Source organism: Myotis myotis, unplaced genomic scaffold (assembly GCF_014108235.1).
Source record: "Myotis myotis isolate mMyoMyo1 unplaced genomic scaffold, mMyoMyo1.p scaffold_m19_p_4, whole genome shotgun sequence".
NCBI lineage: Eukaryota > Metazoa > Chordata > Mammalia > Chiroptera > Vespertilionidae > Myotis > Myotis myotis.
The window spans coordinates 114,799,020-114,871,108 of NW_023416346.1; the positions used below are offsets into that span (position 1 = coordinate 114,799,020).

Sequence of the window (72,089 nt, forward strand, 5' to 3'; positions counted from 1 at the left end):
AGCTGAAGGGAAGAGAATAAGCAGAAAGAGTGTAAAAAAATTTGTTCTTCTCTGTCTACATGTAAATAGATGCTCTGTTAAGGAAGTGGGGCTATTCCCACCAAAACAAAGAGTGAAGTCTATTTTCTTCAAAACAAAACTCTGTGTATACATGTAAATGTTTGTGCTATGGATAACATTCCCCATGACAATCTAGCCAGAAGGAAAATATGAAATGCTTTTTAAACAAACTGCCTTTTTTTGACAGACACTTACAAAGTCACTTGACTTCAAATAATCCCATTACATTTAATTTCACATGATTTGAGAGATGTGAAAATGCAGTTCCCCTGCTGTGTCATGTCCTTAGTAATGTCTGATGACATCTCCTGAGGTCACATCCACACTTTAGCAGACTCTGTATCTGGTGAAATGATTGTTTGATGTTTTAGGAATGCACTCTTTTTGTAGCTCTTAAATAACAGTCTCTTAGTTTTGCATGAGATGTGTCGCCTATTGGCATAATAATACATTTGAAATGGTCTTATTTTTGGAATTATAGAGTCACTTTTTAATTCTTGAATTTTATAGTTCAGTATGAATATCATCACTAAATAATTTTAATGGTACTTTTAATACAAAATAAATATCTGTGTTCTGGAAAACGATACTTTATATATACCCAGACAGCCCATCTCGTTCAATGAATAAAATTGAAATTAACCCTAAAATCTTCAAAACAGAAGAAACTGTTTCAATTTAAGCTAATCTGGGGTAAGTAGACCCAGTTAACTTACTCCTGTAAAAAATAAAACCTCAACTCTTTGCCACAATTTATTTTTAGAAATTCATTTGCATTAACTCTTTAAGAAAGCACCTTTCATATTACATGTTGCTTGTTTATAGAAAAACAAACTTCATAGACTGTATGTGGAATTTAACATCTAAGTAACCTTTTCTTGGCCCAAAATGGTTTCTAGATATTAAGTGCCACTTCATTCAGCACTATCCTATATAATAAAAGAGAAACATGGTAATTGGTGTACAAACGCTACCCTTCCCATTGGCTAATCAGCAAGATATGCAAATTAACTGTCAGCCAAGATGGCGGCTGGCAGCCAGGCAGCTTGAAACTAACATGAGGCTTGCTTGCTTCAGTGACGGAGGACTCCAACGTTCCCCGCCTGCAGCTGCAGACCTCTGAGCCTGCAGTTTCAAACATTGTAACAAATATAGACACTAAATAAAACCCCAGAAACCAGCTTTCAGCCGGCTGGGATCTCAGAGCTGGAGTTGATACAGAGTTTCGATTGTAGAACCCAAACAAACCAGATACCTGCTTTCAGGAGCGGAGGCCTAAGAGCTGGGGCCTCAGAGCTAAAGCTGGCCCAGAATTAAAAAAAAAAAAAAGAAAAAAAGGAGCAGTTGGGAGCTTCAGTCCCAGCCTGAAAACAGCCCTCAGCCGCTCACCCAGACTGGGCAGGCACCCCAGTGGGGACCCCCACCCTGAGGGGTGTGTGTCCAGCTGCAAACAGCCATCATCCCCTCATCCAGGTTGGCCAGGCACCCCAGTGGGGACCCCCACCCTGATCCAGGACACCCTTCAGGGCAAACCAGCCAGCCCCCACCCATGCACCAGGCCTCTATTCTATATAGTAAAAGGGTAATATGCCTCCCAGCACCGGGATCAGCATGACAGGGGGCAGCGCCCAAACCCCCTGATCGCCCTGCGGCTCTGTGTGTGACAGAGTGCGGGGCCACAACCTCCCTATCCACCCTGCTCTGTTTGTGACAGGGAAAGGTGCCCCAACCCCCTGATCGGCCCTGCTCTGCGCCTGATAGGGGGGAGCTCCCCAACCCCCTGATCGCCCTGTGGCTGTGTGTGCGACAGCGTGCGGCGCCCCAACCCCCCCACCCCACGGGCCCTGGTCTGTGTGTGACGGGGTAGAGCCATAACCTCCCCATCGGCCCTGCCCTGAGTGTGAGAGTGGCAGCGCCCCAACCCCCTGATTGGCCCTGCTCTGTGGGTGATAGAGGGCGGCGCCCCAACCCCCTGATCCACCCTGCTCTGTGTGTGACAGGGGGCGATGCCTCAACTCCCCTATCGGCCCTACTCTGTGCGTGACGGGGGGAGCTCCCCAACCCCGATTGGTCCTGCTCTGTGCATGATAGGGGGCAGAGCCCCAAACCCCAGGTGGCCCTGCTCTGTGCGTGACAGGGGATGGCGCTGCAACCTCCCCATCGACCCTGCCTTGAGTGTGACAGGGGGCGGTGCCCCAACCCCCCAATCAGCCCTACCCTGAGCGTGACTGAGGGTGGCATCGCAACCTCCCAATCCGCCCTGCTCTGTGCATGACAGAGGGCAGCGCCCCAACTCCCCAATCGGCCCTGCTCTGAGCCCAACCAGGAGCTGCACCTAGGGATTGGGCCTGCCCTCTGCCACCCGAGAGCAGGCCTAAGCCAGCAGGGTGTTATCTCCCGAGGGGTCCCAGACTGCGAGAGGGCACAGGCCAGGCTGACGGACCCCCCCATTCCCCCCCGAGTGCACAAATTTTTGTGCACCGGGCCTCTATCGTATATAATAACAGGGTAATATGCAAATTGACCCTAACAGCAGAATGACCAGAATGACAGCTCGACCAGTCACTATGAGGCGCACTGACTACCTTTTGGTTCCTTTCCCCGGCCAGCAGGCTACGATCAGCTGATGACGAACAGCAAATGGGGAACTGGGGGTGGGAGGCAGGGGATATGGATGGCGCCAGGCCAAGGCCCCTACCCCACCAGTCGCCACACAGAGGGCAACCTGAGACAGGGTTGGGGCCTGAGAGCGGGCAGGAACGGCCCACCTCTTGGTCCCCTACCCTGGCCATCAGGCTTTGATCACCTGATGGCTAATGGGGAATTAGGGATGGGTGGTGGTGGGGGGTGGGGCCAACTGCAGGCAGCCAGGGAAAATGGCCCTGATTGCAGGCCAGGCCTAGGGACCATACCCGTGCACAAATTTTGTGCCCCAGCCCTCTGGTTTTTTGTATATTAGCCTTTGTAAATTACACTTTAAAACTTACTTGCTGCTTTGGTCACACACAGCTTTATTAAGGAATCAGGAAATGACTTCAAAGTTTAAAGCATTCTGTTCTACTACTCCCAAGGTCCTAAAGAACACCATTTTAGAATATTATGGGACTGACTTTTGATACCTCTTATCAATATAAACAAAGACACATTAACAACTGAATTTTTTCAAACCAGCTTCCTTTTTTATTATGAAAATGCACACTGAAAGTTACTTCCCTTCAATAACCCATAAGGCTGACTTTCTGTTAAATCTTCACAGAAATGTAAATAGCTTAACTTTTTTTTTTATTGCAGTTGACTTTGTTTCCATGAAAACATACACATAAATTTTTGTTTCAAAGAAGGCAATAAAATAAAATAAAAGCATAGTCAATGGTTTTGGGCAAGTAACATTACAGGTTGTGCAACTGTACTGCTAACAGTTGTTTCTAATATATACTGGTGGAACAAAACTACGTTGATATTATATTATCAACCTGTTCTTCCATCTGCTTCAAACAAAGACTTTTCTTGCTAAGAAATTATTCATGTTCTGGTTAGTTCTTTTTTAAAATTATGGAAGCTTGGTTTATACAGAACTAAACCTTTCTAGATGATAATACTAAGCATCTTTGTTACAAATTGCATACTTGTAAAGTTCACATGAGAAAGTTTTAGATTCAGAATTTTTAGCTAATTGATGTTTACAGAATTTTAGTAACATAGACTTTGATGTTGAGAGTCTCTCATAAAGATTTTACTGATTAAGATGTGGTCTTTTCCTGAATGCCTTTTCATCTTCCTTATCTTCTTCTTCTTCATCATCCGAATAATCCACTAATCTCATTGGGCTATCTGTTCCATTGGTATCACCAGTAGAATGGGTATGAGTAAATTTGAGGTCACCAGAAGATGTTCTTTTAGGAAGATTCACCTTGTCTTCATTTTCTGTTGTTTTTTCAGTCTCCATAAATGTATTACAAACATCTTGACAATCACTTTCCAGTGGTTGCATACTTGTTTCTCCTTCCTCTATATGTTCTATATCTCTGTTCCAAGAAACTTCATTTTTCTCCAAGTCTCTGGCTCTACACAAAAATATTTTACTACTCTGCATAGAATTCAAACTCTTTTGACTCTTTCGGTCTTTCTCTTGTTCATATTTAAACTTCAAACTTTTGAATGTCTGAACATATTCAATCCATTCAAGTCTTTCGTAAAACTTTTCAACTACATGTGAAAGCAGAGATTTGATATTTTCCACTTTTATACATTCAAACAGTTCAATAACAGCTGAATTCAACATATTGTATCGAGTTCCATTATCCAGAAAGGCATTTACAACTGGCTCAAATAAATTTCCCTTGATGATGTAACGATTATAAACTTCATCTTTAAGGCCAATTATCTTTCTCATAAGGCGAAGAGCACATAATACCAAGAAAGTGTGTTTCGACTTCAGCAAGATCAAGACATTTCTCAGCAAGTCTTTTCGCAAAATATAGTATTTTATGTAATATGTGTGATGTTGCACACAAAAAGTTAGCAGCTCTAAAATAATGCCAAGCAGTTGTGCTGTTTGATAATCATGGAGGCAATATTTGTTGTTTATATCACCTGTAAGTACATGATCCTCTTCAAATGTATCTTCTGATGTAGTAGCCCAAAGTGGTAGTATTATGTTATGCATACATTGTTTATAAAAGAAATTTAGAAATATACTTCTTTCACATTTATGTGGCATCGCTATCATGTTGTCTGGATCAAGTATTAAACGAAGAAGTCTCATTATATGTAAAGCACCTGCTTGCTCAGGATCAGTATCACAGATCATTTGTTTAATGACTAAATTAATGAAAAGGCTACCATTTTCATTCTGCTGGTCTTCTATTATGAATTCTCGGATCATGGATGGACTATGGTCTAATATATAAGTAAATATGTCAATAGCAGATGACTTTATTTGAAAATTATCCAGGCTCATTATAACTTTAATAGCGGGAAGAATTCCCATTTGTGTCAATGTTTTGAATAGTGCATCCTTGCTTCGAGGCTTTAATATCTGAGCAAATGCAACGAATTCTTTGAGGAAAAATAACAATTCTCGCCGTTTATCATTATCAATAGTCTTATCCTTTAACTGTTCAAATATTTGAGGCAAAAACTCGTCATCTCCCTGCAGCATGTGGATTATCTCCATTTTGTTGAGGAAAATAAAAGTTTTAAGAGCAGAAAGACAATTCTCTTCCAATACCGATTGTGTAGGAAAAAGAATGTCTTGAATATACTGTACCCTGTATGTCTGATGTATTCTTTGTCTAAGTTTACAGGTTGTTATCGGTATAACTTCCTTGAAATTTGCATTTTGGGTCAAGAATTCCCTATGCTTTTTTGGCTGATCCAAAGCAGGATCATATTCAAGGCATCCTATCACATCCATGATGCACTCATCAGAAAACAAGATCTCAAGCAGAGCTGTCTTGTCGAGGAAAAACATTCCTTTAATAATTGTATTTAAATGGTATAAGCCTTCAGTGTAGCCCACGTTCTCACAGGTGTGTAACAGCTGCAGTAGTTTTTTAATATAGCTCTCATTTTCTAAGACCAGGGCCAGCCTTCTCCTGAGGAGAGGTGAACTGAAAGCTGTGGTGACTAAGTTAGCGATCTGTTTAAGTTTACTGAGTTCACAGTTAGGCAGTTCATCCAAATCATCGGTTTCTAGCGTTTCATTAATGTCTTCCTCTAAATCATCTAAGAGGTCCTGTGTGACGTTGACAGTGGGGTCTTTACCTTGAACCCGGCAAATGGCTTCCCAGGTCTCCTGACAACTCTCCGAGTCTGGGAAGCTCAACGCCATTCCGTGGTTCTCATTTTCGGACCAAACAATTAATGTATCTTTTTGTTTCTGATAGGGCGTGTCTGGGAGTACCTCGGTCTCTAGGACCAGCGAGCCGCTGGATTCCGACCTAAATACCAGAAACATGCCCTGGGATTCTGAGGGCACTGAGGTGACGTTCCCTGAGCCCAGATAGTCCCATTGGTTGTTCTCATTGAAGGCATAAAGCTTTGCCGGGCGACAGGGCTTGTCCGCCATGGCAAACTTGGGGGTCTTTACCTTAGCCCTGTTCTCGGAGGTGAAGTTTTCTGAGGTACGTACCTCCGCAATCTACCGGAAGTGTAGCTGCTATGGCTGCTACGGTGGCCCAGAGAGCTCCTTGCGCTAATCGCAGCAGAAAAGATGGCGGCCGGCGGCGAGTCGGGGTCACGGTGGCCAGGCCTTAGTGTGCGTCACAGCGGCGCGGGCAGCTCCTGAGGTCAGTAGGGTTCCCCGGAGCCCCACTACATCTCACGGCCTTCTCACTACCCCCTACCTCCATTTTGCTCCCCCATACTCTTTCTTAATATGGGCTTCAAAAGGGAGGCTCTCTCAGCCCTCTCACGGCTGTCTGAAAAAGCCTCGGTTTGGGCAGGATTCTAATGATTCTCCCAGGATTCCGCTCAAAAGAACGTTGTATACGTATCAATGCACAATGCCACCCGGCTTAAAATGGAGGCTTAAGGATTGGAGCCAAGCACACTGCTCTTCCCTTGATAGGTTTTTCACGCCCTCCCCCCCCCCCCCCAGCATCCCCAAGAGCCATTTTCATTCATCAGGTGTCTGTGGGCGGAGCCTTGGGACCTTAGTTAGACAAAAGAAAGCTTAATCATTCAAGTCCTTGCCAAGTCCACTCCTGACATTTTATGTCAAGAAAACGCTCCCCTCCCCTACCCCAGAAGAAGCAGGAGCAAGCGAGCTATGAGCATTAGCAATAGCTACAGACGTGCAGTTGAGTCTTATTTATGAGGCTTGGCTTAAACCTATATCACTCACTTATCTATTCTCCAGGAGGCTATTCCAAGAGGGACTTGGCAACTCTTTCAGAGCTTACTCTGAAGGTCTCTCTTTTGGTGCAGTGGGAACATATTTTTCTCAATTTTCTGTAATCTCTAACCATATTCCTCATTCCTAGGAAAGAAATGGGCCAGAGGGAAACAGTCAAAAAAAGCCAAGAGTGAATATTGAATATCACAGAGAAATTGTTTATTTTTTTAAAGGTTTTTAAGAGAAAGGAAGAGAGAGGAACATTAATCAGTTGCCTCCTGTATGTACCGAAACCTGGGATCAAACCTGCAACCTGCATATGTGCCCTGACCAGAAATTGAACTGGTGATCTTTCGGTGCATGGTAGGATGCTCAACCAACTTAGCCATACCAGTTAAGGCCAATTTTTCGATTTCTTACTAAATATAGTAATAACCATCACAAACAAGCAATAATACTTGAGCATTTATTATTATTATAAAAAAAGTAATAATATAATTGAGCAAATACTTGAATGCTTATATGTTCAAGACACTGTGACAAGGACTTATATATATTCTTATTTAATTTTTGTAATAACCCTAATATAGGGATATTAAGCACCCTTTTAATATCAGGAAACACATTTAGAGAAGTTAAAGTAAGTAGCCAAAGGTCACACTGCTAATGAGTTGAAAAACACTGATTTGAACATATCTTTCTGATTCCAAAATTGTTTTTCTCAGCCACTGAACTATGCTATCTCCTTCTTTTCTTGGCCTTCATTACACTTTATTTCACATTCCTTCTATCTATATAATTTGTAATCAACAAAATTATCAAGAGAAGATGAAAGTCACGCACTTCCTCCTTTAGATTCACATCTGTGTGTAGCCAACTGAAAAATAGAAACTTGTCGATGGCAACTCTGTTAAATATAATTTTAATAGTAACCAAGTTGATTTTTGATGTAGCAGCAACTTCTGCAGTTTTCATTAAAAACAAAAATCCCCCCCAAAATACATTAACCCTGTTATTGCAAGGGAAAAACTGAGAATTGGGCCACATCAAGTGCATTTGGACTTAAAGAGTCCTGTTTGTAACAATAACTTCATTTTACATAGCATTGAAGGTGTGTGACAATTCTTACCTAGACACAGAAAAACTCTTTCACACACCTCTCTTGCAATGTCACCTCCAGGAGTTTATAGTACAGGAATATTTCCTGGACAGGACAGCTGGGACACTTGGGAATTGAATGCAAATGCCATCATTTCATGAGGAAATTCAAATCAATGCCAGGAGTTTCTGAATTAGAAACATTTACAAATTCTAAATAATACTTAGACATAAAGATTAATAAATGACTAATACAAAAATTGATATATGTGCTAGTTTGAATCTCTTGTCTTATTTCAGCAAGAGAAAATATGCAAATATAACAATAATGACATGCATATTCATGTCCAGTTTTTTTCTCTGCTGTAGTTATATTAAAGTTTCTATCAGAATCAATTATAATGCTTGTCAGTTGTCTGAATCTGCTCTCAGGTTTTATTCTCTGAGAGGTAGTCAGCACAAATCTATGTGTTGTCACAGTTTTATCACAGGGAGTCTCCCTTAGGCCAGTGAAGGTCCCATTATCTTAACTAGGTTAACTGGAATCTCTTTACAGTCTCAAAGAGCCTCAAGTTCGAATTTCTTATTGCTATTTCTGCAGTAGATTCTTTCAGTTTCTGTCTTACTTGGTTTGGGAATTAGAACAATGCCCCTTTTGCTTCAGTAGTTCTACCTACCTAAGGTTATCATTTTGTTTTGTTTTGCAGAGAGCAAGGCAATAGGAATTTTAAAATGTCACATTCCTGGAGCTGTGTAAGTCCTTTCTGTAGGCATTATTTCTTTTTTATTTAATCCTCATATAATAGTGGCTTGAGGAAGATATTATTACTGCCATATCAGAGAGGAAAAACTTGAAACTCCAAAACAGAATTGAGCATTTGGTTCAAACCTCTGCAGAAAGTGATGATGCTAGGATTTCAAAGTAGGCCTGTAGCATTCCAACTTGCTGCTCCCAGTGTGCCATGCTTTTTCATAGACTACACATAGATTGTTATAGCAGGTGTTTAAAACAATATGATCTTTATCCCAACTATCATGGCTATTTGAAGGAAAATCTTTGAGGCTAGTTCAAAATCAAAATGGCTAGATTTACTCTTTTTTTGGATAATATATTTTTTATTGATTCCAGAAAGGAAGGCAGAGGGAGAGAGAGAAAGAAACATCAATGATGAGAGAGAATCATTGATTGGCTGCCTCCTGCATGCCCCACACTGTGGATTGAGCCCACAACCAGTGCATGTGCCTTTCCGGAAATTGAACCCTGACCTCCTGGTTCATAGGTCGACACTGAGCCATACAGGCCAGGCTCTAAATGTCTTTTAAAAAAATAATAATAAAGATGTTTTTATTGATTTCAGAGAGAGGAAAGGAGAGGGAGAAAGAGATAGAAACATCAATGAGAGAGAAACATTAATCCACTGCCTCCTGCACACACCCTACCGGGGATTGGGCCTGTAACCTGGGCATGTGCTCTGACAGGGAATTGAATCAGTGATTTCCTGGTGCTGGGACAATGCCCAACCAACTGAGCCACACCAGCCAAGCTAAATGTCTTTTCAAAAAATTTTCTGTATTTTTTTCCCACTCTGAACTCATAAAATATCTTTGTAAATATAGGTTTTATAGCCCTTTGTCTTTTACATTATTCAATGGGATGATTCTTTATAATAATTACATTAGGGAGCTTGCCATTAATTTCTCAAGTTATAGCTCTTTTAATGCAGTTGTATATGAAAAAGGCCTTTTTAAATTTTCCATTTGAGATTATCTAATTGATACCTTTCTTCTCTCTCCTACACATACAAGCACATGGCATCCACAGCTAGAATTGGATTCCTTAAACTGACTTTATTATCTTGAGTAGCTATTCTTTTTACTTGAAAGATCTCCAGGTAAAGAGATATAACAACTTGCATGGATAGTATTTTCTAATATCATTCTCTTAGTACCAATAGGACACATTTTTTGCCTTTCTCTAAAATAAAGCTTCCAGTTTTAATTTCTTCCTATTCTCTGTTCAATGACAGGCAGAGAATGAAGGCTCATATAAGCTGCATTATTTTCTTTCATCTGCAGGTAAGTGCTACTCTTCTCCAGACCAAACACTCCTGACCTTACCATTGCACTTTTATAATTTCATTTGTACTAGTAACTGACTGTTAATCTGACTTCTTTTTGTTGCATTTTCTCTCTTCACAACAAACTCTAGTTGCATATCTCAAAGAGAAATATCATTCCAACATTTAGCAATTCTAAATATCTTTAAAGAAATCCTTCATTATTCTAAAATTAAACATTCTTAATTATCCAATCTCCATGTCAAGTGTACTTATGTTGCCTGTGGCAATATAAGTCTGTGTTTCACTTTAATTCAACAGTGGAAACGAGAGGAAAAATATGCCTGTTTTGCAGTATTCTTGAAGTCACTCTGAGCACATACTTACAGGCGTCTTTGCCATTTATTAAGAATAATCAGTAAAGGAAAGCAAAGAAAAATCATATGGCATATCCATTCCCTAGGGCTCAAATGTTCAGGCTCAATGGGAGTCCCCAGGGTATTTTAGCACCTAAGGCCTCTGACAATAAATCTGTCCCTTAGGTCTTTTCAGTTATTTCAGGGAAGTGTCAGTAGCTCAGGGTAGAAGAAGCAATTATCCCTACACAGAATACAGTTCAAGGAAAGAAAGGAAGAAACCTAGTTAGTGATATAAGGTACTGAAAGAAAACTTATAAAGAAAATAAAGCAGCGCATTGAAAAAAGTATAGTGATATATATTTATTACATGTTTTATATTCAAAAGATAAGTGTAGATAAAGTAACATATAGCTATATTCATCTCTATCTACATTTGCATCCATATTCATATCTCACTCTCATATGCACACATATGGAAACAGACCTGGTGATTAAGAGCTCAGACACAAAAATGCATACCTCAACTTGAAGCCATGGCTCTGCCAGGCATTAGTCATGTGATAAGTCATGTTACATGGACTGAAAGGAATTTTAGAGACAGGAAAGGCAGTTTTAGGGAAAGGAGGTCCATGGGAAAGGAATGCATATGTGATGGGTAGAGACAGCTCCAAGCCAGATTGCTTATTTTACATTCACAGAGGATGGAGGAATGTTACAAGATAAGGGGAAGAAGAAGAGGAGGGCACAGGGTGGGCTTTGAAACTTTGAAACTGATACCATGCAGGAGAGTGACCAATTAGGAAAGCATGGGGGACATAAATTAAGGAAGGCTCCAATTAGAAAGGGTCATGAAGGGACAAAGAGTTGCTGGAGACAAAGAAACTCAGAGGACTGATTTTTTTTTTCCATTAGAGAGAGCAGGTTTTCTCCATTTGGGGACCCTTCCCCAGGGAGTTCCCCTGTGGGGACCCCCACCCCAGGAGGAGTTTGTGTCTGCTTACAATAAATTTCTACACTTTTGTCTAAAAATCTTTTAGTCTGCGAATTTTATTCTTCAAACTTTGTAGGACAAGAACCTACAAGGAGAGTCCACTCACCAAACTCTGTGTGTCACTACTATGTCTGGACTTCAATTTCTCTATCTCTAAAGTGGAACCATTTTACCTGCCTCATCTGGTTGTTACAGGATTAAAAAAGGTAACAGGCATAAAACATCTAGACTGGTGCCCAGTGAAGTTATTATTTAAACATGTTGGTTCATTTAAAAATCATATACCTGGGGAGGGGGCAGAAGTGGAGAGGAGGGGGACAATGAGGGGAAAAAAGGGGACATCTCTAATAGTTATAACAACAAAGATAAATTTAAAAATAAAATATTAAAAAAATCATATACCTGAATAATAAAAATGTGTTCTTTAACACATTTCATTCCTTTTTAAGGGGAATGTGTCCAAGAAATGGAAAGCTTCCTGTTGTTGGGTGAGTGGTTAGGTGTTAAATGCTGATTTATCAAGACTTGGATATGCTTACCATAAGAAAGGAGTGAATATTCGAAGACCTGAGGGGGTTGCATAAGAGATATGAAATCCCTCTCCCAACTTCCCTGGCCTGGGCACTATCTCAGGTGAAATCAGCAAAGGAGTACCTCTTAAAAAGAAATTTTAGGATTGACTTTCTGCCTGGGAGGCTTTGGAGGAGGGGCTGGTCTAAGGGGGATTTTGGAGTGAGATGGTGAGTGCTGTGTAATAAGAGTCCTCCCCAGGAGCCCATGGTGCTCCAGGTAATCTTACCCATTCTAAATGCCTTTGCTTTTAATTGGTTTTCTTGTGAAAATAGGTCAAGTTGCCCAGTTTCACTTACAGCTTGAGTCCAAAGCAGAGTCAATCTGTGCAGTCTCAACCTTTCCGTGGGTTACTACTTAAACAAAAGGATCTCAAGTTGCTGAGAACTTCCCTTAGGGATACGTATTCTACCTTGAGTAGTGAACTTTCCTACAATGGCATTTTGATCATCAAAGTCAAATTTCCCAAATCATGTATAGTTTCTTCAGTTAACAATTTACTTTTCAAATTTTCTAAATGTTGCGAGATTTTTCCAGTCAATTTATATTTATACTTGAAGATATTTATACATCTGTTATAAAGAAAAATAACATTCTTCTTCAAGAGGCTAACAGTTTTGCAAAATACATTTTCCCCTCATGAATGTTAAAGAGCACAGTTCAGGAGCTAAGCAGTCATATTAGATTCAGAATATTCAGAGGATTAATTCTGGATTTATTTTAGATTGTCAGTCTGTCACTTGGTTAAGTCACCTAACTCCACTTTTTGCCTCAGTTTCCTTTATGATGCGATTGGAATAATAATAAGACTTCTGTTCTGAGACTGGATGGGGGAAATGAAGTTTAAAATATTTTTGCACCAAAATTTTGCTATAGAAGTGCTGAAAATATCAGAGAACTGATTTCATGCTCAACTAACAAAATGAATTGCAGTAATGTTTAAATGCAAACCAACATGCTGTCAATGATTAGACATTTAAAACTGGAATTGATATGTATGAAAGTTAAATGAAGTTATTTCAAGTATCCAATGAGTATTGTGTGCTTCCTATGAGCCAGAGAATTTGCTGATGACTCAAAGATGAATGCTAAGATGGATGCTCACCCTTAGTTTTAATTTTCAGTCTTGAAAGGGAGACAATTAAACACCTGTAATATAAGCCATTATAGGGGCACACAAAGCAACCTAGACATATCAGGGAAGTCTTCCAAGAGAAAATAACAGTTAAGCTGTATCTTGAAATACAATCAGGATTACGTGTGTGTGTGTGTGTGTGTGTGTGTGCAAGAGAAGGAACCACAAATAAAAAGAAAAGAAAAGCAGGTACTAGGTTTTGACAGTCATGTAAACTAATTCAACTTGAAAGGTTGAGCCTGGCCATTCCTATCTGTATTACAATGTGTGGAGATGGACAAGGAAAGCAAGCCAGGAATATTAATAAGGAATGTTGCAGAAATCTTAGTGAGAAATGGTTTTGATTGGGACTACAATTTTAGCAAAGGGTAAGGAGAAGTTATTCAAGAGACATTTAAGGTTTTAATTAACAGAACTTCCTGATTGATTAGAATATGGGAGATCAGGGCAAGTGAAGACACAATCCTATATAATAAAAGCCTAATATGCTAAGTGTCTAGTCATCTGGTCGTTCATTCAACCAATCAAAGCATAATATAAGCCCTGACTGGTTTGGCTCAGTGGATAGAGTGTTGGCCTACAGACTCAAAGCATAATATGCTAATGATATGCTAAGACTGCTCAACTGCTCACTATGATATGCACTGACCACCAGGGGGCATATGCTCTGACTGGTAGGTTAGCTTGCTGCTGAGGTCCGGCCAATAGGGACTGAGACGGGCTGGACATGGTCTGGAGCCCTCCCCCCCCCCCCCCGCTCTCCCGGCTGGCGAACCTCCTGTGTCCCTCCCCGGCCCCGATCATGCACCAGTGGGCTCCCTTGGCCTGGCCTGCACCCTCTCGCAATCCAGGACCCCTCAGGGGATGTTGGAGAGCCGATTTCGGCCAATGCTACAGGCCAGGCTGAGGGACCCCACTGGTGCACGAATTCATGCACTGGGCATCTAGTAAAAAAATAATTACCAACTTGGTAGATGGTGATGTATCTCAATTAGAAAGATTAGTGGGTTTAGGGGGAAAGATTAGCTTAGTTTGGACCAACTGAGGTTGAGGTACTTATAAGACAGAATATTACAGTAATAACGCTGTGATATGATATAATACTATTTAATCTTTTCATTCCATTTATATGGAAGTGACACAGTGATATTCTGCAGAGAGCCTTTGGAGGGACTTTAGAAATGATGAACTGAACTAAATGTTTGCAGGCCAGAGAGCTGTTCTATCAGAAAAGTTCAAGGTAACTCTCAAGGCTAAAGAGAGAAGTGTCTGCATATTCATAAAGAATCACTGCAAAATTGGCAAGTGAGATTATATTTACATCTTGGCCTCTCTTTTCTCTTACTTAAAACATTGCTTTTCTTTCTTTCTTTTTTTTAGATTTGCCTTTGTTTAATTCCTGCCAAATGCTATCAGTATATCAAGAGGTAAAACTGTGATTCATAAGTTGTGAATGGCCAAGTTGAGAATTGCTGCCCTCCACTCTCTTCTACTGGTAAACCCTAGGACAAGGTGAAAGTAGGCAACTCATTGAAAGACTGATGATACATTCTGTGCTTTTTCCTCACCCTTAAATTCCTGGAAGTAATGGTGAACAAGAGCTATAATTATTTTCCCAGCTCTTACACCTTTTCTTTCCTGAAAAGTTGTAAGAGCACAATATATAGGACATAAGCCGCTTTCCTTAAGTAGATTTAAAATAGCATTTCTATTGGTCTGGAGTTGTCTGGAATTTGTACTTTCTTGTTCTGACAAGGAGTGTTGAACAGAAATGATTCTAAGCAAAATGGTGAAAGAATAAGCTTCAGTTTTTATATTTTAGCTGCCTCACTGGATTTTATTTTGACCTTTTTCTGTGCAGGTGTTTGCCCAGTACACTATTGCTGACCCAATGCTCTCTTTGAACCATTATTTTGCCATTTAAACCTCAAGATACTATATTTTAGGCCATAGAAGGGAGGGTGTCAATGGGCTTTTGGTAATTAGCAAAATTAAATGAGCCCATGTACAGTTATTCAAAGCAACTAACAAGCCTAAAAACGTTCCACATTTTTAACTTAGTAAGCCTTCTGCAATAAATCTGTCCATTCTTTTTAGAATGGACATGCCTAAAATGTGGAATATTATTAGCTCACCACATAAGTGGCCTGGTTGCAATGACCCCATTGATTTGAGTTCACTCTCAACTATGATTTTCGACAAATCTTTAGTCTCCTGTGTCTAGTTCTGCTTTGTCATTATTTTATTTAGGGATAGATATTTTTAGACTTGATATTCTGGAAGGCAGTGCCTTTCTCAGTCATACAGAGGTTTAAATATTGTTAACACTGTGCCTCCAGGTAAGGCAAAAGTTTCGAATTAAAAATACTAGTAAGCCCCCCCCCCCTTTCTTTGAATAGTAACAGTTGTAATTATAGGGGAGGTACAAAATTAAAGATCATTTTGAAAATGTAAATTTCCTCTGCTTGTTATTAAATTATATACAAGCTGGAGAGTGGATTCATGCGTTAGTAAGTCCTTTTTATTTGCCTGCTGAGAAGAGAAAGTTGACTTTTGCTAGAGTCATTTAATTCTTTAAAAGTAATGAAATGTCTGAAGACATCTCTACTTAGTTTTAAGAGAAATAAATATAGGGTGTCTCACCCATAAAGAGTTAGGATTACATTTGTTTCCTTTGTGTGAAAGATACGTAATTTATAAGCTAATGAGTTGTAAAAGTTCTTCTCATAAGTAGAATCATATTATCACTCCCAGGAGTAAGATAGTCAAACTGTTCTGTAATAACTCATTCAAGTTTATTTTACCTTAACTTATAAAACAAAATGCCTTCTTTTTAAATGTGCCATGAAAAGAATGCCCAGATACAGAGAAGGTAGGAGTTAGTAGAGTGAAAATGGAGAGAACTCATAGATGGTATTCATGTAATTATCTTTCGATGAAGAGAAAATTCAATTGTTAAAAAATTAGGAATAAAGTATTGACTGTTTAACAGCTAAAATACCTGTATAACTACCATTGAATAATTTAATTTTTTTCAAGAAGCTTATTTTCTTTTGCTTTTATAGCTTCATCCTTATGGTACAGAACCTTCTGTAATGACTCGCAATGATCCTGCCTCCAGGTATTTACACTTTTGTGTAAACCCTTCATTTGTGTACAGCAAGCATGTCAAACTCGTGGCCCATGGGCTCCATGTGGCCCACAATGAATATTTTTCTGGCCCAGCCAATATAACGGTATGTAAGAAACATTGTACTAAAAATTTCATAACTTAATTTTTACAAAATTCTGTTATACATAATTATTATTTTTTTAAAAAATATATATATATTTTTTATTGGTTTTTTTACAGAGAGGAAGGTAGAGAGATAGAGAGTTAGAAACATCGATGAGAGAGAAACATCGATCAGCTGCCTCCTGCACATCTCCTACTGGGGATATGCCCGCAACCCAGGTACATGCCCTTGACCGGAATCGAACCTGGGACCTCTCAGTCCGCAGGCCGACGCTCTATCCACTGAGCCAAACCGGTTTCGGCTACATAATTATTAATAACGAACTACAACGTTCTCTAATGACTGATTACTAGAATCGTATTGCATTCATTTCCCTTATGCGCAGGCACCTTACACACAGGCACACCATTTCTCTCACTAATACCAGCAGTGAATATTTTAGCAGCTGATTGCCATGTCATTACTCTTGGACTGACTTGTTTGGTGTGCGCAACAGGAAATATTTTGCTTTTGGAGAACAAGAAAAATAGTTTTATTTGCGTTACACTTATTAATTTGTGTAGTTATTCAGTGTCTGGTAAGTTAATGTTCAAGAAAAAATATTAATTTTTATTAAAATGCTCTATTATTTTATGTTAACAATTACTCATTTATTTCAGCCCTTTGTTTTCAGAATGTCTCTATCAAAATAAACCTACGTTTCTATAAAAATTGAGCTTTTGTTTTTTTTTGCGGCCCACATAAGCTTAAACCTGTTTATTTGGCCCGTGTTAGCCTTTGAGTTTGACATGCTTGGTATACAGGCTTAACTTAGTGACTTACTTCTAAAGAACAGAATATGGGAAAAGTGAGGTAACTTCACTTCCAAGATGAAGCTATAAAAGACTGTGATTTCTGTCTTGCTTTCTCTCTCTCATTCTGGTCCTCTGTCTTTTCTTTCTTGCTTGTTCTGATGAAATAAGATGTTATCTGAACAGGCCTTTGTGGCAAGAAACTAAAGGTAACTTCTCACCAGCAGCCAGCAAGAAATTGAAACCCGCTGGCCAACAGCCCTCAAGGAACTGCATTCGGATACAGCCATGTAAGTAAACTTGAAAGCAGATCCTTCCCCAATATAGCGTTCACATGACATCAAAACACTGTCCAGCACCTTCCTGAACATAGTGGTCCCTGAGCCAGAGGACACATGTAAACTGCACCTGGATTCTTGGCCCCAACGGCCCGTGAACTAAAAAATGTGTGTTGTTTTAAGGCAGTAATTTTTGGACTAATTTGCTATGGAGAAATAGGTAACTAATAAAATTCCAAATAAATATTCACTTCTATATGCATTTTATGTATTTAGATTCCTATTGTGTGTAAATGTATCAAAGCTCAGTGACATCTGTTATATAAATTAAGTCTTTATAAATATGGACCATGTATATAATCCCAGAAGCCATTTTAAAATTGGGCTGTTTTCATGCTGAACTTCTTTGTAAGAAAGAAACTTACAAAGTTTCTTTGTAACTTCTTTCCAAAGAGAGAGAAAACATTATTTTGAATTTGATGGACAAGTAATTTTTATAACCGGTATAATTTTAATCTGTGGTCCTGAAAATCATGATAGATCATTATTAGCATTTTGAGTGGGAAAATTTTTCTATGCAAGAACTTTAGCCTGGCTAGTGTGGCTGAGTGGTTGACCATCGACCATGAATCAGGAAATCATGGTTCGATTCCCAGTCAGGGCACATGCCCAGTTGTGGGCTCAATCCCCAGTAGGGGGCATGCAAGAGTTAGCCAATTGATGATTCTCATCATTGATGTTTCTATCTCGTTTTCCCTCTCCCTTCCTTTGTCTGAAATCAATAAAAAATATTTTTAAAAAGAAGCTTATATTACCTGATATTGGGAAAACAGAAATATACCCAAACATTTCCACATCCACCTGGAGAGGGTCTGTCATATTGTTTCTGGATTAGAAGTACAAGAAATTCCTGGATGAGTTTCAGTTTGTCTATGAGCCCCCTCCCCCCAAATCAGTGTCAAATACTGTGTGCTTGTGTGCATTTTTTCCGGTGAAAGGGTTCATGACTTTCTTAAGATACTACAAAAGGCCCATGATCTTCAAATACGTTTAGAGCGATTGTAAGACACCACAGATTAATTTTGTTATAGTGGTTGAAAGATTGTTTTAAATACCACAAGAGTTAGTTGATTAATTAAATCATTTTTATATTTATTCAACCCCTTTACCGAGGAGGACTGTGCTAGGCATTAGAATTACATCACTAAAAAGACATGAGTGATTCCTCTTCTAAGGAGCTTACATTTTAATGGGAAAGCAGACATTAATCATGAAGAGTTCTGGGAAGACAAATTAGAAAATGTTTGGAAGCATATAACTAGGTGTGCCAGTTATTTGCCTGTTTGCACTCAGATCCACTCTCTTCCCTTCCTTGTTCTGTTTTATATAACAAGGGCTAATCCTGCAAACATTGTGCAGGCTCCTCTACCATCTGGTGTCTTTATGGGTTTGACTAGGCAGAAGTTTGGAGGGTCCAAAGCAGAAAGAGACCAGGATACTTCTCTCTCTTTTCTCAAGGAGGATCTCTCTGCAGTGGCTCTGTTTCCTCCTTGGGTGTAGCTCCAACTGGGCAGCTTCTACCTCTGTGCTTCAAGTATCCATTTGGTGGCTCCAACTCATGATACCTGTTAACTATTTCTTCCCTAGACACCAGCTCTAGTCATGTTGGCAGCTTCCTACAGCTGCGAATCCATAGGCACCTCATCTTTTGTTCTGTCAATTAATCTAAATAACACTTTTATAATTTGTATCTTATATAAAATTCCATCCGTTGACCTACTCGGTATGGGTTCTATGTTTTAGCTGGTCCCTGATTGCTATACTAGGGCACTGAATCTGGTTAGGGAAGAAATGTGTCAGGAGTCTTTCCTTGAAGATGTTAGATTTGAGCGGAAGTATGAAATGTGAGTATGTATTCACTAAGTCAAAATGGGGAAAGACAGACAGGAGAACATTCCAGGAAGAGTATGTGTTTCTAATTTTCCAAAACTTGAAGGTCTGTGTTGTTGATGTTTGGAGAGCAATGTGGAAGCATGTTATGAAATAAAAGATCTAAAATACTAAATTTTGCGAGGCTTTAGTCAATTTTAAGTATTTTGGTCTTTATCACAACAGTGATAGGAAGCCTTTCATGGGTTTTTGATCAAGTGGCTTTGAGCAGTGAGGTGACACATGTGCAAATGTGTATTTTTAAATTTGTGTTTTTTATAAATGTGTGTTTAAAGGTTTAATAGGTTGATTAAATTAGGAAGGAGTATAGGGAGATGCTAGGACAAAAGGTGAAATATTATTATAATAAAGAGGTGATGTTAGTTTGGGCAATGTTGGATAAAATCCTAAAGCTATTCAGAGTACTTAGTGATGCTTTGGATAAGGGGGTGAGTCATATGAACTAATTGAGGTGGCATAATTGATTCTCCTTGGCAAAATGTGAATGATGATACCATTGACTGGGTTAGACAAACTAGAGAAAGAATTTGGGAAGAAAAGTTTATTTTGGATATGTTGACTTTGAATGTCTTTGGAAAAATAATAGAAACATTTATTTGTTAGGTTGGCAGTATTGGATTTATCATTAATAATCCCATTAATTGGATTTATTTACTTTCTTTTGCTCTGTTGGGTGGGAAACTAGCAAAGAGTTGATCTGGACATATAGATACGTCATCTGTGATTGTTATTAGATGACTTTGTTAATTGTGATCTTGGTAAGTTAAGCATTTCTATTCTAAAATATTTTAAACAACTTAGCTTGGAAAGTTTAGTTTTCTATAAGCATATATTATTAATTTTAGTGTTTCTATTTCCCATATCCCTTTACATATACTAGATGCTTAATAAAGTTTTAGAAATTTGAATCTAATGATGTTTTTCTAAATGACACCTACTTTTGTCCTTTTCCTGACTACCATTGTTAATTTTATGAATTTTAGAAAGTAGCGACTCTTTTAGTTTGTTGTGATAAACATGGACCGATCTGAAAATTTGGGTGTGAGGAAAAATCAGAATGCCACATATTTTCTACATTTCAGAGGTAAGTCACTGTAAATAATCCTAATACCAAACTTCAGTGCTCAGAACATATAAAATCCTTTAGATTCCATGAAAAAGAGCTAATTACCTCTACTTGGATAAATTTCTTGGCATAGTTTTCTCTTATCTGTATTCTTTCTTCAAAACTCATCCTTAGACATGATATTTCAATATTTTTCCAAGTATGTGGAATGAAAATGTGTATATCTATTTGAGTCAAGTCACTAGAGACATTCAACAACTCCAACAATACCAGGAGAAAAAATCTGATTTTTCAACCTGGCAATACATGGTACTTTGAGAATGCTCCTTTAAAAAAAAATCTGTAAATATTTTAAGTGAACTATCTTATTTTAGACTTTTGTAGAATTTAAGTAGAAAGAACCTGTGGAGAAAATGTGAAGGGCACCTTCCCTTGACTGCAGGCTATTAGATTAATTCACATGTCAGTTTCATTTCATTAACATTTTAAACTCTTTTTTTATGTCAGGAAAAACATCAATCAAAATCACATACATAATCTGCTATTTTGAGATTACCACTCTATCTTTACAATCGCATCTCATTTATGTTTTAAGTATGCCCCCTGCACCTGAAAGGGTAATTCTAAATTGTTTTGTTTTTAATTTGTTTGTCTGAGTGTATTTTTGTTGTCTTCATTCTGTGTATTATGGTTTTATTAATTCAGTGATAACATAGCATTCCGAGTAGCTATGATCTCATATCTGGGAGCTATTTTTCCTTTTTTTTGAAACTGCTCTTTCAAAGATACACACACAGACACACACACATATATTATATCAGAGAGAAAGGGAGAAGAAGAAAATGATAGAAATATCAATGATGAAAAATACAAAAGAAAAGAAACATCAATAATGAGAGAAAATCATTGTTTGATTGCCTCCTGCATGCCCCACACTCAGAATTTAGCCTGCAACCTGGGCATGTGCCCTGACTAGGAATCAAACTGTAACCATCTGGTTCATAGGTCAACACACAACCACTGAGCAACACTGGCTGGGCTCAAAGATAATTTAAAACAACACTGCATTGAACCAGACCTCTTCACTTAAATGTTTACATTAAACATTTTATATATGTTTAACTTATCCATTTTGGTAAAAATTTACGTGAGTAATGCAAAGTTATTTCAATAAGAGATAGTGTTCTACCTCAAACAAAAGAGAATAAACTGGCCGAGACTGGTTTGGCTCAGTGGATAGAGCGTCGGCCTGCGGACTGAAAGGCCCCAGGTTGGATTCCGGTCAAGGGCATGTACCTGGGTTGCGCGCACATCCCCAGTAGGAGATGTGCAGGAGGCAGCTGATCGATGTTTCTCTCTCATCAATGTTTCTAACTCTCTATCTCTCTCCCTTCCTCTCTGTAAAAAATCAATAAAATATTTTTTTTTTAAAAAAAAGAGAATAAACTCTTTGTTCAAACATCTGTGCATAGGATAAGACAATATGCCCTTTTTCACAATCCAAAATATGGGACATGGACTTGGAATGTTAACCATTTATTAATACACTAGGGGCCCGGTACACGAAATTCGTGCACTGGGGGGGGGGGAGTGTCCCTCAGCCCAGCCTGCCCCCTCTCACATACTGGGAGTCCTCAGGGGATGTCCTATTGATGGCTTAGGCCCGCTCCCTGCTCCCCTTGGGGAGCGGGCCTAAGCCGCAGTCTGGCCTCCCTTTGTGGGAGGTGACTGGGCTGATCAGGGGAAGGCACCAGCCCCATCACCCCGCTGCTGCAGCCACTGCCAGTCACCGCAGCCAGCAAGGTTTTTTCATCAACACGGACTCCAGTCCCGTCACCATGAAATAATGACAACTTTCTTTAGGCATTTTCAAGATGTGTCTTTCATATAATATTAATTTCTTTATTATTTTTTTATCCTCACCTGAGGATATGTTTCCATTGATTTTTAGAGAATGTGAAGGGAAAGACAGAGAGAAACATCAAAATGAGAGGAACACTTTGATTGGTTGCCGCCTGCATGAGCCCTGACCTGGGCCCCGGCCAGGGAGGAGCCTGCAACCTAGGTACATGCCCTTGGTCAGAATTGAACCCAGACCCTGCCATTGGCAGGCCACGGCATTATCCACTGAGCCAAGGTGGCTAGGGCAGGATAAGACATTTCTTAGACCTCCAGCAGCGGACCTTCGATTTTTTCACCAGGAGTGTGGTGAAGAACCCTAGGTCACCGTTTTGGATTCTTATTACCCAAGTTACTAAGAATATTATCAGTGGCATACAGGGAGCTTAACCAATGAGCGGTCAGAAAAGGTGTTTCCTCTGTAGTTACACCAATCGGCGGCTTGGCACCCCACCCACCCCCGCCCCAGGCTTGGCGCCTCTGGCCCAGGCTTCAGGCCTGGGCAGGGGAACCCCATCTCCCCAGATCACGGGCTCCACCCTTGCCCAGGCCTGACACCTTGGCCAGAGGTGTTGACCCCCATCACCCTCCGATCGCCAGATGGGCCCCTTGCACAGGCCTGAGGCCTCCGGCAGAGGTGTCAGGCCTGGGCAGGGGACCCCCAGCTCCCACCATCCCCAGCTCTGCCCCTGCTACCCATGATCTCTGGCACCGCCCCTGCCCAGACCTAAGGCCTCTGGTGGAGGCATTAGTCCTGGGCAGGAGACCCCCAGCTCCCCGCGATCTCCCCCTCCGCCTCTGCCTAGACCTAATGCCTCTGACCGAGTCGTTAGGCCTGGGAAGGGGACACCCAGCTCCCTGAGATTGCAGGCTCTGCCCCTGCCCAGGCCTAATGCCTCTTGGCCAAGCTAGGCCGGGCAGGGCCCAAGTCCACCATCGCGACTCTGCCCCCCGCTACCTGTGATCGCTGCACCGCCCCTGCCAGCATGCTGCCACCGTAGCCTGGATCGCTCCCTGGACTGCCCCTAGCCCTGCCCAGCTCCCATTTCCGGCTCCACCCCTGCTTCCCACTATCACTGGCCGGGGCGGCAATGGCACCCAGTTCTCTGATCATGGCTAAGACCCTGCCCCCCGGGTCTTAGCTCCCCCCTGGGTTTCCGATCACCATCAGTGGCAGGGGGCTTCTTCTTTCCTTTCCCTTTCGCCTCCCAGCAGTGTGCCTACATATGCAAATTAACTGCCATCTTTGTTGGCCGTTAACCTCTATCTTAGTTGGCAGTTAATTTGCATATCACCCTGATTAGCCAATGGGAAGGGTAGCAAAGTTACGGTTAATTACCATGTTTCTCTATTATTAGATAGGATGATGAAAAGGTGATTTTTCAAGTAGTAAATGCATAAAGGTTATTTAACTTTTTGTTAAATACTGTGTAACTGGCGTTGGGAAAGAAAACCAGATTAATTGAATGGCTTAATTTGCAAGATTATAATAAAACCATTTAAGAAATACTTTGGTCCTGGTCAGTGTGGCTCAGTAGTTGAGCATTGAACTATGAACCAGGAGGTCATGGTTTGATTCCCAATCAGTATACATGCCTGGGTTCTGGGCTTGATCTCACACATCCCCAGCTGCAGGAGGCACCTGTTCAATGATTCTCTATCATTGATGTTTCTGTCTCTCTCCCTCTTTCTTTCTCCTTGAAATAAATAAAAACATATTTTTTAAAGAAGAAATATTTTGGTATTAAATTACACTACATCAAATTACATCACTTCATACAAAAATCAGGTCCTTTATCCAGATTTGAATATATTTATTTCCACTTTACTCTTATCTACTTGGCTTTACTAGGTTTAAAGTATGAGAGAGTGTTATTGTACACAGTCATGGTTTGAGTGTTGAAATGGAACGAAGAGCTAGTTGTAAGCAATATCAGTCTACTTCCTTCCCCCTGAGCTTCCCACTCCTATTCGTACACTATTTTTCTTTTTCATTTTCTGATTGAGTGATTTTTCTTCCTGTCTTCTAATTTACTGATCCATGCCTCGGCTTCCCCTAATCTGCTGTGTATTCCTTCCCATGCATTTTTTATTACTGCTATATCAATCTTCATTTTCAACTGGTCATTTTTCATAGTTCTTATATCTTTTCTCATACTGTTGAGAATCCTTATAATCATTATCTTGAACTTTATATTTGATAAATTTCTTATCTCCATTTCATTTAGCTCTTCTGAAGAATTCTTTTGTTCTTTCACTTGGAGCTTGTATTTGTTGTCTCCCCATTTCTGCTGCCTGTATGGATTTGTTGCTATGTGTTAGGTGGATCTGCTGTGACTCACAGTCTTTTTGAAGTGTCTCTGGTGGTCACATGCTGTTTGTACTGGCCCTGAATACCGTGTTTGGAGTTGTCAGCAATCTACAGGCTGTGGTGGGGCTTGGTGCCTTTAGAAAGGACCAAGATGTGCACCAAGGTATGCTTTTCCTAGCCCTGGGTCCAGAAGAAGATCTGGCAAAGACTCTAAGCATCCCGAGGTCTGCCTCTGCCTTCAGGCTGACTGTTATTCCCTGTCTCTTAATGAGCCTCTGGCTATAGACCTCAGCAAGGGGTAAACTCCACAGGGTGGGTCAAGAGCTTTTCCAACAGGATTGGTCAATTGCTGCTCCTTCCCCCCTCACCCACAGGCAACAGCTGCTTCAGTCTTAAAGGTCCGTTTGAGAAATATGTCCTGTGCAGTATGTGGGAAAGACTTAGCACAAGAAACTGGGCAGCTGCCTTCTGAACTCTAACCACAGAGTCCCCAACCCTGGATTCTCCTCACACAGCTCTAGTCCACTCTGCCTTCCCTCTGGTGGAGCCCACAAAATTTTTTGCATTGGCCCTTTAAGAGGGTGCCTGCATCTCCAGCCATCTTTCCTTTGCAGACAGCAACCCTGCTGCTTTTCACAGCCAGGTATTATTTGGGCATATTTCTCAGTTGTGGTGCTCTCTGCAGGGGATCCCAGTTTGGGGATTAGACCCCAGAGATCTTTATGAGAAGCCCTCACAGTTGAGATATCCCTCCAGAACTTCAGCTGCTGTCCATGGGAGCCCAGACAGCCCTCTTGCACTTCAACATTTCCTACCAGTCTCTATATGGTCTTCACTTAACATCCTTGGTTATAAGAGTTCTCTTCAGCCAGTCTTCAGTTCATTTTTCAGGATAGTTTTCTATATTTTAGTTGTTATTCTTGTCTGGTCCTGGGAGAGTGTCAGTGTAGCTTCCACTTAATCTGCCACCATTTTGAAAAGTATTTTTATATTTTAAACAAGTCCCTTTTATGTTGTGGGAAAAGTCGTGTTATATTAGACACACAGGCTACTGAGTGTGCATTATATATAAAAGCACTTCTAAAAAATCTTAACCTGTTCTGAACTCTGTATTGAAAGGAGAAAAATAACAGCAGATACTCAAACAAGACACCAAGTATGAACCAAAGCATAATGATCACAAAGTTATGAATGCAAAAACAGTGAAAAAAATAATCCACTATAAAAGGAAATCAGAAGGAATTTGAATCATCTCTTTATAAAGAGAACTGAAATGCAGATATAACATGATTTTGAGTAGAGTTAGTTTACTTCAAGTGTTTTAAGTTATGAACACTAAGGATTTTCATGATTTGAGAAAAGAATTGAAATGTTTATGCAGAACCTACAATGGAAATGATTAGACAGTACGTAATTTCCTTAAGAACCAAGTCTGTTAATGATACAGTATATAGTTTGTGTGTGTGTGTGTGTGTGTGTGTGTGTATTTTCATGAGATTATGCAGACATAAGATAGTCTCAATCTTGAGGTTAGAACTGGAAAGATAAAGTTGTCAAGAGCTTTACTAAATAAAACTGTATAATATCTGAATGTATTAAAATGTTTGCATGCATATTGCTATTATTAAAAGTTCCACATCCTATCTAATAAAAGGGTAATATGCAAATTAACCATCTCTCTGTCACAAATATGGTGGTGCCCAGTTCTCTCAGCCCCGCTGGAGTCCTCCAGTCCTGGGGGGCGGGGTGGTGGTGGCTGCTGAGAGCAGGCAGTGTGAGCAGCCTGGTGGAATGCTTGCTTCGTCCCTGCACCAGAGCAGACATGGACAGGGAGAAGGGGGCCGGCCCACAGCCTCCACGGCTGAGCGCAGGCCTGGAGAGGAGACGGCAGGCCCGCCTCCCATGGAAGCAGCATGGGTCCCTCCCGCCTCCTGCAGAATTGGTGCAGGTCCCTCCCACCTCCCGCAGAAGTGGTGCGGCTCCCTCCTGGCTCCTGTGGGTGCCGGCAGCTCTCTTCTGCCTCCCACAGAAGCCACACGGCTTCCATGGAAGCAGCACGGCTCCTGGCAGCACATTGCAGTTCCCACCAGCTCCCGCAGAAGTGGCAGGCGGCCTACTGGACACGATATTGCACGATGGGCTACTAGTATTCTAATAAAATTGATTTTATGGCTTTTGGGTATGGGTGAACTACAGTGAAGGGTGGCTGATATAGAAAACACAATCACAGTAAGGGTATGCCATTGGCCTCTGCTCAAAATCAAGTTATAGCTGCATTTCAGTTCTCTTTATAAAGAGCTGACTCAAACTCTCACTGGTTTCCTTTTTACAGTGGATTTTTTCACTGTTTTTGCATTCATACCTGTCTGATCACTTTGCCTTTGTTCATACTTGGTGCCTTGCTTGAGTTTCTGCTACTCTTTTCTTTAGCTAAGTTCTTTAATTCATGGGTAGTTGATATAAAAGATGATTAGGGTTGAAGTTCAGTATCTTTTTGTATTAAAGCCATTTGTTGTGGTTTTATCATCTGGGATCTGAAGAATAAAGTAAAAATAATAAAAAAAATATTTATTATTCTAAGTATGATTATGAATACCAAGGAGTAAGTTTATAAAACAGTTTAAATCAACAAAGCATTTTATGTGATAATCTTTGAATTATACTAATTTTAGCCTAACATGTACCATCCGTGCAATGTTAAATGATAATTGTGACAAAAAATCCTTAATCAAATTTTAGTGCTAATCAGGAATACATGTATTAAGCTTTATCTCATATTCTAATATTTGATTTTAGTATAGGATATGTGCCCAATTATTTTTAAAAAATAATATATTCTATTAAGATGCATGTGTGGACACTGATATAAAACCTCCATTATCTTCATTAAATCTAGTAGAAAGTTTTCATCAGTAATAATCTAGGCTATTATAATAACACTAGAGGCCTGGTGCATGAAATTTGTGCGGGGCGGGGGGAGGATGTCCCTCAGCCGGGCTTGCACCCTCTCCAATCCTGGACCCCTCAGGGGATGTCAGACTGCTGGTTTAGGCCTGATCCCACACCAGCAGTCAGACATCCCTTTCGCAATTTGGGACTACTGGTTCCTAACCGCTCACCTGCCTGCCTGCCTTATTGCCCCTAACCACTCTGCCTTCCAGCCTGATTGCCCCCAACTGCCCCCCCTGCCGGCCTGATTGAGGTTGGGGGACTGACTGTGGGCGGGGCCGGCCATAGGGAGGGGCTGTGGTTGGTGGGCCAGCTGGCCATGCCCTCAAATAGGGTGGGGGCTGCCAATCGGGGGCCAGTGGCCTAAGGGAGGAGCCATGGGTGGTTGGCCGGACAGTCCTGCTCGTGATCAGGGTGGGGGGGGCCCATCTGAGGTAGGGCTGGGCAGGGGGAGGGGCTGCAGGAGATTGGCTGGCCAGCCCTGCCCCCTATTGGGGTGGGGGTGTATGATCAGAGGCGGGCAGCTGCAGGGAGGGGCTGCGGGCCTATTGTGTTGGGGCAGGCTGATTGAGGATGAGGCTGGCAGGGGTGGGGGGAAGGGAGGGGGTGTTGGCTGGCCGACCAGCTCTTTTTTTTTTTTTTTGGCAACTTCACAACTTTTATCTGTGGTGCCTGTGCTATGTCTCAAAAATACCTTCTCCTCCTGCCCAGAACAGCGTTGGGGAGGGGCCAGCAAAAAATAGAGGACGTCCCTCCCTATTACACACAGACCCTATATACAGGCCCACCTGGCCCAGGCCGGCGGGATGCTTGGCACATTCTCGGATCCCTGCTCAGGGGCTGGAGGGGTGACTGGTGGCAGCACACGTGAAAGGGGACTTCTGGGTGCCCACTCTGGTCCTGGCTACTGATCTTCAGTTCCTTTTTATAAGGAACTGCTTGCAGCCCTGGTCCCCCTACCTGGCTCAGCCTCCTGTCTCCATCCTGGTCTCAGATGGCCCCCTTGGCTCCTGGTGGCTCTGTCCTCCCCTCCCAGCCTGGAGGTCCCAAGGGGAGGCTATGGCTTCCCAGAGACTCCCCGGCAGCCCTGTCACTCGTGTTCACACAGGGGAAGGGGTGCGTGTGGCAGAAGCAGCTGTATAAATGCGGGTGCAGGGGCAAATCCTCCGGGGTCGCTTGGACAGTTTGCTGATGATGTGGATCAGGGCCGTGTTCTCCTCCTTGAGGCGCTGGTTGTCAGCCCGGAGGTTGGACAGGCCCTTCAGCTCCTCTTCCAGCTCAGCGGCCTTGCGCTCCAGGGCCCTGCGCTCAAATCTCTCCAGGTCCAGGAGGGCTGGCCTCTCTGCAAAGCGCTCCTGCCTCTGCGTGGTGGGCTCCAGCTCCACCTTGAGCTGCGCCAGCCGCAGCGTGGTCTGGGTCAGGGCCTCACGAAGTCTCTAGTTCTCAATGTGCAGCTTTGCATAGAGCTTCCTGAAGCCTCCCTAGGGCTCTTCTGATTCCGGCTGGGGTTCTGGGTTTAGGTCTTGCTGCCTCCGGAGGGGAAGGGCTGAATTCTGAGCTGATGTCAGCTGGCTTCGCCTCCTCCCCCTTCGCAGGCCCTCTCCTCTCCTTGCCAACTCTGCGGTGCTCCCTGGAGGCCTGTGGTCCCTGTCCCTGCCTGTCAGCCACCTCTACTCTCTGGGCAGGGCCATCAGAATTCTCAACCCACGGACTCAGGGCTGGCAGGAAGGGTCCGGACTTTGTGCGCCCTGCTCTTGATGTGGATGGGAGAGCCTGATCAGGGGCAGGCCAGCAGGGGGAAGGGGCCTCCAGGTTGACCGCAGGCACCACCCCCTGATCGGGTGGTGTGCTGGCTACAGTGGGCATTATAGTGACTGGCCCAATCAGGGCCATCTTCTGCCCTTCGCCAGTCTCCAGGCCCAATGCAGCCTCCACTGCTGGGCTGTCAGGCTGTTGGGATCACCAGCTCATCCCAGGCTGCTCGGGGGCTCAGGCCTGAGGGAAAGCAGGCTCCAGTGACTTCACCTGCACGGGCGTGCACCAGGCCAGCCATGGATGGAATGCGCTGCCCGTTCTGGGCTGCTCACGCCTGGGCAGGTAGGTCGCGAGCGCTGTCTCCATCACTATTGCTGCTGCCACTGCTGCTGGGGCTTGAGACACTGATGGATGCTGCCGGGTACACCCATGGCCTATCCACCCCGGTGTAAGTGGCTGAGCGGGCAGCACATTCCACCAGCAGCTGGCCCAGTTCTGCAGGCCTGAGCCCCCAAGCAGCCAGGGATGAGCTGGTGATCGCAACAGCCTGACAGCCAGCCTGGTCCTCCCACCACCCACCCTGATTCCCTGTTCACCATCACTGATCCATCGGAGCCCTGCGGAGGCCTCCACCCAGCCCCAGACCTCCTGGTGATGGATTGTGATGGTGACACAAGTCCTCAACGCTGCAAGTCTTCGCCCACCAATCCTGCTGCACTCGCTTTCTCTTCCTGTCTGGTCGTGACTGTTATGGCATCCTGGCTTAATTTGCATATTACCTATTTTTGTGTATATATAGATAGATATAGGTATATATATTATACTATGTTCACTATAGTTTTCTTCTTAATAATAAATGGAGACACAAAGTAAAAAATATTATTCCAATATTGGAAATAAAAGTAGCAAATATCAATGAGTTTCATAACAAAGTAATTTCTATCTCTAAATTTCAGTGTTTTCTCAATTTCATTTTCAGGTTCTTCATTAGTAGTATACATAAATGCAATTATTTTATAACTTTATTGAGGTATAATTTGTATAACATAAATTCTCCAATTTTAAGTGTGTAGTTCAATGACTTTTCATAAATAAACTAAGTTGTGAAGCCTTCACTAAAATCTAACTTTTTAATATAGTCATCATTACTTTTTTTCATGTGCCTTTTGTTTATTTGTATATCTTCTTGGATGAAATTTCTATGGGATCTTTTGCCCACATTTAATCAAGTTGTGTTCTAGAGTTGAAAGGGTAATTTATGTATTCTGAATACAATTCCCTTATCTGATGTAAGATTAGCAAGTATTTTCCCCAGGCTGTGACTTATATGTGTTTCTCAATTCTGTTCCATTAATCTATATGTCTATACTGTGGTCAGTACTACACTATCTAGATAAGTGCAGATTTCTGATAAGTTTTATAGTCAGAATAAATTCTCTAAATTCCTTCTAATTTTCAAGATTAGTTTGGTTGTGCTGGGTCCGTTAGCTTGCCATACGAAATTTATTTGCCAATTTCTGCAAAACAGGAAAGTGATATTTTGGTAACAGTGTGGTTGAATCTTTACATCTGTTAAGATTATTGACATCTAATCAATAATGAATCTTTGAATCTATTTACATGGAATGTCTCTCTATTTAGGTGATCTTTAGTTTATTTCAATAATGTTTTGTAGTTTTCAGTGTACAAGTTTTGCCGTACTTTTTTTATTTTGTATTAATCATTCTCTTCTGATCCATGCTGTAGATGTGCTAATGGCTTCTTAGTTTTTATTTCTTTTTTAAATTTTATTTATTTTTTTGTTTATTGGTTTTTAGAGGGGGAGAGCAGGAGGGAAGGAGGGAGGGAGGGAGGGAGGGAGAGAGAGAGAGAGAGAGAGAGAGAGAGAGAGAGAATGATTTGTTGTTCTACTTATTTATGCATTTATTGGTGACATCTTGTATGTGCCCTGATTAAGATTGACCACATAACCTTGGTATATCGGGACGATGCGATGCTCTAACCAACTGAGCTATCTGGCCAGGGCCTCAATTTTTCTGATTCTACATTTCTTGTAAAGAGAAATGGAATTGATTTTTTAGGAATTTTATTGAGGTGTAATTCATATAGCATAAGATTCACGGTTGTTAAGTATAAAATTCTACAAATTTTAATAAATATAATTTGTAATAATGCTAGCATAGCAAGGAGAAACCTTGGACCTGTGTCCAGTCACTTCTCTTTTCCACTGACACCTGATGCAAGCACTAATCCACTATATATTTTCTTTCTCTAGACATTTTATATCCAATATATGATTTTCAAAAGTGTTCTGGGTCAGTGACTTACTATTGCTCTTTCTTAATATTGATATTCATTGTCCAAAATGTTCTAGTTTTGAAATGCAAATTTGTATGATTTTGGTGTTGTATCTAAGCAATTGTTGCATATTTCTGGGTCACAAAGATATATGACTACAATGTCTTCTAATGGTTTTAAAGTTTTCGCTTTTACTTATAAATTTATTATCATTATTCATTGATTGTCTTGGGGGGAGGGGGTTGAATTACGGTTCTTTAATCATCCTTCCTATGGTGATGTGGCATAATTTCAACATCTTTTATGGATAAAACTATTATTTCTGAATTTAATCATTTGGCAACTTTGCCAAATGTCAGTTATTGAAAATTGCATACATTTATTTTGGACTGGAAATTCCATTCAATTAACCTATATTTATATCCTATTACCAGTAGTACTTACTATAATAAGTTTTGAAATCAGAAAGTTTTCATCCTATACTTTGTTCTGTTTTTCAAGGTTTCTTTGGCTGTTCTGGAACCTTGACATTAATATATGAATTTTAGTTTCATTTAAATTTACATTTCCTGCTGATTAATTTTTGTGGATCTTTTCATGTGTCTTGATTGTTAATATAACTGCTTATTTTGAAATGTCTCTTGAACTTTTTGCCTATATTTAAATTGGGTTATTTGTGTTCCTCTTCTTAAGCAAAAATGGTCCTTATATGTTCTGGAATCACATTATTTGTTATATTATTTATTTACATATATATATAATTGATTTTTTTTTACAAAAGGAAGGGAGAGGCATAGAAAGTTAGAAACATTAATGAGAGAAAAACATCGATCAGCTGCCTCCTGCATACTCCCTACTGAGGATGTGCCCACAACCAAGGTACATGCCGTTGACTCGAATTGAACCTGGGACCCTTCAGTTCACAGGCTGATGCTCTATTCATTGAGCCAAACTGGTTAGGGCAATTTTAAAATATATTGTTACTGATTTCAGAGAGGAAGGGAGAGGGAGAGAGAGATAGAAACATCAGTGTTGAGAGAGAATCATTGATCGGCTGCCTCCTGCATGCCCCCCACTGGGGACTGAGCCCACAAGCCCGGCATGTACCCTAACCGGGAACTAAACCTTGTCCTCCTGGTTCATAGATAGATGCTCAACTACTGAGCCATGCCGGCCAGGCTGTTATATGATTTTAAAATAATTTTCTAGTTGGTTCTTGTCTTTGCTGTTTATTGATGGAGACTTTAGGAATGCGATGGTTTTAAATTTCCTAAATTCTAGTCCAATTTGCCTTCCTGGCATCTTCATATACATGTTAGAAGATCCATTTATGCAAAAACTGATTTTGGTATTTTGACAATACAGTAATGACCTTGAATCTGTGTATCTATTTGGGAATATTGACATGTAAGACATATTGACTCTTCAAATCCATGAATCTGGATTGTTTATGTATTTATATAATCTTTTGTTACTTTCTGTAATGTTTTATACTTTTCAGTGTACAAATATTGCTTATCTAAAATTAATTTTATAATCAATTATTTTCTTTCATGGTATCAACAATGGCAATGTGTTCTCAATTTCAAATTATACATTGCTATTATATAGAAATACAATTGATTTTTTAAAATAAGGTTGTTTACATATTTACCCCTTTTAAGTGTATAATTCCGTGATTTCTTTGTAAATATACCAAGTTTTGAAATCCTCAGCAAAATCTAAATTTTAGAAATTATATTATTGCATAGAGAAAGCTTGAGCCTATTTGCTATCACTCCTCCTTTTTACCTCTAACTCTGGGCAACCACTAATCTACTCTCTATCTCTATTGATTTGCCTTTTCTTAACAATTCTTATAAATGGAAATCATGCCATGTGTGGTCTTTTGTTTCTGGCTTCTTTCATGTAGCAAGTATCACAATGTTGTTTCTTCCTAGTATAGAATCATATGCCTCTGTATGTATGCAAAACCTTTTGGTTAGCTATTCACTAACTGAAGGACATTTCATTTTCCCACTTCTTGGTTATATGTATAATGCTTCTACACAGCTTTACCTACCAGTCTGGAAGGACCTATGTTTCACTTTTATTTGTAGAAACCTAGTTGTACAATTGCCAAATACTATGGTAAGTCAATGTTTAACAGCTTAAGTTACTGGAAAACTGCTTCTCAAAGTGGTTGCAACTGTTTTTATTCACAACAGAAAGGCTTGCAAGTTCCCATTTATAAAAAGGAATGATCTGTTGATGTACACAACAACTTGGATGTATTTCTAGAGCATTGTGTTGAGTGAAAAAAGTCAATGTAAAAAGTGATATGCTCTAAGATTCCATTTCTAAAGTGTTCAGAAGACAATGTGTTAGAAATGGACCTAGATCAGTGGTTTCTAGGTGTTTGGCAAGATAGGAAAAGCTTCTAGATGCTAGAATCTAGAGGGAGATAGATGTGGATATGAAAACTCCAAATGAGTGAACCTTGGGGTGATGGTTTCATTCGGTATCTTGACTTTGTTAGTAGATGCATGAACCTGCACATGTAATAAAATCGTATAGAGCTAAAAAACACACAGGCCCTGGCTGGTTTGGTTCAGTGGATAGAGCATTGGCCCATGGATTGAGGAGTCCCTGGTTAAATCCCAGTCAAGGGCACATACATGGGTTGCAGACTCGATCACCAGCTGCGGGGCCCTGTGCAGGAGACAACCAATCAATATGTTTGGTTGTCTCTCACATTGATGTTTCTCTTTCTCTCTCCCCTTCCCTTCCACTCTCTCTAAAAATTAATGGAAAAATGCCCTCAGTCGAGGATAATAATGATAATAGTAACATTGACACAGGAATACAAATAAGACTACGTATTATAACAGTCAATATTCTAATATCCTGGTGGTGGTATGTGCTATAGTTTGTGTGTTTGGTAAAAATTTCATAACATAATTTACTATATTAACCATGTCCAAGTGTCCATTTCAGTGGTATTAAGTATATTCACATTGTTGTGCAACCAATTTCCAGAATGTTTCATCTTGCAAAACTGAAACTCTATGACCATTAAACAACAAGTTATGAACACTAAGTCATAAAGGTCAAGGGTCAGGTGGATCTGTCCAGAGGTGGGACTGTCTTGCTATTGAAGGAGTCCTAAAGAAAGGGATCTGGTAGTTTTTTGGACCCTGAGGGGAGAATGGGTTTAGGGGGAGAGAAGAGGGAAGAGCTAGGAATGGAAAAGTATTGAATACTACATCCAAATGTTGAAAAGTGTCTCCAAGGTTTCTCCCTTCTTTCCTCAGGAAGGAGGTCTCAGAAGAGGCACCTGAAGATGACTTCTGTCCAAGGCCTCAGATATATAGACCTAGGAATGAAGGCACAAGGGCTAGGCCATGGGACTGAGGCTTTGGCTGCAACTCCCTTCAGAGACTGAGATGTATTGACTGCACCAAGTCTGGTTTGGGGAGGACTGCTTTCCCTCATGAGGCTTGTCTGATAAAGCCATTGTAATTGCCTATAGTCAGGCCTGAAAAATCCCACATAGATTAACTAGGAGTTGGACTCTTCAACAAATTATCCACTTGCTCTCTGGATTTAACACATCTTGTGAAATTTGCCTACGGCTTACAAGACACTTGCCTTACCTATTATTGATTCTTAACAAATCCTGTGAGCTTCACCTATATTACCTAAGCTCCTTGCTTAACTTATTCTCCATCCTTAACACTTTGTATGAGTTTCATCTATTCCATTTGTTTCCTTGCCCTCTATAGCATATTTGAATGTTCTCAATAGGGAAAACTGACGTTGCCAGTGTATTTATTTTCTACATTTTTTACGTGGGAAATTGTTCAAGAGAGAAAGAGTAAATTGAACTCTAAAAATAAGGGGGGAAGCTAATATAGTAACTCAAAGTCATTAAGGTGTCGGTTTTCTTATAGCTTCTTGCATCACCATCCTGAGTTTTGCCCTCATTTCAAGATGGCTGTTGTATTTCCAAACATTACATACTTGTCTTTGAAGAAAGAAGAGAAAGAAAAGATTCATATTCCTATCGGTGAAGCAAATATTTTCCAAAACATTTTCATATTCTGCTCCATTAGTCAGAAAAGTCCATCCTGGAAATCTTCTTTGGTGGAATGTCTATTCAAACTTTTGCCCATTTTCTACCTGGATTGTTAATTTCCTTTGTATTCAGTTTGGAGAAGTCTTTAGATATTCTTTTTTTATTGAGATACTAGAGGCCCGTTGCACAAAGATTCACGCAGTAGGCCTTCCTTCCCCTGACTGCTGGCACTGGTTTTCCTCCAGCACCCACGACCCAAGCCTTTGGTCTGGCTGCAGCGGCAAGGCTTGGCTTCTCTACTCGGGCCATAGCAGCGAGGCTTGGCTTCTCCGCTCCAGCTGCAGTGGAGAAGCCAAGCCTCTTCAGTCTTCAATCGTCTTAAGTCTTCAGTCATCTTTAGTCTTTGCTCCGTGGAGGTTAATTTGCATACTCATCCTGATTGGCTGGTGGGCATAGCAGAGTGACACCAATTTGCATGTTTCTCTTTTATTAGTGCAGACTAGTAGCACAGTGCACAAAAATTTGTTCACTCTGGCAGGGGGGGAGTCCCTAAGTTATTAAACATTTATCGGCACAACACTGACCACATTGGTGGTGGTGGTGGTGGTCTTGTCAGAATGTGTTATATTATGCAGATGAAAATCTATTTTAAAAGATTTGATGTAGATATTTTCAAAGATGGAAGAATTGTCCCTGTCAACTATTTTAGTTGATTCATATCTTCAGTAATTGTCATCATTGCAAAGTTTTCAGTCCCCATATGGATTGCTGGATATAATAGGTCATGCACTGTCCCTGTCCTTTGTAGCCTTTGTGACCTTAGGGAGGACTCTAGTTTTCCATTTATATGTTTAAATACCAACCTTACCGGCTTAAGAAAATAAGCTTTTAATACTGCTCTCTCTGTTCCGTATCCTTCCAATGAAAAGCGGAGTTGGGTTGCAGCACAGGAGAGAAGTTCAGAAGGGGAATATTGAAGTAATGACTGCAGTAGGAGAAGAGGGAACCTATTTCCCTGGCCACAGGTGCTGGCGCCCTGGACAACAGGGCTGGCAGCTTCTCCGGGTGGCTGCAGCCTGGGACCTCAGGCGGGTGGCTTGTCCATCTACTGGGCTGCAGCAAGCCGCAGGTGCTGGCGCTTGGACCAAAGGTGGGCGGCTTCTTCTTCTGGCAGCTGCTTCTTCTTCTGTGCTTCCGGGGAGGGCAGTCAGTTATGTGTATATGTGTGTGCATGCAAACATAGGTGTGTACATATGTGTATGTGGAAATCTGCTGGGCAAGTCAAAACCATAGAAGAGTTGCCCCCTATCTCTTGAATATTCCAGAGATATCCCCCACTTTTTTATTCTATCACTATTGCAGACTCAGTATTTGCAGCCAGCAAGCCAGTAACTCTCTCAGTGTCTATGACTTCTTCTTTCCCTGTCTGTCTTCCAACCCCTTATCATATTTCCACCTGGATGCATCATTTTTACTCCCAATATGCTGTATAGAGAAGGAGTCAGGATGCTGTCTTCCCATGAATAGTACTCAGTAACAAACCAATTGCATTTAGAGTTGGGCAATGCCCCTACCCACCCTTCAAATCCCTTCCACCATGCATTTCTGTTTCCCTTTTTGTTTGTTGGATTTTTCTGCTGCTCCTCCTCACCCCACCACCTTTGGATCATAATGCAAAATTCTTTTACATTGTCAAGAAATTATTAAAAATACAGGTACTTTGAAAAAAAAATAAGGTACTTTTCTGATCACCGGCGGGGGATGGGAGAGGGGAGGCAGAGAAGAGGCGGCTGCTGGCCCCCCAAGATCTACATGGCAGCACATAGAAGCCAGGACCCAGTCTCACGGGTTTTACCCACGCAGTTTGAAAGGTGCTCGCGATCTACGTGGTGGTCAGGACCCGGGCTCAGAGGGTTTGCAGTTTGAAAGGTGCCTGCGATCTAGGTGGTGGCCAGGACCCTGTCTTAGGGGGCTCTACCTGTGCAGTTTGAAAGGTGCTCAAGATCTACTTGGTGGTCAGGACCCAGTCTCCTGGGGTTTGCAGTTTGAAAGGTGCTTGCGATCTAGGTGGCAGCCAGGACCCTGTCTTAGGGGGTTTTACCCATGCAGCTTGAAAGGTGCTCGTGATCTACTTGGTGGTCAGGCCTCGGCCTCAGGAGGTTTTACCTGCGCAGTTTGAAAGGTGCTCAGGATATACATGGCGCCCAGGACCTGGTCTCAGGGGTTTTGCAATTTGAAAGATGCTCGCGATCTACGTGGCAGTCAGGACCTGGTCTCAGGGGGTTTGCAGTTTGAAAGATGCTTGCGATCTAGGTGGCGGCCAGGACCCGGTCTCAGGGGTTTTTACCCGCGCAGTTTTAAAGGTGCTCACAATCTACATGGTGGCCAGGACCTGGTCTCAGGGGGTTTTCAGTTTTAAAGGTGCTCCCGAACTACTTAGGTGTCAGTGCCTCCTCTGCCCTGCCCCACATGACTTCTTCTATAAGTCTGGGGGGCGGGGCAAAGGCCCCCTGTTCTCTGATCATGGCTGGGGGGCAGGGACAAAGGTGCTTCGGTTCTCAGATCATGGCTGGGGGTCGGGGCAAAGGCCCCAGCTTCTCCAATCACTTCTAGGGGCCAGGGCAAAGGCCCCTGCTTCTCTCATCACGGCTGGGGGGCAGGGCAAAGACCCCTGCTTCTCTGATCACGTCTGGGAGCAGGGCAAAGGTCCCCGCTTCTCCGATCACAGCTGGGGGTCGGGCAAAGGCCCCTGCTTCTGCGATCACAGCTGGGGGTCGCTGGAGGGTAGGGCAAAGGCGGCCGTTTCTTTCCTGCTGCCTGGGTTTCCAATCACCTACAGCCAGCCGCAGGCGGCTTCTTCCATCCTTCCCCATTTGCCTCCCAGCATTGCACCTACATATGCAAATTAACCGCCATCTTTGTCGGCGGTTAACCACCATCTTTCTTGGCAGTCAATTTGCATATCGCCCTGATTAGCCAATGGGAAGCGTGTCGGAGGTATGGTTAATTACCATGTTTGTCTATTATTAGATAGGATAATTGACATATAACATTGTGTAAGTTTGAGATATACAACATGTTAGTTTGATACATTTACATATTTGTCAGATATGCGATTTCCCAATCTTCTTCCCAGTCTATGGTTTGCATTTTAATCTCCTTAGCAGTGTATTTCACAAGGCAAAAAAAATATATATATATTTTGATTCGCTGATGTTCAACTTACTTTTTTTTATAGATTGAGATTTTGGTGTCATATCTTAAAACTCTTTGCTTAACCCTAGGTCATGAATATTTTTAACTGGGTTCTCTTCTAATACTTTGATAGTTTTTCATTTTACATTTAAGTCTGTAATCCATTTTGAGTTAATTTTTATATAAGTTGTGATATTTACGTTGAGATTTTTTTTTCTTTTTTTTTTTGGCTAGTGATGTCTAATTATTCAAGCACTGCTTGTTGAAAAGACTATCCTTCTTCCATTGAATTGTTTTTACATCTTGGGGAAAAAGTCAATTTGTGTGGGTCTATTTTTTGCTTCTTTCTTCCATTGCATTGATCGATGTGTCTCTGTCAATATCACACTGTAGCTATATAACAATTCTTACAATCAAATACTATGATTCTTCCTTTTTAAAATTGTTTGAGCTATTCTAGTTCACATTAGCTTATTCAGCTTCAATAACAGTGTTTGTAGGTTGCCTACACTTCCATTACATAGCATTATATACATGTATAGATCACTCATTCTTAGCTTTACCTAAAAGAACATACTAAACATGTAAAAAGAAGATGGAAAATATAATTTCTTTTCTTTATAGCTTTAGAATTCAAAAGCAAAAAAGAATGTTATAGTTGAATTTTCTTGCTCATCATGTTAAAAATGAGGAAACATAGACCTAGTGATTGTGTTTATAAACCTGAATTTTTTGGCTTTATTATGTGAGTTGCAGTAATTAATGTGCAACATCCAGTACATTTGGTTGTGAAAAAATATTTTTTTTGCAATATGAAAACATATAAATCAAATGCAAATGACCACAAAGTATTTTAAAAAGTTTATTAACCTAAATGATTTTGTTACTTTTTAGATCAATCTAATCCAACTGCAATTCTAGCATTTTATTAGCACAAGCATTATAGTGGAAGTTCACTTACCTTGGAGTCAGAAGACCTATGTTTAAACCAAATATATGCCATTTACTAACTTTGTGATTTTAGATATAGCTCTTAAATTTTATCAAATTTAGACTTCTCTTACATACAAATGATATAGTCACTAACTCATAAAGTCAGAAGTAATATGTGGGGTGTGTGTGTACACACCCAAGCATGTGTGTTGTTCATTAAAATGCCTGGCAAACAGTAGGACATATGTACTTGTTTTTCTTTTAAAGAGTCATATGTTCATGAGCCAGTAAGTCCATGGAAAATGAAATGAAGGGCACATATGAGGGTGAAGTAGGTAGACATCATTCTCTGGCACTGTGTATCACCCAGAATGTTTATAACATCCTCTATTAGAATATTTTATTCTAATGAGTAGAACATGGCAAAAGTGATGGGATATCACATGTGATTAGATGGCAAAAGTCTGTGCTTTCTATTGTGCTGCAACTCTCTTTTTTATTGTCACTCTCTTTTGCCCTCTTTGTTGATGATAAAGCAATCTACTATGTTGTGAGATGCTCTGTCAAGTAGACCCACGTTGCAAGAAACCAAGGGAGACCTCTAGCCAATAGCTCACGAGGACCTAAGGTGTTAATACAATAGTCCACAAGAAACTCAGTGCTGCCAACACCACAAGAATAAAGTAGGAAGCAGAGTCTTCCCAGTTGAGCCTGTAGATAAATGAAGCCTTGAGAGAAACCCAAAGCCAGAGGACCCAGATAAAAAGTGTTTGGATTCCTGATTCACAGTAGCTATGAGATAATTAATGTTGGTTTAAGCCACTAAGTTTAGGGAAAATTTGTTACTCAGCACTCAGTAACTCATACAAATAAGTTATTCATACTTTTTAAGACTGTTTTATTCTGATGATATGCTCTGGCTAGAACCCTGTATCAAAGGTAAATATGACCTTGAAACATTTACCAAAACACTAACGGTGAAGCCTCTAATCTTGGTAATTCAACGGAAAATATAGGTCGGCTCAACTTTTCTTTACTAAGTCTTAGTTTGTCAAGATTGCTTCAATGAGAAAACAGCAATGAGAAAAAAAATCTTGTTTATTACTGAAGACAAAGAAAAATCATGTTATCACAGAATTTAGGAAACAGTGAAAATGCTTTCATTCTCACTTCAAATCTTTGTTAAGAATGAGAACATGCCCATGTTAAGATATTTACAGAGTGAAAATTGAGAGTTTCACACAACTCTCTATTCCAAAAAAACTTGGTGTACTCTATGGCCTATGAAAAGGTAAGTGTGGAGGGTTTTTTTTGTTCTTGTTTTTTTCTTTTTTGGTTTCATTTTGTTTCTTTGCAATGAAGATTTTAAAAACAGAGTGTTAGATCCCAAAGATGGCTATAAGGAAGTACCATAATCTTGGTGGCTTTAAATAACAGGAAATTATTCTCTCTAAGTTCTGTAGGGTAGAAGTTTGAGATCAATATCTTGGCAGGGCCTGACTCCCTGTGTAGCCTCTGGCAGAGCATCCTTCCTTTTCTCTTCCAGCCTCTGGTAGTCCCAGGTGTCTCTTGGTTCTTGACAGCATGACTTCTATTTGTGTCTCCATCTTCACTTACGTGCCTCTTCTTGTGAGTCTGTTTTCAGATGGCATTCTCCTATCTGTGGATGTCTGAAATTTCCCTCTTCTCACAAGTACACTAGTCATATTGGATTTTAAAAAATATATATTTTTATTAATTTCAGAGAAGAAGGGAGAGGGAGAGAGAGAGAAACATCAATGATGAGAGAGAATTATTGATTGGCTGCCTCCTGCATGCCCTCTACTGGGGACTGAGCCCACAACCCGGGCATGCGCCTCAACCGGGAATCGACCTGTGACCCCCTGGTTCACAAGTCGATTCCCAACCACTGAGCAATGCCAGCAGGGATTAAGACTCACCCCAATAATCTCATTGTAACTTGATTACATCTGCAAAGACCAGTTTCCAAATAAGGTCACATTTCAGGTTCCTGGGGTTAAAACTTCAGCATATCTTTTCGGGGAACACAGTTCAACCCATAGCAAGTAGTATTCCTTTCCTTTGCCTTATAGTCTTGTTTTTCACATCTGTCTTTGGCTTTGTTACATCATTCAACTTTTTTATGTTGATCAAATAAATTGTTCCTGTTTAATATCCCACACCTTTCTGTAATATAACTGTCTACTATACCACTTTCCCTGTAATATTTTAATTGTCATACCCTTCAAGAGATTATGGTCAATGTCATAGCAGGGTTTTCTTTACATAATTCAGTAAAATACCATCTTTATTTCAAATGAGCATTTAAAAAAACTTATCTGTTAAATGAGAATATTTCTTTTATTATAGCTGGTCTTAACATTCTAAATTTTATTATAATTTTAGGCATTCTATGTGTTGTGAGTTTCCCAATCACAGATTATGTTAATATAAAGTGGCTGGATTATCAGCCAGATATTTTCCTATCATCCACAAGTTAATTGATATTACACCCCGTCTAGAGGGTGGGAGAATAAAATTATAAAAGTAGTCTGAGTGGCGGGTGTGCAGGAGGCAGCTGGTCAATGGTTCTCTCTCATTATTGATTTTTCTCTCTCCCTTCCTCTCTGAAATCAATTAAAATATATTTTTAAGAGTAGTATGTATGCATTAATATATATATGTTAATATATATATTACAGATTGTGTTCTACTCGCTGAATTAATTAGAAGTAGCATTGTTAATTGAAAGACTTTAGAGTTAGACAAATTTGGAGTTCAACACTTGCTTTACCACATGCTAGTAATTCTAAATATTCATTTCTTTCATCAATGAAATGGGATAACAGGACTTAAGACATGTTCTGAAGATTAAATGCGATGGTATTAATACAATGCTCTTGATAAAATTGATAAAATGTCCTTAATTCCTAGCAATTATATTTAATAAAATTCAGACACCACCCTCCCAAAAAGCCAATCAGGGCTTCTAATTTTCCTATATAAAATGAATATAGTCTCGCCTGCCAACCCCAACCCCTCCATGAGTGGAGCAACTGGCCTGCCTCACCTCCTCAGTGAAGCACCCAGCTTGCCTCAACCCCTCTGTGAGCAGAGCAAGTGGCCCCCCATACCTACCATAGTGGCAAGTGGGGTGTCCTGCCCTTCCCCTCTACCAGCAGAGTAGCGCCTGGTCCTTCCAGTCCTCTCCATCAGTGGAGTGGCCAGAATGCCCCCATCACCTTGACACATGGCCAGCCTGTACACAGGGACCTGCCACCCTGAACCAACATGCCAAAGCCCCCAGTTGCACTGACCTGCTATGCTGGGGTCCAACCCCAACAAGTCCAGGGGTCCCCAAAGGTGTGGACGGAGTCGGTGAAGAAGGAATGACATGGAGGCAGCGTTCAGGTGATCATCATAGCCAGGTTCTCTAGCCAGGTTCTATCCAGGTTCTCTAGCCAGAATCTCTAGCCAGGATCTCCAGCCAGGTTCGGTCGCCAGGTTCTGCTTTTTATTGTCTTGTTACATCTGTATTTATACCAGTTGATTTTAATCCTGTCAATTTCTATTCCAAAGGTGAGGGTGTTTCTTATCTCCATTCCAGGGAGTAAAGATTATGTAGCTTAACCATGATTGTTCGTAGTTAAAGTGATTAACTACCCACCTGGCACTTAGTTAAGGGATTTTATTCCCTCCCTAACTTCAGGGAAAAATTCCTACCTGGGGAAACAACCTTTCTCGGAGAGGTGACCTTGGTTAAAACACATAACGCCAAGAAGGGGAGCAAACACATCAAGAACAGTAAGCCATATACGCCAGGTCCCCCGGGACATATGTTGTGCAGATGTTTCTTCCCTGCAGCAACCATGTCAAGCAGCAAGGATGGACCGGCTTCCGGCACTGCTACTGTTACCCACTGCACCTGAGCCAGCACCCCTGGTCAGGTGTCCTTGGCACCTGACACTGCTCTATAGATGTGACATGATGCACCATGGACTTGCCATAGTGAACCGGTACACCTAACCCAAAGAGAGGACCCAAATGAAATCAGAATGAAAGCGGTGAAATAACAACTGACACCACAGAAATACAAATAATAGCAAGAAAATACTATGAACAACTATGTGCCAACAAGCTGGACAATGTGGACAAATTCCTAGAAAAATACAACCTTCTAAAACTGAATCAAGAAGAAGCAGAAAACCTGAATAGGGCAATAACAACTGATGAAATTGAAGCAGTAATCAGAAAACTCGCAGCCCTGGCCCCTATGGCTTCACAGGAGAGTTTTATCAAACATTCAAAGAAGAACACCTATCCTCCTCAAACTATGCCAAAAAATCCAAGAGGAAGAAGCACTTCCAAGCTCTTTTCATGAGGCCAGCATTAGCTAACACTACAAAGAAAGAAAATTACAGGCCAATATCCCTGATGTATGTAGATGCTAAACTCCTCAACAAAATATTAGCCAATTGGATCCAATAATATATTAAGATCATATACCATGACCAAGTGAGATATATTCCAGGACTGCAATGCGTGTACAATATTTGCAAATCAATAAAGGTGCTACATCACATAAAGAAATTGAAAGATAAAAATCACATGATCACATCAATAGACACAGAAAAAGCATTGGACAAAATTCCACACCCATTTTTTTAAAAATATATTTTATTGATTTTTTACAGAGAGGAAGGGAGAGAGATAGAGAGTTAGAAACATCGATGAGAGAGAAACATCGATCAGCTGCCTCCTGCACATCTCCTACTGGGGATGTGCCCGCAACCCAGGTACATGCCCTTGACCAGAATCGAACCTGGGACCTTTCAGTCCTCAAGCTGATGCTCTATCCACTGAGCCAAACTGGTTTCGGCATCCACACCCATTTTTGATAAGAAAAAAATCTCAGCAAAGTGGGAATAGAGGGATAATACATCAACATAATAAAGCCATATATGACAAACCTACAGCCAACATCATACTCAATGGGCATAAAGTAAAACAATTTCCCCTAAAAATAGGAACAATACAGGGTTGTTTGCATTCATCACTTTTATTCAACATAGTACTAGGATACCTAGCTACAGTGATCAGACAAGAAGAAAACATTAATGGCATCCAAGTTGGAAAGGAGGTGGAAATTCATTATTTGCAGATGACATGATATTCTACATAGAAAACACTAAAGACCACCAACAAACGACTAGGTTTAATAAATTATTTTAGCATTGTAGTAGGATACAAAATCAACACCCTGAAGTAGAAGGCATTTTTATATACCAATAATGAATTATCAGAAAGAGAAAGTAAAAAAGACCACTCCCATTTGCCATTGCTACAAAAATATTAAGATACTTAGGAATAAACTTAACCAAATAGATAAAAGACCTTTACTCAGAAAACTATAGGATTCTGAAGAAAGAGATAGAAGAAGATATAAACAAATAGAAGAATATAGTGTGTGAATGAATTGGTAAAAATATCATCATTAAAATGTCAATACTATCCAAAGCAATATATAGATTCAATGTAATCCTTATTTAAATACCAATAGCATACTTCAAAGATCTATAACAAACACTCCAAAAATGTATATGGAACCAAAAAAACCATGAATAGCCACAACAATCCTGAAAGAAGAACAAAGTTGGAGGGATCACAAGACCAAATATCAAGCTATACTACAAAGCCACTGTCATGAAAACATACTAGTATTGGCAAAGGAACAGGCATATAGATCAATGGAACAAAACAGACACCCCAGAATTCAACCCAAGCCATTATATTCAATATTTCACAAAAGATGCAAGAGCATACAATGGAGTAAAGACAGTTTCTTTCTTAAATGGTGTTGGGGTAATTGGACAGCTACCTGTAAAAAAAAAAATGAAACTAGACCACCAACTTACACCATAAATAAGAATAAACTCAAAATGTAAATTCAAAATGGATAAAAGACTTAATTGTAAGTCGTGAAACCATAAAGATCCCTGAAGAAATCATAGGCAGCAAAATACCAGATTCTCACAAAGCAAAGTTTTCACTTATACAATGCCTAGGGCAAAGGAAACAAAGGAAAAAAAATAAACAAATGGGACTGCATCAAAATAAAAAGCTTCTGCACAGCAAATGAAATCAGCATCAAAATGAAAAAGGAACCAACTATATGGGAGAACATATTTGCCAATTTTACATCTGATAAGGAGTTAATAAAAATATATAAGTACTCATACAACTTTACAGAAGGAAGATAAATAATGCAATCAAAATGGGCAGAGGACCTAAATAGACATTTCTCCAAAGAGGACATACAAATGGCCAAGAGACATGAAAAAACGCTCAACTTTACTAATCATTGGAGAGATGCAAATTAAAATGACAATGAAGTACCACCTCACACTTGCCAGAATGGCTACCATCAAGAAATCAACAAAAAACAAGTGCTGAGGAGGATGTGGAGAAAAAACAACCCTAGTACACTGCTGGTAGGAATGGCAACTGGTGCAGCCACTATGGAAAACAGTATGGAGTTTCCTCCAAAAATTGAAAATTGAACTATTTCACCCAGTGATCCCACTTCTAGGAATATATCCTAAGAAGACTGAAACACCAATCAGGAAGAATATATAAACCCTTATGTTTATAGCAGCATTATTTACAATAGCTACAATCTGGAAACAGCCCAAATACCCATCAGTACATAAATGGATAAAATTACGGTGCTACATTTACACAAGGAAATACTGTGCAGCTATAAAAAAGAAGGATCTCTTACCATTTAAGTCAACATGGAGGGACCTGGAGAGCATTATGCTAAGTGAAATAAGCCAGTCAAAGAAAGACAAATATCACTTGATCTCACTTATATGTGGAATATTATGAACAAAATAAACTGACAAATAGAATAGATCCAGAGATATGGAAGCATGCAACAGACTGAGGATCCTTAGAGGGAAGCGGAAGGGATGGAAGGGAAGAAATCAACCAAAGAACTTACATGCATACTGGAGGCCCAGTGCACATGAAATCGTGCGCAGTAAGGGTCCCTAGGCCTAGCCTGGCCTCTGTCGCATGACCTCTGCTGCCCTGCAACGCTACATGAAGCTCCCCACCCCTCACTGCTCCATGAAGCTTGCTGCCACCCTACGAAGCTTGCCACTGGACGCTCTGTGAAACTCCCCCATGCCCCTGCCCCGTGACTGCTCCGGAAACTCCCCCACCCTGCCACTGCTTCGAAAAACTTGCTGCAGCCCAGATGACTGCTCCGCTAAGCTCACGGCCACCCCCTGAAGCAGCCTGCCATCATTGCTCAACAGTTCCCAGTCCCACCCCGCCACCAGGCCCCCTCATGGTGAGTGGCTCGGGGGCGGAGGAGGGGGGGACCTAGAGGTGCTCCATGCACTTCCTGGGACCAGCCGCCTGTTCGGTCGTGACGGGCACTTAGATCTTTATATATTAGGATTTGCATGACCCATGCACACAGACAATAGTTGGGTGAAGGCCTGTGGAGGGGACAGGAGTGGGGGAGAAGGGGGTCAATTGGAAAAAAGGGAACAACTAATATTTTCAACAATAAAGATAAATTTTCAAAATCAATATAGTGTCTACATTAATGGTTTGTGTGATATAATCTATGTAAATATATGGCACATTATATTCCATTAATGCATGTTGGGCTCCCCCACCACAAGTATTGTAAGATACATAGTTTGATCACAGTTATTCTTAAGTTTTGCAAGAATAAGTTCATATGTTTACCAGGTTGGCTCTCATTCACTGATACATTTACATATTCAAAGTAACTTTGTACATGTCATATAATTTAAATAACATTATGAGATACAGAAGGCCTGGAATACCAATAAGAAGCTTTTAAAGCTCCAAATAATTAACTGATTTTCTCAGAATAATATAGCTCTTGAGTTTCAGAGCTAGCATGCAAATCCAAATGTGTGTAAGTTTAACAATTTTGATAAATCCACTTCATTTATTTTTAAATATATTTTTACTAGAGGCCCGGTGCACGAATTCATGTACCGGTGGGGGTCTCTCAGCTTGGCCAGTGATTGGGGCTTATCAGGGGACCGGCTGGGTGGGGAGGGGCCGTGGGAGGTTGGCTGTGAAAGCACACTGACCACCAGGGGGCAGCTCTGGCATTGAGCTTCTGCCCCTGGTGGTCAGTGCACGTCATAGCGACTGGTCGTTCCAGATGTTCAAGCTGTTTGGTCTTAATGGTCACTTATATATATATATTTCAGAGAGGAAGGGAGAGAGAGAGAGAGAGAGAGAGATAAAAACATAAATGATGAGAGAGAATCATTGGTAGGCTACCTCCTGCATGCCTCCTACTGGGGAATGAGTCCACAACCTGGGGTTGTTCCTTTGACCAGAATTGAATCCTGGACCCTTCAGTCCACAGGCCAATGCTCTATCTACTGAGTCAAACTGGAGAGGGCTTGATCAATCCACTTTAGTGCCAAATTTACATACTTAGGGGTTAGAAGAAAGGGCAGAGGCTTTTGGATTTAAACCAAAAGCACAGTAAGAGAAACTGCAGACAACTGGATTCCTACTCTAACAGGAAAGCTGAAGGCACACTTTGAACATGAAACGAAAGCTCAGTGAATTAGATGTGATCAACTAGAGAGAGTGTCAAACTCATGAGACATAGGACGCTTTACCCAACATCAAGTTTACTTCATTTTAAGAAGGGTCTCAGGTTCGATTCATGTCAAGGGCACATGCCTGGGGTTGTGGGCTCGATCCACAGTAGGGGGTGTGCAGGAGGCAGCCAATCAGTGGTTCTCTCTTTCATCATTGATGTTTCTATCTCTCCCTCTCCCTCTCTCTCTGAAATCAATAAGATATATATATTTAAAGAAGGGATACTGGACAGGCAGCAACACAGCGTGCACAATGATGTTGTGGTGATCTGGTGATTCATAACACAATTTCTAGTGCCCCTATCACACCATCTTTATAACATGCGTGATCACACTAGATGCGATGGGATTGGCACAGAACACTTCAGTTTAGGAAATTCAGTAGCTCTGAGAGCTCTTTAACTTTTGTACCTTGCTAGCCATGTAGCTCTTTCAGGGTAAAAAAGGTAGCTCCATTCTCTGGTGCAACTGCATCTCATCATTATTAGTTACACATCACTTGATAAACCGCCTTGACACTGAAGGTACTTGGTCTGATTCATAGTGCCCAGGAGGACGTTCTTGGATCTCATATACAACCATAAATTCCTGGAGCTAGTGTTGCAAGGAAAATTGGACTAGGTTCAAATCCTCAGGCATTTTTGAAGATAGGATGGCCACAAAACCCACTGCAATATCAGGAATAGCTGTTCCAATAGAAAAATAATTCATAAGTTTTTTCTATTAGGTATCATATGGTAGATACAACATTCCGCCTTTCTTTACCGTAGCTTTTCACTGGCCTTTCGAAGGTCAGGTTGGAGACAGAGATGATATAAGAAACTCAGAACCTGAGATTTGAAACATCTCCCTTAACCCTGAGATTTTAACAGCATGCCACGCCCCTCCCCTTCCCCCGTGGTTTTCACCTCCCTTCCCTTAATTGAATATTATTGAATGAGAGTCAGTCTTTGACTTGGTATCAATGATTAATTTGTAAGGATTTGTATAAAGCTGCTGCCTGTTTAAAAACCCCTTTCAACTCTGAGCATAGATATTGCTGTAAATCTGGGATATGAGAACATTTGTCAGCCAATCTGACATTTCCCAACTTCTGAACTGAGACGAAAAATATTCTTGTAAATGAAAATTTAAAAAGAAGCAATTACAGGTTGTCTAAAAAGTATTGTGTTTTAGAAAATTTAAGGTTTATTTTATGCTATTTCTGTGAATGTTCACTGATTTCTTCCCATTCTGTGTGAGGATAGATGTAAATTTCTAAATGAAATGAAAATCAAATTAAAAAAAGAAAATCAAATAAATCACCATGATAAGCTTAATTGTTTTGTTCTTTTACTTATAACAAAGTATGTTAGACATTAAGACTTGGCTTTAATTATATATTTTTTAAAAAATATATTTTTATTGATTTCAGAGAGGAAGGGAGAGGGAGAGAGAGATAGAAACATCAGTGATGAGAAAGAATGATCGATCATCCGCCTCCTGCATGCTCCCCACTTGGGACTGAGCCCACAACTAGGGCATGTGCCCTTGACTGGCATCGAACTTGGGACCCTTCAGTCTGCAAGCCGAAGCTCTATCCACTGAGCCAAACCAGCCAGGGCTTTAATTATAGTTTTGAACATCAACGAAGAGAGTTTGTGCAACATGATAGAGCACGAACAAAGTAAATATGTACACAATATACATATTGACTATGGAAGTCAAAAAATACCTAAAAATAAAAAAAAATCTTCAGTTATCATAAAATGAGGATGCGATGGTTCAAAAATAAATAAGGAGGCACACTTTCTTTTCTTTAATTCCTCAGGAAAAGCCTGCTTAATTAAAGATATTTATTACAACTTGATCAAAAAATTCAAATTCTGTGTCTGACATAGCTACTCTATCTTAGGCCTTGTGGGTCTGAAGATTTTGACTTGTTAATGAAGTCATCAAAGGAATAGGTTAAGTCTTTAGTTCGAACTGTTTGTTCCAAGATGCTCTGCAAAATGTGCTCCAGGCTTTTCCAAGGCAACTCTTTCATTTTTTTTTTCTCTCTTAACTTTAAACTAAAGCCTACTTGTCATGCTTAATTAAACATTTGAATCAAATTAATGATTTTATAACCAGACTTGCGTGTAGGATGTAAATTTCAAAATTAGCAATGGGGCATTAATTGAAGAGACAAATTGCTCTTTATAAAATATGTTTCTCTTTTTTTGCCTTCAAAAATACAATATATATATACAGTCCTGGCTGGTTTTGACCCAAGGGCCACAATGGGTTCTTAAACTGGACCGGAGGGCCGGAACAAAAGCATGGATGGAGTGTTTGTGTGAACTAATATAAATTCAAAGTAAACATCATTACATAAAAGGGTACGGTCTTTTTTTTTTTTTTAAGTTTTATTCATTTCAAAAGGGCCAGATCCAGCCCCCGGGCCGTAGTTTGCCCACGGCTGGGTTAGAGTGTCAGCCCATGGACCAAAGGGTCACGGGTTCAATTCCTGGCTAAGGTCATGTACCTCAGTTGCAGGTGCAATTTCCACCCTCAGTTAGGGCTTGAGTGGGAAGCAACCAATTCATGTGTCTCTTTCATGTCTCTCTCTCTCTCTCTCTCTCTCTCTCTCTCTCTCTCTCTCTCTCTTTCTCTCTCCCCCCCCCTCCCTTCCTTCTCCCTCCCTTCTACTCTCTCTCTAAAAAAAAAAACCACACACACACAGAAAATATCCTCAGGTGAGGATTTTTAAAAAAACCCCACAATATATAGAGGCTAGGAATGGACATGAAAATGGTCCAAATTTATGCACAGGTTAAAAAGGAGAGATATCCCAACATGCTTAGCAAAGAGGAACAACTGATATGTGTGTGTGTATGTATGTGTGTGTGTGTGTGTGTGTGTGTGTGTGTGTGTGTTTATACTTAAAATCCTTTCATGAAATTAGGACTTCCTTTTTTCTTGTCCATCCATTCTCTACTTCTATGTAAACCATAAACATACTTATGTAAGAAAATTCCTGATAAATTCTTCGTACTGATTCTTATTATTTTAGAACATCAAGAATGATTATTGTCAAAGAAAGACTAATGTTGAAAAATGACATCCATCTGCTCAATGTTTTTATTGGCCTACTGATAATTCACTTTGAGATAATCTGGGTCAGGACCTCTTACTCTGCACTGAAAAGCAAATTATGCAAATAGGGTAACTGATTCACATAACGTTACACTTTGGGAGTACTAACTCTCTTAGTTTTAAAGGAGGACCAGAAGTCAAAGTAATATATATAGTCAGCCCTCCATATCTGTGAATTCCACAACCATGGATTCAACCAACCGTGGATCAGAAATATTCAGGAAAAAAAATGTTGCTGATGTGTATTATATAATTAGACCTATTATGGTTGTGTCCATGTTGAATATGTTCAGACTTATTTTTTTGTCATTGTTCCCTAAACAATACAGTATAACAATTATTTACATAGAACTTACCTTGTGTTAGGTATTTCATGTAATCTAGAGATGATTTAAAGTATAAGGGAGGATGTGTGTAGGTCAGTAATTTTCAACCTTTTTCATCTCACGGCACACATAAACTAATTACTAAAAATTCTGTGACACCCCCAAAATATATTTTTTCCGATATGACAAAAAAAGGTTTAACTTTGATTCATTGTGTTGGCTGTTGTCATTTTTTTAATTTGACAATCTAAGGCAAAAGAGGTCAATGCCCCTGGCTAATTAGTCAGGTAGTGCATATTTTAAAAATCCTTGCAGCACACCGGTTGAAAGTCACTGGTATAGGTTATATGCAGATACTAAGCCACTTTATATAAGGGACTTGAACATCTGCAGATTTTGGTATCTGTGTGTGTGTGTGGGGGGGGGGGGGGCAGGTGTCCTGGAACCAATCCCTGTGGACAACTGTGCTCTGTGTCCTTAATTTGATTTTCTATGTTATTATGTCAAGCAATGTTTTCGTGTCCTCATAGATAATGCTTAAAAGATTCAACTGCTAAAAATACTCCAGATCTTGTAATCGACAAGTGAAAGAAATATGTGGAGGAGCTAGTACAAGTTTCTGCATGTGTCTTGTAGAGTAGCATACAATACAGTTTTTAAATGTCAATTACTGTCATTTTACATTAAAGACAAAGCTTGCAAATGAAGACTTAATCTCTTTATTGTTGACAGCCTGTGGGTGGGAAGCTATGTAATTTAACCACCTTAAATAATTCCCGGAGCAGTTTCCCTTTGCAAAGGTAAATTGACTTAATTCTCTTATCCTTAGAATCACCAGAATTCTCTCTTATACAGAGATTGAAATTTTTCACGTGTGCATTCAAACAGCTGTTCATATTTCCAAGCACAAGTGGAATAGAAGTTTGACTGTATAAAATCTTAGTTAGCACTTATAAAATATTTTTGGTAAATGGAATAAAATAGAAGAATTGCATGTTCTAATGTGTGAGAGGAAAGATGAATTACCAATTCTTTAATAAAGGTAATGTGGTGGAATGATAAAACATTTCTAAATCTAAACTCTGTGTTCTAGACCCCTTATACAACATCTGAAATGAAGAATAAATTCTGGATCTGCCACTTGATTGCTCAGTAAATGTAGGGTACGCCATTTTTAAATTTTATACCTAAACTTGGGTATCCAAAATGGGAAAATGGTGATAATTTTACCTGTTTAATCTGTTTAATAGACAGGGATAAACATTAGAGATACTGAATGTGAAAGCAATTTGATAACAGTGAGGTGAGCACAAGAGTAAGGCTTAAAAAAAGATTTGTGATTAAGTATCTTTATTATGATAATTATTTTCATTAGAATCTTAAACTTTTAAAAATCAAATTGTCAGCTCTAGAGCATATTAAAATATTGATAAGTTAGATAAAAATATTAAGTTTCTATATTTATATAAAAATACATGTTTCTTTTTTTAAAAAAATATATTTTATTGATTTTTTTTTTTTTTTTTTTTTTTTTTTTTTTTTTACAGAGAGGAAGGGAGATGGATAGAAAGTTAGAAACTTTGATGAGAGAGAAACATTGATCAGCTGCCTCCTGCACACCCCCTACTGGGGATGTGCCCTTGACTGGAATCAAACCTGGGACCCTTCAGTCCACAGGCCAATGCTCTATCCACTGAGCCAAACCAGTCAGGGTGAAATATTATTTTTCTATTGTTTTTGTCAACTATTAAAATATAAGAAGTAAAATTAAATATGTAAAAAATAAATGAGATTAATCAGTCTGTTTCATGTTTCCATGCCTGTGTGTTGAACATCTTCCCCCTGGTGGTCAGTGCAAGTCATAGCTACTGCCCAAACCGTCAAATGGTTGAATGGTTGCTTAGGCTTTTATATGTATAGATAATACAACTGTTTAAAATGTAAATTTCAAGCAACTTGACCATTTTATTCTCCAAAAGAAAAATTAAGCTTATTTAATACATGAATGAGCAAAAGTAGGCAACTGTAGACCTACTTTTGCCTACCCCTGTGTAATTAGTGTTTGCTTCTACTTTCTTTTTTTAAAATACATTTTTATTGATTTCAGAGAGGAAGGGAGAGGGAGAGAGAGACATAAACATCAATGATAAGAATCATCAATCAGCTGCATCCTGCACGCCCCCTACTGGGGATCGATCCCGCAAAACAGACATGTGCCCTGATGGAATCGAACCATGACCTCCTGGTTCATAGGTCGATGCTCAATCACTGAGCCACAGTGGCAGGCTGCTTTTACTTTCTTAAATATATTTTTTAAAGGAGACAACTTCATTTTTTTTCTAATCCTCACCTGAGGCTATATTTGATTTTAGAGAGGGGGGAGGGTGAGAGAAGGGAGAGAGAGAGAAAGAGAGAAAGATATCAATGTGACAGAGAAACATCTATTGTTTGCCTTCCATATATACCTGACTGGGTATGAAACCCAAAACTTAGGCATGTGCCTTAACCGAGAATTGAACTTGCAGAATTTCAGTGTATGTGACGATGTTCCAATCCACTGAATCACACTGGCCAGGGACAGAGATATTTCATTTTAAGGCCTAATTTGGGGAGGAAATGAAAGACACAAAACATGAATATTAAATCCAAATATTTGATAATTAATAGATTTATATTTAGAATTACACTAAAACATTTAAAAAGATGGAGAGAACATTAATGTAATGAATGGCAAGTACAGAATGAAATGATTCTTGTCAATATTAGTGCAATTTGGAAGTTTCATAAGGCTTATATTTAGATATGAATTTTTAAAATCTTTTTATCAAATGTCTCCTGTTTGCAATTAGTACTGCTGTGTAAAATGCCTTTTAAGTTGAAAGAAAGAATCATCTATCTTCAAATAAAAATGAGCACAAATTATTAGTAAAATAGAAAGGTCCATTTCTAGTCTTGTGAGTGTGTAATTAGTTGTATATAACATATCTGTTAGATAAATACCTCTTGTTTTGATAAAGTCAAATGGTGAAAAAGCGTGTCAATAACTGAATATATCTCTTTCTCTAAAAATCTATACCAAGAACCAGAGATGACAAGAATTATAAGTCATCCTCTTCCTAAGACTTTAATCCAATTAGGTTTTACTCTCAAAGTCTGAATACTTTCCAATATGTATATTTTTAAGGATATATAGAGTTGTTTTTTGTTTGTTTGTTTTTTGTTTTTATTTTAGAGAGAAATATAAAGCTATTAATCCCCTGGGGAGAAAGAAAAAAATAATTTTTATCTATTTTCATAGTATAAGTATAAAGTTCTGACACATAAATTCAAGTTTTTCATGAAGATATAACGATAATAATTGTAAACTTAATTTTATTCTACTCATTCATTCCCATAAATACACATAAATTTATTTTTAAAAAGATTGAAGGTGAACTAAATACATCCTCTTATATAATCCTTGGATGGCCTTCACCACTATGTGACATTGAGCAGACTAGCTGTCTATATTTTTGCCTTATTCCAAGTTTCAAATAATTTCTCTGACACCAGAATTCTTTCAAAACACGTCTTCTAAAAGAGATTTGGATGTATGAAGCAAAAGTCTACTGTGTCAGTTAAGAAGCCACATTCAACTTCAATTTTCAATCTTCCTGCTTTGCTGTACTTCTGCAGAAATAGCTTATGTTTGCGCACATCGCTGTCTCTTCCAAGCTATTTCATTCTCTGTTGCTTAACCTGAAGTCCTGAAGTTAAGCTTTAATCTCCATAAAACACTTCAACAGAAGATAAAAGAAAGGACATTTCAATAGTTGTAAAGAAAACTTTGGAGAACACAGTGGCATGTAGAAATGCATGATTTCACTATTGAGACATTTTTAGTGAAGTTTTATAAATATATTCACAGGATAAACTATGAAATTATGTATGAATCCAAAATTATCATCTCACAATTACAGGAAATGAAAAACTTTTATCTCTTTTTTGACATATTGCTAGACATATGTTTCCCACTTTTCAAAATCCTTGTCATAGGGGAAATCTGTCATAAGAGTAAAATTTTAGAATTGGAAAATACATCTCTATTTATTGGAATGGGGGGAAAAAAGGCCTAGATAAATTAAACGTTTGCCTTTTTTTTCCTAAATGATATGGAATGATGTTGCTACGGATACATGCAAGATAACAAATTTCAGGATATCTCATTGGAAAGACTTGTTTTGCTAAAAGGATACCATACCTTTGGAATATTTTTATGCAAATTTGCCAATTATACCCTTCCTCTGCCCTCCCATTCCCTCCAGAGGCCTTCACCCCACTGTTGTCTGGGTCCATAGGTTATGTATAAACGCCTATAAGTTCTTTGGTGATCTCTTCTTCCCACCGCCCTTCCTTCTGAGAATCTTCATTCAGTTGCATGCTTCCATTTCCATGTCTCTGGATCTACTTTGTTTGTCAGATTATTTTGTTCATTCGATTCCATATATAAGTGAGATCATGTGATACTTGTTTTTCTCTGACTGGCTTGTTTCGCTTAGCATAATACTCTCCAGGTCCCTCATGCTGTCTCAAAGGGTAAGAGATCCTTCTTTTTTACTGCTGCATAATATTCCATTGTGTAAATGTACCACAGCTTTTTATGCACTCATCTACTGATGGGCACTTATGCTGTTTCCAGATCTTAGTTATTATAATTTGTGCTGCTATGAACATAGGGGTACATATTTTCTTTCTGATTAGTCTTTCAGATTCCTTAGGATATATTCCTAGAAGTGGGATCACTGAGTTAAATAGGAGTCCCATTTTCAATTTTTTGAGGAAACTTTATACTGTTTTCTACAGTGGCTACAATAGTCTGCATTCCCACCAGCAGTGTACTAGGGTTCCCTTTTCTCCACATCCTCGCCAACACTTGTCATTTGTTGATTTGTTGATGGTAGCCATTCTGACAGGTGTGAGGTGATACCTCATTGACGTTTTAATTTGCATCTCTCTGATGATCAGTGACTATAAGCTTTTTTTCATGTATCTCTTGGCCATCCATATGTCCACTTTGGAGAAGTGTCTATTTAGGGCCTTTGCCCATTTTTCACTTGATTATTGGTCTTTCTTTTATTGAGTTGTATGAGTTCCTTTTATATTTTGGATATTAACACCTTATCAGATGTATCATTGGCAAATATGTTCTCCCATACAATGGGCTCCCTTTTCGTTTTGTTGATATTTTCTTTTGCTGTGCAGAAGCTTTTTATTTTTATGTGATCTTATTTGTTTATTTTCTCCTTTGTTTCCCTTGCCTTAAGAGATGTATCGGCAAACATATTGCTTCAGGAGATGTCTAAGGTTGTGCTGCCTAAGTTTTCTTTTAGGACTTTTATGGTTTCATGACTTACATTTAAGTATTTTATCCGTTTTGCGTTTATTCTTGTGCATGGTGTAAGTTGGTGGTCAAGTTTCATTTTTTTTTTTTTTTGCATTACCTGTTCAATTTTCCCAACTACATTTATTGAAGAGTTGTCTTTACTCCTTTGTATGCTTTTGCCTCCTTTGTCAAATATTAATTGAGCCAGGCTCTTTTGATTTCAGTGGCTTTGTAGTATAACTTGCTATCCGGTATTGTGATCCCTCTAACTTTGTTCTTATTTCTCAAGTTTACTGTGGCAATTCACAGTATTTTTTTCATTCCATAAATATTTTGGAGTATTTGCTCTATATCTGTGAAATATGCCTTGCTATTTTAATAAGGGTTGCATTGAATCTATAGATTAATTTGAGTAGTATGGACATTTTTATGATGTTAATTCTACCAATCCATGAACACGGTATATTCTTCTACTCTACCATAGCTGGAGCAAGGTGTTGTTGAGACTGTCTGGACAGTATAATGTGACTAAACCAGTTAACACCTCCATATAAACTTTTAAGACTCTGGGGTCAGGACAGAAATCAGCTTGTCTTGTGGTTGCCCAAAACAAGCCTCAAATTCCATTGCTTGCTAAAACTGCTACCCACCAATCTGAAGTGACCTTCCTCTCTCTTTAGTCTCTCCTAGCTGTCCTTGTATGGAGGACCACTTTTAAATTTTACCTAGGAAGCTCCAAGTTTTGTATCAACAGAAAGATTTACTATTAAATTCAAATTGTAATACTGGATTGGGTCCTGGACCAGATTCAATCCTCTATACTAATAAAAAGGTAATATGCTAATTAGTGTGGATGTCTGCTGGACATCCATCCGGACAAAACCGCAGCAGCTGCAAGGCCCAGGGCTCACAGCAGCTGTGGGCTCAGGCAGCCCTGAACCCTGGTGGCTGCATGGCCCAGGGCTCAGGCCTCACAGCCGCCAAGGCCTGCAATGGAGGCAGCAGCGAGGTGATGGAGGTGGCACCTTCCCCTGATCATCCCAATCACCTCCCGTGGGGAGTGGGTCTAAGCTGTCAGTAGGACATCTCCTGAGGGCTCCAGGACTGAGAGGAAGCAGGCTGGGCTGAGGGTCACCCCCCCTCCCCCACCAGTGCACGAATTTTTGTTCACCGGGCCTCTAGTATATAATAAAAGGGTGATATGCAAATCTACCGAACGGCAAAATGACCAGTTGTTATGACATGCACTGACCACCAGGTGGCAGATGCTCAATGCAGGAGCTGCCCCCTGGTGGTCAGTGCGCTCCAACAGGGGGAGCACAGCTCAGTCAGAAGCCCGGTTCATGGCTGGTGAGTGCAGCAGCGGTGATGGGAGCCTCTCCCACCTCTGCAGCAGTGCTAAGGATGTCCGACTAATGGCTTAGGGGAGTAGGCCTAAGATGTCAGTCAGACATCCCCCGAGGACTCCCGGACTGCGAGAGGGTACAGGCTGGGCTGAGGGAACCCCCCTCCCCGAGTGCACAAATTTCATGCAGCAGGCCTCTAGTATTCTATAATGGACACTAGGCTAATTGACATAATTAGAAAAAATATATTTTTTTCTTTTTTACATTAATATTAATATTTGATTGTGATAAATGTACTGTGGTGATTTAAGAGCATGTTCTTGTTCATCTGAAAACACACTAAGTATTTAGAGGCATTATAACTGTTATAGAAAAATTGATATATACATACATATATACATGTATATACATACATACATATATACATGTATATACATATATACATATACACATATATACTAGTATATTTACAGAAAAGTAAAGAATATACTTATATATATACATATTACATATTTATATCATACATATATATATACATATTTATTTATAGAAAAGTAGAGAATAACCAAACCAATGTTGTAAAAATTTAACATTTGGGAAAGCTTCACACTATTTGTGCTCTAAGCCTGAAGTTACATGACAAAAAAATGCCAAGGTCAAAGTTTTTTTCATGCCCTCATTTTTCTTGATGGCAATTTCACATTTGACATTGCTTAACACTCCTCTTGAAAACTTATCTATCCCCCGAATTGCATGATACTGAATTCTGTGATGTTAGATGCACTTCTTCAGGCAATTCTGGAACACTGCTTTTCCCTAGAGTTTTTGGTCTTTGTGAGCTATACATTCCCTAACTAATAGTATCTAGTTCTGTGTATTACTCTACCACCTTAGGAGTTAAGGAGTCCTAAATTTATATCTCAAGCCCAGATTTTTCCTTCTGTTCTCTGTTTCTTTAACCATTTCTTACTGGATGCCTTCACCTTAATTTCCCATAGGGAAGTTATTCTGAAAATGTTCAAAGAGGTATATTATTTTTCTCTTGAAACCCAATTGTTGCTTCTGTGTTTTTATACTTATTCATTGTACCTGTCACCCCAATCAGAAACATGACTGCATCTTAAATGATATTCAGCAAGTTCTATACTGAAAATTCCTTAATCTCCTTTGTTGCCATTCAAACTGACATTTATTCATTCAACAAATATTTATTTTCTATGTATTTAGTGCTGGGACCACAGCAGTGAACAAGATGTATGTAGCTCAGTTTTGATGAGGCTTGCTTTCTATTGGGAAAAGAAGATGATTAAATATGTCTCTTAAGCACTAAAGAAATTTGTATTACCAAGTAGCATCCAAATTCAGTGTAGAAAATATGAAAATAAAGGGGAAAAAGAAAAATTCAATCGTCCCTTATCCTTTGCCATTCTACATTATGACACTTATTGCTACCAGTGTGATCACTTTAAAATGCAATTCTGATCACAGTATTACAACTCCTCTGCTTAAAATTCTTTAGTAGCCCTTCACTGGCCATAGGGCAACCTCCAGACACCTTGATAAGGCTTCATAGTGCTTTGTACCCTGGCCTCTGCTTACCCAAAGGCTCCTTTTGCTTATTTTTCCTACTCTCACTCCCCCGACTTTCCCCATGTTTTTCTGGAGTTATCTTGAATAACTTGATTTTGCAAGAGTGCTGTGTACTCTTTCTTACTCTGCTGAGACACAACTGGACCTGGTGCACACTTCTATAATGCAAATGACACCCAGTTGCAGATTTTTATTTATATCTTTCTTTACTGAGCTCCTGAAAGTAGAAAGACATATTGATTTTTTTTTACCCTCACCTGATATTTTTCCATTGATTTTTGGAGAGAGTAGAAGAGAGAAGGAAAGACAGAAATATCGATGTGAGTGAAACACATTGATTGGTTGCCTCTTGCAGGAGTCCTAACCGGGGCCTGGGCTGGGGAGGAGCCTGCATCTGAGGTACCCGCCCGTGACCACGATTGTACCTGTAATTGAACCCAGGACCCTTCAGTCATGGGTCGATGCTCTGTCCATTGAGCCAAACTTGCTAGGGTGACATATTGATTTTTAAGTTTCCAATATTTACCATACTTGTGGATAGTTGGTGTCCACAAATATTTATTGAAATATCTATATCTATATCTATATCTATATCTATATCTATATCTATATCTATATCTATATCTATATCTATATCTATATCTATATCTATATCTAATCTATATCTATATATATATAAATCCTTAATATTCAAATAAACCGAATGGCAAAACAACCGGTCGCTGTGACTTGCCCTGACCACAAGTGGGCTGCGCAGAACATGGTGGGTGTTGGCAGCAGGCGGCAGAGTGCGGAACATGGCAGGTATTGGCTGCAGCGGGATGGTGGAGCAGGTGAATGGGGGTGCCAGACCAAGGTGGGGCACCGGTCACTGTCATCATCGGGGGAGCCTCTGGTGGTTACTGAAAATTCCTTGCTCCCATGCGCCATGGTCCCGCCAGCACTCGCACCTGCTGCTGGTGCTTGCCCCAATCGCTCCACGCCATCAGTGGGTGTGAGCGGGGCCAGTGTTGTAAGCACGTCAGTGCATGGGAGCAGCGGTGGCGGGAATGGGGCTGCTGGTAGACAGGGGACCTGGGGCCACAGTGGGAGGGGCCAGGCAGGGGCATGGAGGATGGGCTGAGAGCCGTCCCTGTACCCACCACAGCTTCACGGCCCACAGTTCCTTCAAGGTGCACAAATTTGTGCATTGGGCCCCTAGTGTTTAAATAAAAACACAGTTATATCTTATCCCATAAAGTATAGAACAAATAAAGTATATTTTGAATTTTTAGAATTTAGTCATTGCAAGTTCTTATGGCTAATAATTATCTTGTCTTGATGGATGTATATAATTAGATATATAATAATTATCACCATGATTTAAGCATACTTATTAAAAATCTGCAAAAGCACTTCTTACAAATTATAACTTCCCAAATAGAATATCACCTTCTGAAAAAGTTTTCAGATTCTTACTAATTTGACATTCTATTTATTTCCATAGAAAAACCAAACCAAATAAATAAAAATATCAATATATTAATTAATTGTGTTTTAAAACTCTCGGCTATGACCCATGTACTTCAAGGTTGGCCCTAGGCCAAAGTGGTTTGTAGTTGAGATAGGCTTCTGGTGGTTTTTTTTGAATGGTAGTTTACTGTTTGAAACTAAGAGTTAATAAACAGTGTCTTAACACTACTTAATTCTTTCTGTATATGGTAGAATATTTTAAAACCCATTGATGGAATCACTTCTACAGTGAGGAGAAAAGAGGAGTATGGACCATAGTATCTTTCTTTGTTATATTTTTATTTTTTACGCTTATTTATTTTTTAAAATATATTTTTATTGATTTCAGAGAGGAAGGGGAAGGGAAAGAGAGATAGAAACATCGATGATGAGAGAGAACCATTAGTTGGCTGCCTCCTGCACACTCCACACTGGGGATCGAGTCTGCAACCCAGGCATGTGCCCTGACTGGAATTGAGCCTGGGACCCTTCAGTCCCAGGCTAAGACTTTATCCACTGAGCCAAACAGGCCAGGGCTGTTATATTTTTAAATGAAAATAATATGTCAAGACTCCTTTCACATCTTCCCTTTCCACATGTACACACACACCTCGTTTTATTGCACTTTGCAGATACTACTTTTTTTTTTTTTTTTTTTTAAAAATTGAAGGTTTGGGTTTTAACCCTGAATTGAGAAAGTCAATTAACACCATTTTCTAACAGGCTCAGATGATGGTTAGCATTTTTTAGTAATAAAAGTATTTTTTAATTAAGGTAAGTAAGTACATTTTTTTCAACATATTGTTATTGATTGCACACTTAATAGACTACAGAATAGTGTAAACATAACTTTGTATGCAATTAAAAACCAAAAAGTATGAGTGACTTGCTTTATTGTGATATTCGCTTTATTGTGGTGGTCTGGAATGGAACCTTCAGTATCTCGGAGGTATGTCTGTATTTGGGGATAAAAAACAGAACAATTTTTTTTTGCCTTTCTCATTTTATTTTTTTAAAAATATATTTTATTGATTTTTACAGAGAGGAAGGGAGAGGGATAGAGAGTTAGAAACATCGATGAGAGAGAAACATCGATCAGCTGCCTCCTGCACACTCCCCACTGGTGATGAGCCCGCAACCAAGGTACATGCCCTTGACCGGAATCGAACCTGGGACCTTTCAGTCCACAGGCCGACGCTCTATCCACTGAGCCAAACCTGTTAGGGCTGCCTTTCTCATTTTAAAGATGTATATTAAAATTTGTGTTATATGTTGCACCCTTTCCTGAATAATAGTTCTTTTAAAAATATTCTTACTTGTACAAACTAAACATTTTATTCACAGGTAGATGTGTATTCTATAAATGGAATCCAGAGTGACAGTTTATATAGTTAGTATATCTTGAGAGTTGAGTGTGATTTTGCTGGATGTGCAAAGAGGAAGATTTTAAAGTAAGAGCAATAACTTACAACAGTCAAAACAGAAATTTATAGTGGATTGGTTAGCGGTCTTTCTATCAGTCAGGACGGGTAGGGAATATCTACATATATAAAAGCCTAAACGACCAACCAACCGAATGACTGGTTGACCAGTTGCTATGATACGCATTGACCATCAAGGGGCATTTGCTCAATGCAGGAGCTGCCCCCTGGTGGTCAGTGCACTCTCACAACCCATCAGGGTGCCAGATGCAGGGCTCACAGCTAGCCGCCACAGCCTGGATTCCACAGCGGAGCAACAGCACGCTTCAGCAGGGCTGGGATGAGCAGGAGCGGTAGGCAGGAGCAGCAGGTGGCATTGGACTGACTGTTTTGGCCCAATCCCCACAGGCTACACCGAGGGACCCCACTGATGCACAAATCCGTGCACTGAGCCTCTAGTGTGAAATAATAAAGAACAAAGGTCTAGTTTCTGTTATTCCAGGTTTCTTATTCTCTTTGTTAATTATAGTTTAAGCACAAAAATGGCAAAAAAAAATATTCTGCTATGAAATTGTGGTACTAAATCATTTGGGCAACTTTAATTATATAGCTTATGGGGAATTTATGTTAAATGTTTAAGAGAAAATGTGGCAAAGACCTTGAAGTTTTAGCTAAAGATATATAATTTGCTCAAAACAATATAGTAAAGTGAATTAAGTAAACAAAATTGTTTCATTGTTTAAATATTATTTTAGCCACTCCAAATTGCTTATATCTTTCAAGATGGTCAGCCACTCATAATGCAGTAAATGAAAGTGATTTACAAATTGTTTCCACCATAATTTGGTAGATTCACTAATGGAGGAACATGATCAGGGATTAGAAAGAATGACACATATTGGTTTGCATGTGAATGTGCATTTCTGATTGTGCATGGGGGGTGCAGTTCACAGAGAAGGCAGCATTTATGTACATGTTAAAGAGTGCGTAGCAGTTTGTGATATACAGATTGACAAGGAGAGGAAATGTATTTCAGCTCATCCTGAATGATATGGTATAGTTAGCAACTGTTGAAAAATTTGATATATATTACCAACAACATTTTATGCTATTATTCTCAAAATAATGTTTTACCCAATATTATTTTTACCATATGATCTTTTGCTCAAATGCAATATTATTTGAAAACCCCATTTGTAAACAAATTAACTCAGATAACCTCAGAAACAGATGTTTGATTAGAGTCTACAGAGAACTCCCCCCACCCCCCAATCCTCTCAGGTGATCTCTGATGAGATTCAGAGAAATCCCTAGAGATCAACCCAGCACAATTTGATATTCATCTCCCTAGGTGATTTGGTTCAATATTATTTTTATGCAAATTTCCCTCTAGTTTACATGTTTGTCAAATTCTGAGCTGACAAATTTAAATTCCCTGTACATCACAGCAGAGTTTTCCTACCACAGCTATTTGAAGTTTAGTTGTAACAGGCAGAATGGGTGAGGTTATGCTGTTGTAACAAACATTCCAAGCCTCAGTGGCTTAACACAGCAAAAATTTAAAATTTAGTTTTCACTCATGCTATATGACACAGGGAACTAAAGATTCTGCTCATTGTAAATACTTGAGAACCCAGACTGATGTAAGTACCTTCTAAACAACTTCTTCCATGATAATCTTGATAGAGACAGAATGTAGGAAATCAATCTTTGGCCTCCTAAGTCTGCTGCAGAAGAGGCATATTTTATTTCCATTTCATATTTTATTCACCAAATAAATCCATGCATCTATGCCAACCTTAACTAGTGTCAGGGACATGTAATCCTCACATGTACCTGAGAGTACAAAACACTTAGCAAACCACACTAATGACTTCTACTACCCATGCCTATTCTTCCTACTGATGAACTTCCTCCTTAATTACAAGTATATTTAATTGATATCACTTTTTTGTATGTATGTGGTTAAGAAAAACCTCATGGTTTTTTTTTTTGAAAGAAGAGGTTCATAATTCAATAGATAGCTAAACGGTTGACTTGGCCTTCTTTGGCTATGACTTAAAAGCAGTCAGATTGACTTATGGCAGATGATGACTGGACAGCAGAAAAAGAATCCAGCCTGGCTGGCATGGCTCAGTGGTTGAGCATCAACCTATGAACCAGGAGGTCGGGGTTTGATTCCTGGTCAGTGCAAATGCCTGGATTGCAGCTTGATCCCCAGTGTGGGGAGGGGGCGTGCAGGAGGCAGCCGATCAATGATTTTCTCTCATCATTGATGTTTCTATCTCTGCCTTCCTCTCTGAAATCAATAATAATAAAAAGAATCCAGTAGAAGTAGCAGGAACATAAAACAAGAAACAAAACTATTGGGGAAGATAGTCAATATAACTGTAGGATGCCTTTTTGTCAGTGTTGTACTTCCTAGTCTATTCTATTTAACAGCAGATATTGAATGCTATATGTACTTGGGTTCATCTGTTTAAACTGTATCTCTCTAACAATGCCTGAAGGCGATCCTTTCAATATGTATTTGAAAATAAAATTGTTAAAAGTTTTCCCGAGAGAATGCACACTGTGTGTGTATATGTCTATCTGCATGTAGATATACTAGTATATATGCATGTAGTATACCTGTGTAGGCATACTAGTATACCAGTAGTTAACTAGTAAAGTCGGCCATAATTAAGCGCAGAATATTATACAATCTATGTCCGGTGTAAAGCTTGAATTAATTCCTTGTTTGTTTGTTTGTTTTTAACAGGATGTTGGTGCTGCCTTATCCAGAAGGCATTAGAGAATCTTCATCTAGATTGAGGTCTCAATCTTCCGTTGAGGTCTGTATCTCTCAAATGTTGTAACCTCTATGTTCCACATTTTTTCATGCTGTGCTAGTTGCTTTAGGCTATCAGAAATGTTAATTGCGGTAATTTATCAGTGTTCCTCTGCTTGCAGTTGCTTTCATTTCAGTCCTTAAATCTCTCTTCCTGGATACAGAATTAATCAACTGTAGTACCAGGTCAGTCAGTGTTACTACTTCTTTTCCTAATTGCTGCTGTGTTCATCTGTATGATATTGGAACTGCCACCGCCACTGGAAAGCAAGTACCTCTCCTCTCTCCCATCTTTCAATTAGTCCTGTCCTTTTACCATGGCCTTTTTACTGCTGCAGGAAGGATATTTTATAACACTCTTATTTGGGGTTGAATAGCAGATATTTTTTTTTTCCAAAACATACCCCCCTCTTCAAACAGTAAATTCAATAAACATTCACAGAACACCTATTTTGGCAGATACTAGATACTAGAGATTCAGAAATGGATTGAATATGACCCCTGCCTTTATGCTCCCAAGTACCTCTTAGGGGTCCCAAATAAAATTACCTAAAGCAGTCTAGCAAATAAAAGAGAAGTAGGTTGGATGTAAGACAATAATAAGTCACCAGGACTATGGCACATCAGGAGACACCTGTCCATTGTTGGCATGAGGGTAAATAATCAGAGATCTTCCAATTTATGTGTGAATTATCATCTTGAATGTGAATTTTTAAGTATTAACAATTGGTCCAAAATTTTAAAAATACTGTATGAATCCAATATAACATAACCGTGGGTTGGATAAAATGTTAAGACCACCAAAGTCAACTTTTGATGTAAGACATTTACAGTGTAATGGTTTCTTGACTCTTCTGTACTTCCTAAAACAATGTTCTCTTATATGCGACTTACATGTGGATCACATAATCCAGATAGCTCTGGACCTCACTGATAGAGAAAGAGTTAAGAAACTCATGAATTCAAAACCTAAGAAGCAAAAATATGGCTTGGGCTCCCAAAGATCAGTAAGATTACTTCAACCGAAACTAAGTATTTGCCAGGAACCCATTGAGGCCTCACCATTTTCTCAGGATCAGGAATTGAGAGAGAGAAGCCAGGCAGCATGGCAATGAAGCAGGAAAGACACAAATAATCAAATATATTCCATTGAATTACTCAATTCCTTTCCCTAAGCAAACATTTCTTGAGTGCCCTATGTCTTAACAGCACTAAGTTAGGTCCAGGGTTTACAAATATTTGCAGATGAAAATACCTGTGTCTTGGCACAATAGCAATGGGGTTTCTTCAGCAAGATGACTTATAAGGGAGGGAAGCAGAATGTGTCAGATAAAGAAACTAGGCAAGGACATGGTTTTAGGACGAGTTTAGCCTCAGTTTGATCTCATGAGGATTATGAGTTGTACCATAGGAGTTTTCCGGTGCACAGACAAGGGGTGGAGGGAGTAGGCAATTATGTGCACACCTCAGAGACATTGTGGGTTCCAGACCACTGTAATAAAGTGAGTATCACAATAAAGTGAGTCATAATCATTTTGCTGGTGCAGGTGTTACCAAAGAATCAGATTTCTCCTTTGCTGGTGGGAGTGGGGTGGTTCTTGAGGTGCCACTGAAATAAGCATTTTCAGAAGCCCCCATGGGAGAATGAGATACGGTAAAGCCTTCATTTATGTGCAGTTACATTTCTCAGGTTCCAAAGCCCCATGCCCCTTAAGCCAGTCCTGAAAGACGTGCAGCTGGGGTTCCAGTAGAGCCAGAAGCAAGGCCAGTGTCCAGCGCTCCTGCTCCATGTTGCAGCCGGGTGTGGTTCAGCATCCGGGCTAATTAAAGTCCATTAGTCCATGTGTGGAGCCCCACATGGCTGTGAGCCACGTGGGTGCAGGGGAGCACAGCCCCTCCAGTAGGAGAGTCAGGGGCCCAGTGAGAGAGAGAGAGAGAGAGAGAGAGAGAGAGAGAGAGAGAGAGAGAGAGACCTTTGTTCTCAAGTTTAAATATTCAAGATTTGAGCCCTTGCAGTGGCCATGCCTATTCGGGCCACTGACTCATTTCCAGGTGTGACTGGCAGACAGGTTGGCACTTTCCCATGTCACTCAGACCTCACTGGGCATGCGCCCAAACTGCCTTTGTCCAGTCCCTTCCCCCACTGATCAGCCGGGAACAGACTTGGAAAATGTAAATTAGCAAAGCTGTATAGATGGCATGCCTATACTAGTATTATCTAGTCTTCCCTTTACTCCTTTCCTGTTAATAATAACCAGATTATTACAACAGTATCAGAGGGTCTTGCCTTCAGTTTGTAAAACACACAACACACATGGAATGCAATAAAGTGAAGGGCAATAAAACAAGGTATGGCTGTATATCCCTTGTTAGAGCTGCTGGAATGGGGACTATAACCTCCTTGTGTCTTCAGGTGTGATGGCTTCAATTAGCCAAGAGCAATCTTCCGGTGAAGAGTAACAGTGGAAGTCAATAGCAACACCAGAGCTATATGCCTGGCTCTATAGAGGCAATCCAGGCAACAATAGAATATGTTACACCGAGTGTTCGAAGAGATTATAAATTAGTGGAGGAGACAGCCAAGTATACCAAATGGCATGCAGAATGCTGTAATGGAAACAGTGTTCAAATTCCGTGGAAACGGTGGGGAGTACAGAGTAGGTAAGGAGGGATTTGCAAAGACTTCACAAAGGATGTAGTCAATGAAGCTGATCATTGAAGATGTGTATGAATATTTCAGGTGGGAAAAGACATTCCAAACAAAAGCAATAACTTGTGTAGAGGCCTAAAGGACTGAGAGCATATTCAGGGGCTAAGAGTCATTGAAATCAAGACTGTGTCTTGAGGAGCTAAATGTGAAAAGGTTGCCTTAACTAAGAATAATCTTTATTTGTATTATTATGCCTAGATATTTGGACTCTTTCTGCAAAGTGGTGTGGAAGAATTAAGGATTTTAGCCAAGGAAGAGTAATTACATAAACAAGAGTGATAAATATGCTCTGTATATGCCTGCACCATAAGAGATCCAAAACAGAAGCGAAAGTCCAGGCTGCAGCTTCCTATTTGCTGTGTAAAAAGCATCCTTACTCCTCTGGGTGATGGCAGAAAAGTTCCAGGAGTAAAAACAGGTAATTCTTTTTATTATACAACCAGTGGGAGGAAGCCTTATGTAGCGGACACTGCATTAATTAGTATATAAGAGAAATAGCTCTCATTTATCTCCTTCAAATTCCAAAACAAATCATTCTTTTTAAAAATATACATATATATTTTTATGGATTTTAAAGAGGAAGGGAGAGGGAGAGAGAGAAACACCAGTGACGAGACAGAATCATTGACTGGCTGCCTCCTGCACTCCCCTACTAGGGATTGAGCCTGAAACCCGGGTATATGCCCTGACCAGGAATTGAACTGATGACCTCTTGGTTCATAGGTCAACACTAGACCTCTGAGCCACACCAGCTGGGCAATCATTATTTTTTTAAAAAAGTTCTCCTTAATCTGAAAAGTAGATGAACAGGCCACTTCCAATGCACAAGGAATAGGCAGTGATTACTTTTTCAGTTTGTGGGGGAAAAAAGATAATTGGTCACAAGCATCTTGAAAATAGCTTCATGATGATATTTGGATAACCGCCATTCATGCCAGTCGGTTGAAAATAATAGTGGATAGCAGCACAGTAGCTATACCATACTTACTATCGGAAGGATGACTTTAAGGAAAGAAATGTCAGTGAAAGTTTATTGTGAAATATAAGGATTGCCAAAGCAAAGAATATTTGGATTGATAATTATTAATATTTTAATTGAAGTTTAATACATTCCATAATGAGGCCAGAGATTTTAATGGCAACTCCAATGAATAAGAGGAGGCTTGAAAAATTATCACTGAGAGCAATAATTAAAGTCCCATTAATATACCTTTGTAAAAGCAGGTATGCATATTGTACCATTCAGATAGCTTCTTAGCACTGATGTATAGATAAATGGTTGTATTGGCCACTGCCTGGAGTCACTCAGATTCTCCCTTCAGAACTGAAGCCATCATTTCCCCCAGGGGCTGAAAGTGTTATAGAGATATCCAAGAATTACTTTTAGCCAAATAAAGCTTCCTCCCTCAAGGTCATGACCTTCTTAATTTATGTCTTCTCAGCTCCAAATTCACCCTTCAATAATCTTTCCTTTTTAGTGAACACAACAGTAACCTTTCTCACTAGAGATCATTGTAGTGACATTGCAGGAAGAATAAAATCTACTCATTCCAGCTTCTGTGCCATTGGTCAGAGGTGTGAGTTTGAGGACATCTGGTGAGGTTCTGCCCCAGCCATGTACCAAGAATGTGTGGGTCCTTTGGTGACCTCACTGCTCTGGCCCCACCTGGTGATCGCGTTCTCCCAGCCTTTGCAACACTAACATCAAGTGTTCCAGGCCTTCCTTCAGTACCTATGGCCCACTCTCTGCACACCTGTGGATTCATCCACCAGATGTTGCTTGGCTACTTGGCCAGTGAATGTGGACCCAGCTCTGGACCAGAGATACCAGCAAACGTTTTAGCCACCCAGTGAACTGCCAACTTCAATGTCTCCAATGCAGTCTGCTTGCCTGCCTTGGAAAGGAGGTCCCCTTTCAAGTATGTATGTACTTAAGTACTCTCCCCAGCCCTAGGTTGCCATAAAAAGTTCTCTTACATCTTATGTTTATTCTTATATTATAGCTTAATATTTATTTGTGCTCAATCTCCCCTGTTTAGTTTCTATGGGCCCCAGTATCTCCTATAAAACAGATACTAAAAACTGCCTAACATGATGACATGTTATTTCTGAGAATCAACTGATATGACGTATGTACATTTTGTTATACGTAATGTGCAATATAAATGCAAGCTATTTTATTTTGGTATTAATAATGGTAAATTATTGACTTTGAAAATTTAATATCTGATTATTAATATAAAGGTTTGGTTATTATGCCACCACAATTCCTGCTTCTGAGAAATGGTCTAGTTGTTTGTGGATTATTTCCAAATTACCATTCTCACTCATGCAGAAAAGTTGAAAATGCAAGCTGTGATACGATAAAACATCCCTTTCTCTATCATAAAATTTTACTTAGAGGAAGAATTCTGACTGAAGTGCCATAAGAACATGATAAAGAGCTGAAGCCTAGAAGTACAAAATCACCCAAGCAACTTTATAAAGCTTTGAAATCCCAGGCAGTTGATATTTATCACACTGCCAAATGCTAATGCATCCAAGAAAATAACATCAGCTCCAGATGCAGCTATTAAGCATGCGCTGTGGGGCAGGTCATCTGTGCTTTTCATCTGCAAAGCATCCTTTAAAGAGAGTGCATGATGAACTTTGGTGAGAAGAGAAATAGGGAGGGGGGAGGTAAACATCAATATTAACTTTGTCTTATCTCTGAAAATACTCAGACCTACCTAATACCTAACTTAGGGTTGTTTCTCAGTTGGTAAATGGCTTTGAAATATTTTCAAGTGTTCAGATCAGTAGTATAGAAAAAGATAAAGTAATAAACTGAAATTTAAATCTTTGAATTGTGCAAGTGATTTTGAAATATTGGTAAGTATTCAATTCAAAGGTGTAGAAAACAGTAAAAACAGTCCAAAAACTCAAACATAAATTCTTTTATACCAAAGCTATTTCTATCAACTTGAATGGTCAAAATAGTTTTTTTTTTAGTTAGTATTATACAACTTTCAATGTTATTGGTGTGGTGTTTTTTTTTAAATATCAAAGACAGTAAAAATGTGAAATTGAATTGAATTATTGAATTATTTAGCTTTGGTGATATTATACTTATTGAAAATTCTCATTAAAGCTTAATTTAAGCTAAATAATAATGATATTTTCATATATTAGGGGAGTATTTCACCAATTGAAAGGAATATAATGGTATGCATTACTACTACCTGTATTTCTGAATCTGAATAAAAATTGCTATTAAATTTGTTGTCCTAGGTTGAATTCTCTAGGAGCAGTTGTTGAAGACTGTTTGGGGACAGTATGTTTATTAGAAAAGAGGAGAGGCAGGAAATGAACTATGATGTAGGAAGCTCTGGACTGAGTAATGCCTTTCAGAAACCTCATGT

The 72,089-nt window shown here is 39.8% G+C and overlaps 1 protein-coding gene and 1 pseudogene across 1 annotated transcript; both read right to left on the reverse strand.

Annotated features, from left to right (window-relative positions):
• Positions 1–3,793: 3,793 nt before the first annotated feature.
• On the reverse strand, positions 3,794–6,130 carry LOC118653597 (serine/threonine-protein phosphatase 4 regulatory subunit 3B-like). The gene is made up of 2 exons (XM_036304235.1): positions 4,627–6,130; positions 3,794–4,467 (listed from the first exon to the last, which is right to left on the reverse strand). Exons 1-2 carry the CDS (start codon positions 6,128–6,130, stop codon positions 3,794–3,796), a joined length of 2,178 nt encoding a protein of 725 aa, XP_036160128.1.
• Positions 6,131–28,688: 22,558 nt separating this feature from the next.
• LOC118653598 lies at positions 28,689–37,897 on the reverse strand (annotated as a pseudogene).
• Positions 37,898–72,089: the final 34,192 nt, after the last annotated feature.

Excerpts from the sequence above, each read along its gene's own strand:
- LOC118653597 (XM_036304235.1), bottom strand. The coding sequence starts at position 6,130 with ATGGCGGACAAGCCCTGTCGCCCGGCAAAGCTTTATGCCTTCAATGAG. Across the intron at positions 4,468-4,626 it reads AAACAACAAATATTGCCTCC|GTGCTCTTCGCCTTATGAGA; the intron begins ATGATTATCAAA and ends TCTTGGTATTAT.